Here is a 68,104-nt window from a genome sequence, read left to right as displayed (position 1 = left end):
ATTTAATAGTTTGCTTCCTGTCATTTGCAGCAAAGTAGGTGGGACTAGAAACATCTGCATTGCAAAGCAAACAAGCAGAATTGGAAACAGACTGCACAGAATGGGAATTTCTTTGTTAATTAATCACTGACAAAAGATTAACACCCAAAATAGGCAGGAGTTAAAATATAAAGCATAAAAACCAGTAAGACGAAACACAAGAGAAGGCTAGAGAAATGACTCAGTGGTTACGAGCACGGGCTGCCCTTGTAGAGGACTAGGGTTCAGTTCTCAGCACCCCTGTTGGATAGTTTATGGCTGCCTATAACTCCAGTTTCAGAGGCTCTGTCACCCTCTTTTGAACTCTACAGGCACAGAGCTTACATGCACAAGCACACACACAGATATACCCTTATGCTGATGATTAAAACGAAAAAGAAAACCTTTAAGAAAAGGTTTATTGGTAAATATACAAGTAGATACTTCTCAAAAAGATATGATCTCAAAACTCAAGTAATCAGACAGTCTAACAAAACATATTCAACATCATTGGGCATCAGAAAAATATGTCAGAACCACATCGAGCCCTTGTGTTCCCTCACCTGGAATGGCTGGTATCAAACACACAAAGCTAAAATGTGCTAACGAAATGCATGGGGAAGGAGCTGTCATATACCCTTGGTGTGGTGTTCACTAGTATAGCCACTACCACCAACAGTGTAGATGTTCTTGAGTACACTACTAGATTTATCACATTGTCTAGCTTTCCTACTTCTGCATAGACTTCCAAGGCAAATAGTGTAAGCATAAAATGATACTTGCACCATCATGTGAATAGCTGTACAATTTACAGTAGCTAAGATCTAAAATCAATGGAGAATCAATGGATGGGTGTATGAAGAAAGTGCAGCATAAATATTCACAATGGGATATTATTCAGGCACCAAAAGAGTAGCCCCCACCCAGAAGCTGAGGGTGTCACTCAATTGAGGACTGCATGCTTACTCTGGATTCAACCTGCATGCAAGACTCTGGGTTCAATCATAGCAGCAATACAATTTTGAGAAGAAAAGAAATGCTGTGCTGACACTTGTAGTAAAGTGGATGAAACTATAGGACAGTAAGTGAAACAAGCCAGACACAGAAGACTAATGCTGCACCTTCTCTCCATAGGTAGATGCCAACAAGCATTGATCCTACTGTAGAACAGTTGTTGCTACAAGGGAAGGCTTGAGGAGAAGGATAGAGGAAGCTTGGAGAGCAAGTACCAAAACTCAGTTGGAAGTGTCAAGTTCTCCAGCACAGTAGCCGACTGTGGTGCCCAAAAACCTATTATTACTTTGTAGATAATGCTTCGAGGAGTCTAAACAAAGTAACCATAATATGGAAACTTTAGTAAGACTCCTTTGATCAGCATTGCAAACATGTATTGAAACTTCACAATGGGCTTTGTAAGCATGTTACTGTTACTTGTATGTAAAAAGTATTCCAGTGTCAAAGATAAAAATCTAATTGTTTAGATCTGGTCATTGTTGGCAATTGGTTCTAATGCTTTTTCAGCTCCCAAAAGCCATGCTTCCAGTCCTGAGGGTCCCTGCCCCCAGCTGATAACATAGAATTGTCATACAATAAATGGCTGGGCAAGAAGACAGGGTGGGACTTTTAGATTGTGCAGACAAGGGACAGAGAGAGAAGGGAAGAAGAGGAGAATTACCATAACCCAGAGGGAGAGGGATGAGATTTAAAAGCTGCAGAAGAAAAGAAATCATCCAGCAATGTAGGTGGAAAGGAAAAGTAGCCCTATGGGGGGGGGCGCAGAAGGTAACAGGGCAGCAAAGATAAAACGGATTCAGAATGTGTTAAGCCAGGAATACCAGAGGGAAATGTGTGCTAGCCACAGAGAGGTTTAAAAAGGCCCAACCATTGAGCTAGTCAAAACAAAATAAACTGGCATGTGTGCATATATGTGTGTGTGTGTGGTGTGTGTCTCTCTCTCTCTCTCTCTCTGTGTGTGTGTGTGTGTGTGTGTGGTGTGTATGTGTTTGTGAATATTTCATCGAGAATCTAAAGGGCCCCTGAGCAGGTGCAACACACCAGAAGCCAAAGCAGTTTAACTAAATTACCATACTGTATTCCATATTTATGTATACATATATGTATATATAAATTTAAAACCCTCATTAAAGTGTGTGTGTGTGTGTGTGTGTGTGTGTGTGTGTGGAGAGAGAGAGAGAGGGAGAGAGAGAGAAAGTTGCGGACAGCACTGTTTATATTACAGCACAGACTGAAACCCTGCCTGGAAATGCTCTATGACCTCTTTTCTGTGTTCCAGAGTTTTTCTCTTTCCTCATTTCTTCTCATTAGTTGTCTTCCTAATTCCTATGAAAGCAAAGCAGCTAACTGCTGCCTCTGCATACCCACACCCAGTACAAAGACTGTGTGCATTCGAAAGCCCATTAGTGCATCCTGTTGAGCCACAGGCCACCTGAGCCTGAACCTCACCTTCACTTCCTTTCCATTTCATCTTGTATGGGAGAGGAGGCATTGATGAGATTTACCCCCCCCCCCCCATATACTAATCACCCTCCTTCCTGTGTTCTCCAGGGAAAGGGCAGAAGTTGCTACATTTAGTTGTGGTTTTAAATAACGCCCCTCCCCCTGCTTCCAACTAGTAGTTTTTGGCGATTAGCCAGTACTGTCCACTTAAAATTTCCATCTCTGATTTTCAAAACACTCAGGGAAAGCCTCAGTCTCAGACATTATGAACATTGTTTAGACACAGAGATTCTGGAACCAAAAAAAAAAAAAAAAAAAAAAACATATAATAGAAACAGGGCTTTCAAGTACATATTTTTTTTTCTTAACCAAGAATCACATACTCTCTGTCTCTCTGTCTTTCTCTGTCTCTCGGTCTCTCTGTCTCTGTCTCTCTCTGTCTCTGTCTCTCTATGCCTCTGTCTCTCTCCCTCCCTTCTGTCTCTCTCCCTCCTTTCCTCCTTACCCCCCCCCCCACACACATAGAGTTAATCTGATTTGACTCCCTTTTCTGAGTCCATCCTTCAATTTATGCTACAAACATTTTGGTAGTAAACTAGGAGAGTCTTTTATGGCGATAACTAAAAATAAAAGACATGACCTCTGACTTAGTCCCCAAACAGCCAGATTCTAAAAGAATAATGCTTCACACGTGACCGCTATGATGAAAATTACAGTCATTCCCCCCACTTGTTGCCCGCCTCCATCCTTTCCTGCCTTCGCAGCAGGCGTGCCCCAACCCCTCCCAGTCCCCACAGATTGGCTAAGGGAATGCAAAACTCCCATACCTGCCTTCAGGTGAGTGTGCATTGTACAGAAAGCCTGACTCAAGTTAATCCAACACATTATTTCCCTAGGACAATGATATAAAACGAACACAGTAGCTTAAAAAAAAAATTCCTGAGCGAAACAGAAGAAAGGCCCTTACAGCAGCAGGAGCAGAGTGGCTGCTAGCAGGGGTGACAAGAAAGGGCTGCAGAAAGAAATGCATTTGCCAAAGCCACCTGATCCCTGCCACCTGGCCTTGGGACGTCTGGGTGCCACTCTTGACAAAAGTGCTGTTCCCCAACATTTATTGCTTTGGCTACTTTACAAACCATCGAAGGAATGATGGCTAATGAGAAAACCTTTTAATTTTATTTTTGTGAAATAATGACTTTACTGTTTTCTGAGTATGTATACTGTAAACAGTGAAAGAAATTATCTCATTGAGTTTCAACGAAGCATGAATGCTATTCTCCAGGAGTTTTATTGTACGATATTTCCTTTCCTAACATCAGAGAGTTTTTCCACTTTTAAACGTTTGACAGTTTCATATTAAGTATTCAGTGGGGTTTGTTACCTTCCCTCCCCCTCCTCTCCATCTTTCTCCTGCTTAAACCCATCTTCTTCCCAAACTGTTTCTCTCTTATTGACTTCTTATGTGTTTAATTAGAATAGTTGGCAGGGGCTTTGGTGGAAGACTGCTTATTGTAGCATAGCAACTTAGCAGTGGATACTGTTGGGATTCTGGAAACCCCACCCCTCAATTACCTGGCAGTAGCCAGGTATGCTCCGCCCCAGTGACCTGACACTATAAAAGGGGCTGCTTGCCCCCTCCTCTCTCTTGTCCTCTCTTGCCTCCTGGCTCTCTTCTCTCCCAACCCTACCCCTCCTCTTCCCCTTCCCTTCCCCCCTCTCTCTCCAAGTGCTCATGGCCGGCCTCTACTCTACTCCCCACCCCCATTCTCTCTCTCTGTCTGTCTGTCTCTACTATTCTCTTAACTCTCCCATGACCTGAATAAACTCTATTCTGTACTATACCATTGTGTTACTGGTCCCTCAGGGGGAAGGGATTCCCAACATGGGCCCCTCAGAGGCATTTCCCTTGCCCCCAGATCTCGCCACATCTCCATGGGGCATATGCCCCCACCACTCTCTTCATCCTTCCCCTAACAGCTACACCACCAAAACAAGTGACATCTCTTCCATAGCAACCATTAGTGCCAATTAACCTCAGGAGGAGAAAGGGCCCTGTGAGCCCCATCAGGCCCGTGCATGATGACCACAGCTTTACTGGCACATGAAGAAATACTTCAGTGTTGAGTGAAATCACATGGTGAGCTTCTCTCCTCATGTGACCAAAGAATGGTTTAGAAATGAGACCAGATCCTACTAGCTAGCCTCAAACTCTTGGGTTCAGATGATGCTCCCGGAAACGTGGTGGGTATGCTGCCCAGCTCAGGAAATTTCCTAAGAAATCATATGGCCCGGAAGCTTCTCTGGAGGCGTTTGCATGTTTCAACCCCTGCAGAGTGTGATGCTTTTTCTCTGTCGTCTATTTAAAGAGATCAGGCATCCGCTGGGAGACGGCCTCTGAGCATGACCATTTTCTGTTAAATCACAAGCGTGCTCAGCACGGCTGATGTGCAGCTACACTAAAGTGTTGTCTCCCGCTTCTGTTCTGGATCTCACTACCACAGCTGCAGGGGAATGTGTGGGTTTCTACTCACATAGTTTCACCATTCCAGCTGCGAGGAGGTAAGTCCTAGAGTGAAAAGTGTGTTGTAAAATTCCCTCTTGAGACAACCACTGTTGGTTTGATGTGATTGTATCTGAAAAATCATACCCACATGAAGTGCACTCTAATGAACATTCTCATCTAGGGTTTCTTGAGAAAACGAAGCTCTCATAGCCTACAGTATTCATTGTATGTAATGTATTTAATTCTTTTGCTGAACTCGAGGAATGGTTTTGATTATATGTCCCATGGGAAAGAATCATAAATAATTTTGTGTGTTCTGAGGCTCAAGGTTGAAACGCACTGCTAACAACTGTGATAAAAGTTAAAATGGAGTCTTCACACCAATGAAATCATATTTGGCTCTTTCTTTGTCCTCCCTGTAAGCTAGGGTGATTTTCCATATTTTTTATGGACTGATGCTTCCATTGGTTTACTGTTTTGTGGCTGAGTATCACTCCATTATATAAATAGACTAATGTTTCTATGCTTACTCCCCTGTTGACGGGTATATGGAATATTTTCAGGTTAGGGATAATTTGGATAAGGCGGCTGTGAGAAGATTTGCAAGTCATTTGGCAATAAATGCATGCATGCATTATTTTCTGGCCCAGAAATGCAGTTCTGCGCATCTGAACCTAAGCTTAACCTGTCTGGTTGCTTTAAGTATCTTAAGATTGCTGTGTAATATAGCAAGTGAGGGAAAAGACCACACTCTGGGATGACACAAGACAATTTTGATCCAATAGCATCTTTAGAAAAAAAATACAGGACAAAATGTTGAAGGAATCATATTTTATTAACATTTGTACAATGTGGTGGGTTTCATAATGGTATTTCATAAATGTATTATAATGTAATTTGATCATCTTCAATCCCTTATCATTATCTCCTGCTTCCCCTTCCTCTGTCCCCCACTCTTTTTCTTCCAAGTCCTCCTTCTCTGATCATCTATCATCTTTTTTTTCTTTACATCTTATCGCTGTGTATAAACACCTATAAAAACATAAATACAACCTGCTGAGTACATTTAACGTTGCTCACTCGGGCTGACCATTTGGCACTGAATAACTAACTGAGGACACTCTTCCCTGGAAAGAATTATTTTCTCCTCCTCTTAGTCATTAAATGTTTATCATTCTTTATTTAGGGATGGAGCCTTGTGAAATTTCCCCCATCTGCACTAACATGCCTACTGGTATAGCCAATATGTAGGTCTTGTTTTGACTACCATATTGTAGATATTTGTATAGATATAACTGTCATGTTCTATTAGAGGACAGTTTCTTAGGAGTCATCCTGGTCCCCTGGCTCTTATAGTCTTCCCAGTCCCTCTTCCAAGATATTTCCTGAGCCTTAACTAAGGGATGTGTTTAGATATATCAGCTACAATGCATATTACTCCTAGTATGCACATAGGATTTAACACCCTATTCCACAGATGTTTGCTCAGCTGTGTTCATTGCTGCTGTATCAACACATAGGAAATAGAAGCAGCCTAAATATCCTTTAGCTGTTGAATAGATAATGGAAATGTGGATTCTATTCAGCTATAAAGAAAAAGGAAATCATGAACTTTTCATGCAAACGAATAGAACTAGAGAATACTCTACTGAGTAAGGACCACCGTCCCAGAGAGAGGTCATCAGCACATGCTCTCTTTTAATCTGTTTCCTACCCCAGATCTTCAGATGTAAGTATGTAATTTTGAGTAAACATAGAAACCAGCAAAGAGAAAGGGGACCAGTGGTAGGGTAGGGAGAGGAAGGAGTTCTGGAGAAGAGAATAGCTGGGTGTGAGTACTTCTGCTCCACCAACAGGGAGAGGTTCATAGGACTATTCCTCCCTTAACTAAGGAATTAAATTTTAAGTCAACAACACAGCATAAAGAGGGCATACAGCAACTTCTTTAAATTTTTCTTTTAAAAATGTTAAAGCTTGGAGACTTAGAGTATACATGTATGGTAACACACACACTTTGCAACTGACTGGCTTCAGAAGACACCTGGAGAGTATATGACTGTACACACCAGTAGAAAGAAGGTTGTATTATAGGAGCTGTGTAGCATTCCACGTTATATACGTACCATATTTTCGTTGCCCATACATCTGCTGATAGACATGTAGATTGGTACAATTTTCTTACTGCAATGAATAAAGCAGCAATAAGTACAATGGTGCAAATATCTCCATGGTCGGTGAGAAAGTTTTTGAGTGTAAAATAGGTGAGTCAAATGATATCTCTATATTTTGATGGCTTGAGGAATCTCCAGACTGTTTGTCACAATGGCTGGCATTAATCTGCACTTCTACCAGCAGTGAATAGATGGATGTTCTTCTCTCTCCATAGTCTCTCCAATATTTGTTGGCTGATGTCTTGATGATAGCTGTTCTGACTAGAGTTAGATGATGTCTCATAGGAGTTGCAGGAAAATGGATAGACTTACAATGTGTAATGTTAAGTGAGGACACACAACCACAAAAATAAAAACTATATCTTCTTTATATGCAGACCCTAGATCTCCACCTCCCCTCCCCCATCTTACTCTGTGTGTGTAAAATATATGTACTGTTATATAATAGCATGTGTATGTATAAAATGTATGTCTTATTACAGAAAATCATGTGGGTGTGTATAAAAATGTAAGTGCTGTTACAGAATAGCAAGCAGAAAATAGGACAAGAGAAGTAAATACCAGGTTATATAGATGGGAATAATGTGGGTCAAGGACACGTGTCATGAAAGAAGATTTAGTTTTATCTCTGTCATTGATGTTTCATGGCTTTTGGTGAAGATAACTCATAACAATCTATGTGGGAGTGAAGAGGTAGTGATGAAGCCCCCACTTCAGAATCACTATTCTAACTGTAGAGCAGTTCATTGAGATAGACAGACTTCAGATTTGGATAATTTCTCTACATGACTTTGTTTTTGCAAGTTCTTTATAATAAAATTTTAATAAATTTTAATTAAAGACTCTCAAATGGCTCAGGAATACTTAAAGAAATGTACAACATCCTTAACCATCAGGGAAATACAAATCAAAACTATGTTTAGATTCCATCTTACAACTGTAAGTGAATGTCTAAGATCAAAACCACAAGTGACAGCTTATGTGAGGATGTGGAGCAAGGGGAACAGTCCTCCATTGCTGGTGGGAGTGCAAATTTGTATAGTTGCTGTAGAAATCAATATTGCAGTTCCTCAGAAAGGTGGGAATTAATTACTTCAAATCCCAACTACACCATGTTTGGACGTATACTCAAAGGATGCTACATCTTATCACAAGGACAGTTGCTCAATAATACTCATTGTGACTTTATTCATAATAGCAAAAAAAATTGTCAACATTCAATAGATGTCCCTCAACAAAAGAATAGATTAAGAAAATGGGGTGCATTTACACAATGGAGCATTACTCCACTGTTAAAAAAATGTCACCATAAAATTTGTAGGTAAATTGATGAAACTAGAAAAACAAAATCATCCTGACTGAGGTAGCCCAAGAAAACAAATATGGTAGGTATTCACTTATAAGTGGATATTAGCCATTGAATAAATAATAACCAAAATATAATCTGTTCACCTAGAGAGGATGGGTAAACTGAAGGTGTATAGGAGGAATGCATGGATCTCCCTGTAAATGGGAACTAGAATAGACCTTATGGGTGAAATATGGGTGGGCGGGGACAGGAGCAGAAGGGATCAGGTTTGGGGTTGAAATGGAGGAACAGAGTACAGGCTAAGATGTCTGGAATTAAGGGGCATTTCAGAGGTGGTGTGAAAACCTTGTCCAGAGAAAAACATGGAAACCAACCCAGCCACAAAACGTTTGACCTACAATCTGTCATGCATTCAAAACATGCTAGGACAATGGTGACCCAGAACGTGTAGCCAATCAATGTTTGACGTAAGGCCCTCTCCATGAGAAGGAAACCATATCCTACATTGCTTGAGTAATTAAGAACCAGAAACTAGATTGTCCAGGGACCTAGGGTATATCCAAACATTCCTGGCTTAAAAAATATCAATAAAATGTTTCTTATTAATCTTTTTGTCAGAGAGGCTTCCTCTGGCAACATATGAGAGGAGATGCAGAGACCCACAGAGAGAGATTATGCAGAGAGCAGAATAAGAGAGAGGGGGGAGGAACGAGAGAGAGACAGAGAGGAGAGAGAGAGAGAGAGAGAGAGAGAGAGAGAGAGAGAGAGAGAGAGAGAGAGAGAGAGAGAGAGTCTAAATTTGAGGTCAAATCCCTCCCCTCAGGGCTTAGAGAATCCTTCAGAAGAGGAGACATAAAGATTCTAACAATCATAGGGGGCAGAGGACACCAGGTGAACAAGGTCCTGAATCAACTAAGCAAAGGAGAAATGAGCTCACAGAGACTGAAGCAGTAAGCACAGGACCTACGTGAGTCTCCACCAGGTCCTCTGTGGATGCATCATAGAGATTAGTTTAGCACTTCATGGGACTCTGGAGTGTGAGAATAAGCGGGCCTGTGACTCTTGAGCCTGCTCTTGGGACTCCTTCCCTCTGGTTGGGTTGCCACCTCCAATTTTGACAAGGCAGTTTTTGCTTCATTTTACTATACTTTATTGTGTCAAAAATTAGAAAGCAGTATCACAGAGTTCTCAAAATCTCAAGACTGCCATTTTTAGTTGAATACAAATAAAGAGCTGCAAGTAGATCATGTGAGTATCTTCAACTTGCTGTCTAAGAGATATGAAGTAGCAGTGAGCATTAATAACAAGACAATGGTTATTAATACATTAATACAATAATTAACCACTGAACCTTCTCTCCAGCCCCGTCTATAAATGATATTAAGGGGAAATTTAAAAGTCGTTCTACAACCATGAGGTTTTGCTCACTGTCTATATCTGAAGACATACAGAGTGTCCTTGTGGGTTTTGACATCAGTTTGGTTTCCACTAAAACAGGAAAAATGCTGCTTTTTGTTGGCACAATAGATTCTGCTTTTAAATATTCCATGAGCATGTGCCTATTTACATATTACATACATATACTCAAAATATAATATATTATGAAGCCTCTAGTCAGAAAATATTTGTTTTAAATCCCATCGTTGTTCCTTGTCAACTGTGTGCGTTGTCTGTGAGTTCAGCCATGTTATTTACTTGGTAACCTAAGGTCGGATAAAATGAACTCAGCCCCAGGGGGATGTTTTCAGTACCGCTCCTGATTCCGTGATCACCATGCTCTAGTCACCTTATGTCACTCAAGCTTACGTATGCCTTGAAAATTCCCACTGGTGTATGTCCGACGACGTGCATTGTCTTCTTTGCTCTAATAAGAACGTTCATTCTTCACTTCTCTTTCAATCACTGGGTCTGTTTTGTGAGTCAGGTCTCCCTGCAATGTCAACTGAGAAAGACCTTTCCCGAGCATCTCTCCCATCAGCATCCTTTGCCAGCCGTCTGTTATTGTTAATTTTCTTTATCTACAAACGCCCTACTTACTGTTTGTGCCTTCATGATTATTTGCGGCATTACGTTCCACTGGGACGGTACAATTGGGTAGATCTTGTCCATCGCTCTATCTGAGATGCCTCACACCTTGTCTTTTTATAGTAAACAAATGCCCAATGCTTACTGGAGGTGATAAATTGTGTCAAGGAGTTTAGAACAGGTGCTGTGATGCTTAAGACAACACTTGAAGGGTCCTTCCTAATAGAAGAGTTTGTGAAAATTCAAGACCGTGTGGAAGGAAGGTTTGAAGAGCTTTTCCATCTTGATTGTGTAAACGTGAGCACTGACCTAAACAGAGCAGATGATGGTCTCAACTTTCCAAGGGAGATGGCAACTTCAATTTTAGATAAAGCAAGCATATGACGCTATGGATATTGTAGATGGTGATGTCCTGGAGACACTTAGACAAAGGGAAATCTGTCTATATGCCTGATATCACTGCCTTAAAATCTAAAACATCATAAGCTATGTAGAAGAATTGCAGATGAGCTATACTTACCCCGGCCTCTTTGGGAATGACTTCAACAGTTAAGATTATAAACTTGCTGAAATAAAAACGTGACTTACATTTAGACTTTCAAAAGCCCAAACACTGTTGCACGAATTAATCTTATAAAATATCTATATGACATGTATGAAAGTATTGCTCTATTTGAGCTCAGTTCATCTGAACTCAGGTGGAACTAGAACACTGACTATTTGAACTCCCGAGAATATGGTTCAGTCTCATCAGGTGTTCACCTGTTCTTAAATCCCAAGAGTAGCCAATGACTTAAGCTAACTTCTAATTTATGGCATGTTTGGAAAGAGTTGAAAGTCTTTACAAGTTCCATGATGACAGTTAGGGCTACCTATTTAGAGAGGGAAAATAGATCAGGAGATAAGAGTTGGCTTGGCTCAGTAAAGTGGTGACTATAAACTCTCTTCCAAGATCCATGATGTCACCAGCCCTGGGTAGGTGGCTAGGATTCCAGTACCAGACATGATGTCACTCTTGTTGAGTGGATCTTACGTTCAATTACAGAGCTGTTGGTTACTGCCAGGGTGTGCATGCCACTACTGCACCCTTAGGGTTACTGTGCCTTGCCTCACATTGTTGCTGACAGGCATCACAGATGGTTAGGACTGCTGTGTGCTTCCTTTGGAAGCTTGTATGGTGCCTTTTGGTACTATGAAACTATTCCTCAGCAAGTGGGCATTCAGGTCAGCTCCAGCTTGGAGGACAAATGGTTACCTGACTTCCACCCTGGCTTAAACAGCATGGCTGTTTTTCCTTCTGTCTTCCACTCTCCTTTGGGCAGTTGCTGACGGCTACAGTTGCCTGATCTGAAGTGTTTTTCTTTTAAACACGAATTAAAGTATCCTTGAACTTAAACATGAAAAGAAGAAAAGAGTAAAAGAGGAAAAAGAGCAAAAGAGCTGGGGTCATTTAAAACTGTAAAACAAATATATTGACAGAAGAAATTATCTCATTTATGAACTTAGCAACTGTATTGTTGTTATAGTCAAGAGTCTTTAGAGTAATTAGACTTACAGAATCTCTCTCTGTATATATGTATGTGTGTGTGTGTGTGTGTGTGTATGCACACAATTTATTAAAATAAGGCTGCAATCTAGCTAATCTAACAATGGCTGGCTGTGAAAATTCAAGAATCTAGTAGTTGCCTAGTCCACAAAGCTGGATGTCTCAGTTGGTCTTTCCATAGACACTGGAATCCCAAAAAAAGTGGGTTCTAATGGCAGTGAGGAAATTGGCAAGTAGTCAAAGAGCAAAAGCTTTGACTTATTCAGGCTCCTTATACAGGCTTCCAGCAGAAGGCATGGCATAGATTAGGGGTGTGTATTTAGAAGATCCAGATTAAAGGTATGTATATTCCTGACTCAAAGATCAGGATAAGCGAATCTACCTACTTCAAAGTAAGCAAAACTCCCTCACAGGTGTGCCCCTCATTTTCGGATTTTAGATGGTTCCTGCTGTGGTCCTGTTGACAACCAAGAGCAGCCACCACAAAAGCAACACACACTTGATGCTCATACTATTGGTGAGAAAAGGGCTGTGAGAAAAACTCTTCATGGGAAATGTCCATGGCTATCCCTTCTTGGGCCACGGGAAATGGGGAGAAACCAGCTTCACAGAGCAGAAAGCTGTAGGCTGACAAATGAAAGAGAGGCCATGGGCTTAGAAAGCTAAGAGAGCAGAAAGGAAGGTTGAACTCTTGACCAGCTAAACCCAAGGTCATTCTCCTAATGAGCAGCTGTGTTCTGTCTCTTTACCTTTCAGGGTGTAGTCAGAGAATAACAACCAGGTGTTTTGAGAGCCTGACATTTTGTTGCAAAATGCAGCAAAACTGTGCACATGAAAACTTGGCTTTTATTCTTCAACTGTCCTATTTTAAGCTTTCAACCATATGATACTAAGCAAAGTCTCATAGATCACCCCAACCTCAACATCATTTAAAAAAAAAAAAACAACAAAACAATCAAATATAAACTAGAAAACTTTTTAAAAAAACTTTTGCAAAGTGATTAATGTGAAATAAGAAACCTACATGCAATAACAAAATGAAGATGAATTTAAAGTTAGGAAATCTGGGGTGTAAATGAGAATTTGTCGGAGAACTAGCCAGAGAACAAGGCCAAAGAATTAAGGGCAACAAAGACACAATGGTGTAGCCATGTTCAACAGATTGTAGTCAAGCTTGTAGACAGAGCATTTGCAATATGGTAGCATGCTGTTAAATGGATTTTGAATCCAAGTTTCCTGAGTTACAGTTTCTTTCTTTTCATTTGCACTATATACATATTAGATTCCTTATGCATTGCGTTACATATCCACATGAATTTAACCAACCTTAGATGAACTCTATTTCAGTCATATAGGACTGTCTTATAGACTAAGGGATGTAGTGTAACAACTATTTGAACAATATTTACACTACATTAGATACTATAAGTTGGTCATCAGGACTAGGGATCTGTCCACTGAAGGCTGAGCTCCCAGAACAGCTACACAGGCATTTCTCTACCTGGACCAAGGAAGAGCCTGAGGCACAGACCCAGGGAGGTCAGACCGGGAGTTCTCAGAGCGATGGGAGCACAGTGCTCTCTGGAAAAGGGTCCTTTACAGCCCATAGTGAAGGCCAGGTCTGCACCACCAGGACTCAGGATCTGCCCGCAGGAGGCTGAGCTCGAAGGTCAGCTGCACAGGCATTTTTCCAGATGGGCCAAGGGTAAGCCTGACACACAGGCCCACCTGCTGTCTAGCAAGGGAACAATAGGAGTTCTTAGAGCTCACAGAGCATGGTGCTCTCTGGAAAAAGGTCCTTTCTGACCGAGAGAAAGAGCTGGGTCTCTGCCATTAGGATTCTGGACCTGTGGGCAGAGAGTTGAGCTACCAGAACAGCCTCACAAGAAGTCTCACACCTGATCCCATGAAGACAGAACTGAGTCACTGCCATCAGAACTCACTGCCTGCCCACAAAGAGCAGAACACCTAGTAGCAATTTCCCTCCTGAGCCCATGGGTCTTCAGACCCACAGAAGAGACAAGCACCAGTCAGAAACAAAAAGATCACCTACAATCAATAAAAACAAAATGGCAAGAGGAAAGCACAAGAACCCAAACAATGGAAACCAAGACAACCTGGCAACATCAGAACCCAGTTCTCCAACCACAGCAAGTACTGGATTTCCCAACACTCCAGAAAAACAAGATGTAGACTTAAAATCCTATGTCATGATGATGGTGGAGATCTTTGAGAAGCGTGTGAAAAACTCCCTTAAACAACTACAGGAGAACCAGGGGAAATCACTCAAAGAACTAAAGGAAAACACAACCAAACAGGTGAAGGAATTAAAAATGGAAATAGATACAGTAAAGAAATCACAAAAAGACAACCCTGGAGATACAAAACTTAAGAAAGAAATCAGGGGACATAGATAAAAGCATTACCAACAGACTATAAGAGGTAGAAGAGATGATCTCAGGGGCAGAAGACAAGATAGAAAACATAAATAAACAGTGAGAGCAGATGCAAAACCCAAAAAGCTCCTATTCCCAAATGTCCAGAAGATTCAGGACACAATGAGAAGACCAAACCTCAAAGATAAGAGGTGTAGAAGAGGGCAAAGAATATCAACTAAAAGGCTTATTAAATATCTTCAACAAAACAATAGAAAAAAACTTCCCTATCCTTAAGAAGGAGATGACTATGTACATACAAGAAACCTACAGAACTCCAAATATTTTGGACCGGAAAAGAAATTTTCCCGACACATAATAGTCAAAATACCAAATGTTCAAAACAAAGAAAAATAACTAAAAGCAGTAAGGGGAGAAAGGACATGAAAAATAAATGCAGACCAATCATAATTACACCAGACTTTTCAACGAAAACTATGAAAGGTACAAGATCCTGAACAGACATCATACAAACTCCAAGAGAACACAAATGCCAGCCCAGGTTACTATATCCATCAAAACTCTCAGTTACCATAGATAGAGAGACCAAAATTATCCAGGACCAAACCAAATTTACACAATATCTGCCCACAAATCCAGCCCTACAAATGGTGATAGGTGGAAAAATTCAACACAAGGAAGGAAACTACACCCAAGTAAAAGCAAAAAAGGAAAACTAAAAGTAAAAAGACACACAGAAAAAATTCTACCTCCAACAGCAAAAACATTTTAAAAAATCATCAGATCCTACTACAAAAGCCAATACTCAACAAAATTAAAGTAAATCTGGAGTAAATGAACAAATTTCTAGACAAATACCAGATACCAAAATTAAATCAAGATCAGATTAACAAACTAAACATTCCCATAACACCTAAAGAAATAGAAGCAGTCATCAAAAGCCTCCCAACCAAAAAAAGCCCAGAACCAAATGTGTTCAGTGAAGAATTCTACCAGACTTTCAAAGAAGACCTAATACTCTCCAAACTATTCCACAAAAGAGAGACAAAGGAAATGCTACCCAACACATTCTTCAGTCACAATTACACTCATACCTAAACCACACAAAGACCCTACAAGGAAAGAGAACTTCAGACCAAATTCCCTCATGAACATTGATGCAAAAATACTCAATAAAATTTTTGCAAAGTGAATCTATGAACACTTCAAAATGATCATTCACCATGATCAAGTAGACTTCATCCCTGGGATGCAGGGATGGTTTAATATATGGAAATCCATCAATGAAATCCACCATATAAACAAATTCAAAGGAAAAACCCCCTGATAATCTCACTAGATGCTGAGAAAGCATTTGACAAAATTCAACACCCCTTCATGTTAAAAGTCATTGAAAGAGCGGGAATCAAAGGCCCATACTTAAACATAGTAAAAGCAATATACAGCAAACCAGTAGCCAACATCAAACTAAACACTGAGAAACTAGAATCAATCCTACTAAAATCAGGGACTAGACATGGCTGCCCACTCTCCCCTACCTATTCAACATAGTACTGGAATTCCTGGCCGGAGCAATTAGACAGCAAAAGAAAATCAAAGGGATACAAATCAGAAAGAATAAAGTAAAAATAACACAATTTGCAGATGACATAATAGTATACTTTAGGGACCACAAAAATTCCACCAGAGAACTTAATAGCTGTTTAACAAGTTCAGCAAAGTGGCTGGATATAAAATTAACTCAAACAAATCAGTAACCTTCCTCTACTCAAAGGACAAACATGCTGAGAAAGAAAATAGGGAAAAGATACCGTTCACATTACAAACAATATAAAATACCTTGGTGTGACTCTAACTAAGCAAGTGAAATATCTGTATGACAAGAACTTCAAATCTTTGAAGAAGGAAATTGAAGAAGATCTCAGAAGATGGAAAGATCTCCCATGCTCATAGATTGGACGGATCAACATGTAAAAATGGCCATCTTACCAAAAGCAATCTACAAAATCAATGCAATTCCCATCAAAACTCCAACTCAATTCTTCATATAGTTGGATAAAGCAATTTGAAAATTCACCTAGGACAACAAAAAACCTAAAATATCGATATCCATCCTCAACAAGAGATCTCTGCAGAATCACCATCCTTGATTTCAAGCTATATTACAAGGCAAATGTGTTAAAAACTGCATGGTACTGGTACAGAGATACGCAGGTTTGATCAATGGAACAGAATAGAAGATCCAGAAATGAACCCTCACACATAAGGTCACTTGATTTTTGACAAAGTAGCTGAAAACACTCAATGGAAAAAAGACAGCCTATTCAACAAATGGTGTTGGTCCACCTGGCACTCAGCATGCAGAAGAATGAAAATAGACCCTTTCTTATTTCCTTGTACAAAGCTCAAGTGCAAGTGGATCAAAGATCTCCACATTAAACCACGTACACTGAAACTATTAGAAGAGAAAGTAGGGAAAACCTTAGAACACATATGCGCAGGGGAAAATTTCCTGAACAGAACACCAATGACTTATGTTCTAAGACCAAGGATCGAGAAATGGGACTTAATGAGATTGCAAAGTTTCTGTAAGGCTAAGGACACTGTCAAGAAAACAAAATGAAAGCCAACAGATTGGAAAAAGATCTTTACCAACTGCACATTTTATAGAGGTCTAATATCCAATATATACAAAGAACTCAAGAAGTTAGACGCCAGAGAATCAAACAATCCTATTAAAAAATGGCATACAGACCTAAACAAAAAAAATTCTCAATTGAGGAACATCTAAGGAAGTGCTCAACATCCCTAGTCATCAGGGAAATGCAAATCAAAACAACCCTGAGATTCTACCTCACCCCAGTCAGAATGGCTAAGATCAAAAACTCAGATGACAGCAGATGCTGGTGAGGATTTGGAGAAAGAACACTCCTCCACTGTTGGTGGGATTGTAAGCTGGTACAACCACTCTGGAAATCAGTCTGGTGGTTCCTCAGAAAACTGGACATAGTCCTACCTGAACACACAGTTATTCTACTTTTGGGCATATACCCTAGAGATGCTCCAACATACAATAAGGACACATGCAGCACAATCTTCATAGCAGCCTTTTTTATAATAGCCAGAAGCTGAAAAGAACCCAGATGTCCTTTAGTAGATGAATGGATACAAAAATTGTGGTATACTTATACAATGGAGTACTACTCAGCTATTAGAAACAATGATTTATGAAATTCCTAGGAAAATGTATGCATGTAGAGAATATCATCCTGAGTGAGGTAACCCAGTCACAAAAGAACAGGCATAATATGCAGTCACTAATAATTGGACACTAGCCCCAGAAAGTTCTGAATACCCAATAAACAAGTCACAGACTATATGAATCTCAAAAAGAAGAAAGGCCAGAATATGGAAGCCTCCATTCTTCTTAGGAAAAAAAAAGAGAAAATTATTTCTTCATCATATATTATTATGTAACGAATTTTGTAAGCTATAATAATATTTTATAAAATGAATAAATTAATAAAAAAGACACTATAATTTATCTTGAGATGAGTTAACGTATAAAGAATATGAATTTGTACCTTGGTTTATGCAAACAGAACATCCATTTCTTTACAGAAGTATCTTTATGTCCAAGGGTTTAGAGATTCTGGTATAAGCCCCCTCTCCCCTGTCCTGAGGACATTAAAGGAACACTGTGGTCTGATGTCATACCCTCTCCCTACCCAGTTGTTTTTCATAATCTGTGAAACATGGACCCTAATGTTAGTGTGTAGGTTAAGCAACATTATGAGGAGTCCATGGCCTTGCCCTAAAGTGCTTGTCCGCGGAGGCTGCTTTGCCCGAAAGCAGTTTTCTGGGGCAGTGTATGCTCTTGTCTAAAAGTGAGCAGTGTACTCAAGATTCAGACTGCCTGCACAGCTTTGCTGGAGAAAGCTGTGATCACTATTATATCTTTTCATTTTACCTACCTCTTTATCTCCTCTTGCAATGGGAACTCATAGATATGGTTTTATAGGTTTTAAGACACACAGGAAAAGATAAAAAGTTAAAAAGGAAGTGTAACAAATGTGACCCCCCCCCTCTCTCTTTCTCTCTCTCTCTCCCTTTCTCATGAACTTTTTATTTTTATTCTCAGGGGACCACACTGTCTGATGTCTTAAGATCTTAGAAGGGTCTTTTCACAATAGAACAGGATAGTAACCTTAAACGTTTGGGGAAGGAGGAGGAATAAGAGCAGTAACATGATGATGATGATGATGATGGTGGTGGTGGTGGTGGTGATGAAGAAGATAATCAGGTGCCTCCTCATCCACTCAGCTGTTTATCAATGGGACAAATCTTTCTATCTCGGCCTCCAAAGTAAAGCAATACCACAGTCAGTGGGCAGATGAAGCATTTAAATGAAAGGGTCTGAAACCCTAACCCTCCAAACCTCAGCTGCAGTGAACGCTGGGTTCTGAGGCTGTGTCCATTAATAGGAGGGGACCTTGTCTAACTGTTGGGTCTTTGTGTTAATTTCAAAGTTTGATTCCATATAGACATAATGTCATTCCAACTATAGGACAATAGCAGAGGACAAGTAAATAGAGACAGGTCTTTCTTTTTTTGGCTGATCTACCTGAGCAATAAATCCAGCAGTGCTGTGTGTTACACAATACACTGCCAGCACCTTTGAGTGTGTGTTGTCCTTTTCCCAGTGCCGTGGGAAACACTCACTCACTATTTTAATCAGCTTTAAAATTCTGAACTTAAGCAAGGTAGACAATTCTTTGTCAAGGCAAATCAGTTCACACCACACACACACACACACACACACACACACACACACACAGTTATACATACACACACACACACACAAAGGCACACATACCAGATGCTAGGATTTTAAAATTATTTTTCTTTACTTATTTTAGAATAGCATTAAGTATTATTATTATTATTTTTAAATTTTTACACCATAATTTAAATCAGTTTTAAGGAAAGAAGAGAATAAAATTTAATGTTTCCAATGCTTGATTTTGTGGGATAGCTGGACAGTTTTCCTGGGAGACCAATTTTCCAAACTCCCGCTCATCTTTGCTTCTGCAGCAGCCCCTCCCCCTCTCTCCACTCCAGGACCAGCTTGATTTTTCCAGGGAATTTCATGCATTTCCAGTTGTTGGGCAACATAAAAGATTATGATACTAGGATCTTCAAAAGTTCTTAACTCTCACATTTACTTTTTATCTTTTAAGAACGTTGAGGGGGGTTGTTTGTTTTGTTTGTTTGGTTAGTTTTCATTAATTTCATGGACCGGTGACACCACGAGCCATCCTTGAGAAAATTTTGGCACCCATATTCACAGTTTGCTGAGGTCTTCCTTTCACCTTGGTCCTTGCTGGCTCCGTTCTTGGTATTTTGTGTCATTTTTCAAGACAAACTGAATCCCTTACTGGGGAGGGCACTTTCTGAGTGAGTTTTCAGTGTGTCTCTTGGTGGAGCTGAGTCTCTCCTTTGAGCTGTTTTTAGCAGCTGCATAAATACAGCTGGAGGGCTGGGGGTGCGGTTGAAAGTTATTTTCCTTCTCCTTCTGTGATTTGGAATGCTGTCCTGCCAACCATGAACCATGAATTAAATTGGAACCTTCACAACACCACCTTTTGCACACAAATTTAAGTGACTTTGAGGGTTGGGCAAAACTTTGCCCTTGATGTGTTAAAACAACAGTGACTTCTACTGTATAGAGTGAGCCCAATTTTAACAAACATGTGTGACAGGCCCCTTACTCTTGTGTATGTTTGGTGCAAGGGAAGTGTGTCAGTTTGTTAGAACTGGCATGGTTAACAAAATACTTCAGACCAGATAGTTTAGCTACTACACATATGCTCTTATAATTCTGCTAATATAAAATCAAATTAGTACTTGCTTTGGCTTCTTTGGAAATCTCTCTGTCTTGTTGACAGCTCTTCTTGTCCTCTGACTTCGTGGCTTACTCTCTGCCCGAGTCCCTGTCTGTGTTTTAGTTGTTTCTTGTTTTAAAGTCACTTAGCCCTAAGACCTCATTGGACTTTAATTATCACCTCAAACACCTTCTCTCTGGGAAGTCATTGTCTGGGTTAGTAGGATCTGAAATTCAGCACACAAAGTTGTTGGAGATATCAGTCACCCCTCAACAGAAAGGAAACACGAGGACAAAGGAGATACTGTCAAGAACCTTACTGTAGGCTAGAGGTTAGAACATTGCGTGTGGGCTATTCACCCAACAGCACAGAATCAACTCCATCACTACCAGTTCCTCTGCCCAAATCCATTTTCTTCCTGTGTTTTGAGTTTTAGGAAAAGCCATCACCATTCCAGCAGGTACAAAGCCTGAATCCCGGCATCATCTTAGCCTCTCTTCCAGGGAGGCTCTAGTGTTTCGTGAAGACCCTAAGGAAGCCTGCGAGCCCACCTGCATAATTAGCTTGAGTACTCCCTTCTTTCCCTGGCTCTCCAGATTAATTTGAGCCATTCATAATTACTCACTGGGATTAGCCAAATAATATTTTAATTGAGTTCACTCTTTCAATTCTTGCCATCTTCCATATTCGCATCTGTACTCAAAAATACTTTGAAAATAATGTTTCTTGGGGGAAGAAATCAGTCCATGTCACTTTCCGGTTAACTTTTTGATTGCTTCACACTATAATAAGGATTGCGTTTAAATTTTTTTTTAATTCAAGTATGCAATATAATTCTTCACCATCAGCTGAGTTGGTTGAGTTCAGGTAACATTCTCACCCTCTCTAGTCTATTATCAAATTCGAAGATGTCAATTCCCATTGACTAAATAATTAGGATCCAGTTTTCAAAACTTGCTTACCTGCACTTGTGGGTTGTATGAGGAGTAAAAAACACCAGGAGAAAAGTCAGTGTGTCATTAACAATGGGAAAAGAAATGAGGGGTGTTAGGGAGGCAATCAACAATGGTATCAGCTGCTTCCTGTGGGGAGACAGAAAGTAGTCGATGTTACTATGTTTCATAGAGTTCTGCATGTAGGAGCACAGAAACTTTCTAAGTCTGAACAGGAATTCAATGGAAGATTCCTAAGATACAGGCTGGTGTGTTTGTGTGTGTGTGTGTGTGTGTGTGTGTGTGTGTGTGTAAGTAACAAGAATTGAATCCAGACATGTGTGCATGCTAAACACTTTCACTAAGCTACATTCCTCAAGCTCTAAGCCAAAATCTCTGTTCTGTTTTGTGTGTATTGTGCACATACATGTTCATATGTGTGTGCACACGCGTGTGCAAAAGGAGGTCTGAGATCAAACTCAAATCTCTTTCTCAGTGGCACTCCATCTTAAGTTCTGAGAAAAGGTCTCTCGCTGCACATGGAATTTACCAGTTAGGCTATGGTAGCTGTCTAGGAAGCCCCGGGTGCTGCCTGTTTCTGCCTCCCTCTGCCGAGCACTTAGCTGTTTGTGTCGCTGTGGATCAGGCCCTTGTGCCCATACAGCTGAGGAATCTCCCTCAAACATTTTCCTCTTGGTTTTGAGGTAGGGATTTGCTATGTTTGCAAGGTCGACTCAGACTTAAGCTCACTTCCGCCTCCATGCTGCATGAGTGACTGTCCGCACTGGGCCACTAAGCTAAGGTTTGGAAAGGCAAGAGGCAGCAAATGGAAGAAGGGGCTAAGGGAGAGGTGCAAAGCATGAACAGTGGGGAGACTCTGGGGAGGAGCACATCCTTCATCCTCAACAGACGACAAGGGCCCAGGCCGGAGTAGGACATAATGTGTCATCTAAGGCTTATTCTAGAAACTCATCTAGAAGGCTTATTGTTACTGCATATGCAATGCTAACTATATGTCAAACACAGCCCACAGTGTCTCATATGTAACTCTGAGATAAACCTCAACCAAAAGCTGCTGAAATGCAGGCAAAGCGATTATATAATTATCCCATGTCCCATAGATCTGTTTTTAACCATTCTCTATATAGCCTTCTGCCTGGAATTTGTGATTCCAAGCAAAACATTCACTGAAACAGGGTCACAGGACTACACACATGAGAAGCACTGGGCTGGATGAGAATGTGTATGAGAATTTCCCACGAGGGCTAATCCGCAGCCTTTCTGATCTACTCTGAGGTGGAATATTGCTTGGTATACTTGCAGCCAGGGTGGAGTGCATGAATGAAGTTCTAACCTAGGGCTCTCCTTTTCTCCTGACGCTTGGGTGTCACCAGCTGCAGAATTTCTAAGCTTATGATCCTTTCTGCCTTGCCACCCTTGCTGGATACGCCCCTCCCCATTCCTCAGTTTACTTGAGCTATCTCATGAATTCAGCCTAGGCATTGGCTCCTCATGAAGCTGTCCGTGAAACCTAGTTAGATTCCAGGCTTCCACAATGTGTCCAGAGGAGAAGGTTATGACTGTCATTATTGGGCTTTGACTCTTTCTCTGTTCTCTAAGCTCACAAAGGCTGTGAAGATAAAGACATTGTCTACTTCATTGTTGATGAGTTTTTCCTCCCTTTAAAGAAAACCTCAACTCTATCCAGGGGCCTGCGCCCACTCTATACTGTCCACATGACCCAAGAGAGGGCCTTTCTGTCTCAAGGCAGAGACCCGATTCTGATAGTAAACGTTGGTTTTTCTCAACTAGGAATGAGCTTGCCTCACAGGAGAATTTGGCAACATCCCGGCATATAGTAGGTCATCACCATGTGCTTTCTACTGTTATTTTATGGTGGACAAATGTTTCCTCTATACCCCATTCATTCATTGTTCCAGTAAAGATTCAGTGGGTTCCACATTTGAGATTTGAGACTTTCCTGTACATGGCAATTGTTGAGAGACTTTGCTTCCGGACAGGAAATGGATCAGGAGGGACTTTGGTCTGATCAGTTATTCTCCGTGATTTGGAGAGAAACAATGTGGAAGCTGAGAAGGTGGACTGGGGTCACTCTGAGGCTTCAAATGGCCTGGGTCCTGTAAAAGAGTCTTGTTATGATTCGAAAAGAGAGCAGGCCACCTGCACATTCTGCAGCTAGACCGTAGTGACAGGAGACAATCGTCAGGCAGCCATGAAATAGCTACAGCTAAAGCTCTTGTGCGAGGTGACCTGGTGTGAAGTCCTTGCTACCCTTGAGTAGCTAACGGCATCCCTGAGAACCTAGAAGGGACTCGGGGATGCTTCTTGAATGGTGATAGAGCTGCTTTTGAGAATCTCTGCTCCTGTACATAACCCCCTATAAAAACTCATCAGTCCACCAAGAGTTGTAACTGTTTTCTGGAACATAGCAGATGACTGGGCTATGGTTTTGAGCCAGAATTCTTAAATACCTGTCACCTGGTATCTGTGGCTGAAATGATGAAAAACTACCATTCAATTAATCCAAAACTACCCTGGTTTTAAGAAGACACTTAGGATAACCGTGTCCATGTAGAAGCAGCGTGTGTGTGTGTGTGTGTGTGTGTGTGTGTGTGTGTGTGCTTGTGTATGTTTATGGGCTCGTGTGTGTGTGTGTGTGTGTGTGTGTGTGTGTGTGCTTGTGTATGTTTATGGGCTCGTGTGTGTGTGTGTGTGTGTGTGTGTGCTTGTGTATGTTTATGGGCTCGTGTGTGTGTGTGTGTGTGTGTGTGTGTGTGGTATACAGGTCTATGTGTAGGCCAGAAGTCATGAATAACTTTTCCTGGAGAGACACAATATACATATGTTCATTTACCCCTGAAAGACAACTCAGGACAGAGAAAATTGATGATTGTGTCAATGTCCAACTTGGTAGACTAATGGGTTCATATTGGGGTTACTTACAGGAGCTGGGACACTCAAAGCAACTCCATTACAGAAAACCCACACCAGCATGCCTCATCCAGACACATCCGTGCAAGTCTGCACACACTGTAAGCAGATAGATGTATCCAAATACTTTCTTGCACACCGCTTGGTGGAACAGAGTCTCTTCCCCTAGCCTTTTTAAAATGGAGCCATCAGGCTGGGTAAGGAATGGGGGTCTTTATGTTTCCCCTTTCCCTAGAGAGAGATTTAAAATTTATTTACCTCCTGAGTTCTGTTTCTCTACCCGTTCGACCTCTGCATCACATATCAGTTCATTGTAGTGGTGCAGCCACCCCGAGCTGCGAGACCCTTGAGGCAGGCTCTGGGTCTCTTCCGCTCGTTTCTTTAATCTCGAGAGAAAACTCTCTGATCCTGGTGCGCTCTTCTTTAGCTAGAGTGCCTGGCCAGAGAGCACTGGGAAAATTTGCTTGTCTCTGTTCCCCCAGCACTGGGTTGCTTTCACTACCTCGCCTACCTTTTTCAGGGGTTCTAAGGATCTGAATTCAGGACTTTGTGTGTGTGCGCAGCAAGGGCTCTGCAAACTGGAAACACCATGGAGGTCAAAGGAGACTTTGCTGGAGTTCATACACTCAGGTCCTCCGGCTTGGTGGCAAACCCACTGAACCATCTCTCCCAAGATTTAACTTCTGACAAGTTGCTGAGATGCATTTTTGGTAATCTTTGGTTTGGCAAAGATCTCTTGTGGAATCCTTTGACAGCCTTTCAGGAGTTGGAACTTAAGAAACGGCTTCCCTGGGCCCAGTCTCCCACCGCCTGGCTATTACGCTCCACTTTCTTTCTAGTATTTTCTGACAGGAAAACATTGGCCATCACAGAAATTTGCTGAATTGTGTTTCCTCTCTTTGTTCTTAACCATCTACCCTTCCCACGCATTTCCCACTCTCCCCTCCCAAACACTCCTGGGGGGGGGGGATGACAGTCAAATTTTCAGTGGAGTTGGAGAACTTCTGTGTTTCCTAAGCACCCTACTTATGTCTCTCTGAAAGGTACTTGTTGCTCTAGTTGCTTTTGTAGTTTGAAAGGCACTCCAGTCTCCCACTAAGCTTGTAGTTATTTTAGAATTATGCTTGTAAATGATCACTTTTCAAGGTTTGCTATTTCTGTACCCGGTGCTTGAAAAAAAAAAATTAACATTCTATAAATACATGGCTTAAAAGTGAGTTTTGTAAATGTGTCTTTTTTTGTTGTTGTTGTTAAACTGGGAAACATTGCTTTTAATGACCAGCAGTAAAATGTACATAGCAAATTTAGAAGACTTCTAGAACCTTTACCGCCACCCCCACCCCGTCTCTCCCCTTCCTCCAGCACTTGGCAAGCCAACTTAATTAGAAACTAATCTTCACTATGAAACATCTGACAGTTACCATAGTATGATGCCCTGCTGTCCTGGCAACACCACCCGTTTGTTGCAACATTTTTAGCTATTACATTGCTAGGAAAAGATCAATTTTTCTTATATGAATTTAAGAAACAAAACAGATACCCTTCCCCCAAGAAACCCACAACTTAAGGAAAGTTGCTCTACAGGGACTGAGCTTGAGAACTTTGAAATCCTGGGGGGTGGGGGGTTGGGGGGAGTTCTAGGACTGAGCGTCTCTGGTTACACCCACCAGGCAGCCCTTCTCTTGCTGTCTGGGCGCGCGCGTGACCGAAAGTGTCCGAGTGCGCGCGTTTGATTGTTCACGCGACCGTGCGCGTGTGCGTCCTCTTGCCCACAGCCCCTGACCCTGCAGCGTCCGCCTCCCAGACTCCAACCTTGGGCTTTCCCCGCGCTGGGGCGATCGCCGCGGGGTGCCCGGACGGACTAGGACCTGTGTGTGTGTGTGTGTGTGTGTGTGTGTGTGTGTGTGTGTGTGTGTGTGTGTGTGTGTTTGGGGGGGGGTGTGGCTCCGTTGCTGCCCTGGGCACCATTTTCTGTTGTGCTCAGGACAGGCACATAAAAGGGAAGGCGGCAGGGGCTGTGGCTGTCCCGGTTCCCTCAGATGCCCGGGCCGCAGGTTTATTATTACAGTAGGGCTGCGCCGCCTCTTCTTGGCGGGCCGCCTCCGCGCCTGGCACGCCCCCAAACCGCCGCCTCCGCCTCCTTATTTGTCTGCAAAGCCGCCGAGCGGCGAGGCGGAGAGCCCGCCAGAGTGCGCGCTGCGCTCCCGGGGCTGCTCGGCGCGGTCCCTTCCCTCCAACCCCCAGGGCCCTGTGCCCTACGGCGGCGCGGGTGCGGGGGCTGGGGAGCGCGCGCGCGCGTCTTGGCCGCGCGCCCACGGGGCCGCGAGCCGCTGATTCCTGCCGAGTAAGCAGTCTGGCTCCGCGGTGGCAGCAAGGCTGGGGCGCTGGCCGCGCGCCAGCTCCATCAGAATTAGCTCATTGTTCACTAGTATACTAGCAGGAGAGAGGGGAGGAGGTGGGAGGAAATGGGGGGGAGAGAGAGAGAGAGAGAGAGAGAGAGAGAGAGAGAGAGAGAGAGAGAGAGAGAGAGAGAGAGAGAGAGAGAGAGAGAGAAAGGAGTTGAGATTGAGAGACTGATTTAAAGAATAGAAAGACACACACACACACACACACACACACACACACACACACACACACACACTCTTGGAGAGCGCGCGCAAGGCAGGGAACCCTTCCCTTCCTTTTCCGAGGCTCCACTTCTTGGAAGTGAAGCGGGTTGGGGTTTTGTTTCCCTCCCCCTCCCCTCCGCCCTCCTCTTCCTCCACCCCTTTTCCCCTCCCCCTCCCCTCAGCTGTCTTTCTAGCATGATGCCCTTTTTCATCCACATTTGTGTTTCAGGTGTAGAGAGCAGAGAGTGCACAGGGAGCGGGGCTTTTGTCTGTAAGTATATGCCATTCTCATCCCCAGCTGGGAGCGCGGCTTTCTCTTTTGTGTCGATTCCTTGCCTTTGCTCTTAGCTGGACCCTTCAACCTTGCAGAGTACATGCTTCCTCCCTCTAAATTTTAGAGCTAAAGCTGACACCTTGGAGAAATTATGTCATTTTGCCCCTGCTGTATTAACGCTGGGATTTAACTCCCCCTCTTTTGTTTAATGCACAAGTTGAAAGAAATGAATTCTTTTGTGAAGGGGTGGGGTTTTGCTTGCTGGTGTGGTTAATTTTCTTGCTCATTGTTGAGAACTGTTTTGTTCCTTTGCATTAAATGCACTTTGGTGCATGCAAGCTTCCTCTCCCTTTATAAAATCCTTACACTTGATTACTCTTTCAGTGTTACTGCTGCAGCGGCGGCCGTGGGTCTTTTCCTGTTTTAGCTTTTCTAACACCCCTCCACCCGCATTTTCTTATAAAGCAGTTGAACTTGAGGTGAGGGAGCATTAAAGATAAATGACTACTTTTTTCTTAATGCTGCTAATAACCTGATTTGCATATGTGTTTCTATAACAACATTATAGGAAAACTCTTAAGTGCCTCTGATACCCGTTTGGAGAACTTTTAGCTTTTCCATTCATCTTAATCTTTTTGTAACTTACATTAACAAAAGAGTTGTGTTCTAATGGAATAGAGGTGGGGGGGCGACCGCTGCAGCATGTACATTAATGTTTATTTGCTTTAGGGAGAGGGCATAATAGTGTATATTCCTGACTTCTGACTTTCTCCCTTGTGTAGGTTTTTCTTTCTTTTTTTCTTTCTTTTTTTTTTTTTTTTTTTTTTTTTTTTTTTTTTTTGCACGGAAGGTTATGTAATGCAGTGCTATTTCCAAAAATATCCACTCTGAGGCATTACACTACGGTGGAAGGTTGATTCTTGTTCTGTTGTCTTGATTGCAAATATACTGCCGGTAGTATGTCTGGGAACAAAGAGCAGCCAGAAAACAATCTATTTTTATCACTTGGGTCTACTTTTAAGTTGCTAAACCTTTTGAACTGCAATTTAAAGATGAACCAGACACTAAGAATAGCCCAAAAGTGCAGAGCCAGGTACCAGGCATTCCTTTGTCCCCTATGTAAACCTGTAGACCACTTGGAAAGCCCCTTCAAGGAAATGTTTAGAATAATTTGCGTGGGACTTATCTTCAGCACACAGAGTGGTTATTTGTCTGTGACCTCTGAGGAGGCATTTTGCATTTGCTGACCTGAGGTGAAGCAATGTGTCTATTGTATTTAAACGTTTTTTTGCAGGTTGGTCTCCCTGGACTGAAGAAAGGGAGAGCAGAAACCCAAGACAATTAAGATTCTCAAAATGGTAAGAAATGGCCAACAGAGGAAATTCTCAGTTAGCTTATCAATTATTACATGGACGTGCTAGCCGGATCACCTTCACCCAGACTAACTCTTCATTGTTCCCACCCCATCTGACCTCAGGAAGGTTCTTTCTGTCTCCAGCATGTAGGAGCTTTGTAATATTACAGGCCATATTAGTTGGATGTGGTGGCTTAGATCTATTGACTTGCAGTCATTTTGAATACACAACTAAAATTCTTGTCTCAGAGAAAGGATATATTGAACTCAAACAACAGGACCTGTTCTGTTCTTAGGAGATTGGCATGTTGTGGCATACATGAAGGAGAATGGCAGGAGGGCTCAAACAAAGCAATGGCTCTTACATTACAGGCAGATAAAACTTACCAAAAGACTTTGAGTCTGTGTCCAAGTCACGAGCTATAGTATATGCTGTCCTTAAGAGTGGTAAATATTAGTTTTTTAATGAAGACATTATGTATTCAGATATATATGTGCAATGTTTGCTGTCATAACTTTCTTTAAAAAGAGAAAATTCAGTTTTAGAGGGCAGGCATATTAACCTCTTAATTAAGATGTAGCTATTTCTCGCAAGGAGTATAAAGAGAGGAAAGCTAAATTTCTGAGTAAATAAAGCAACACAGAAAGTATACATTGTAAGCAGCTACATACACGTGTTAAACTTCTGTGGGAAAGAAAGAAATGACAAAACTGTTGTGAAGCTTTCTTGCAGGGTGGCATGCCCTCCTGAAGATGCTAATGGTCCTCAGAGCACCCAGGTCTTGCTTTACATGTATGAATCCCCAATTCACTTTTTAATTTTTTTTCCTTTTTATTTGTCTTCTAAATGAGGGCGGAATTTAGTGAATTAAAATTGGATCTGATATACTTGATGTTTTCTTTGAGAACAACTGAGAATTAGCTTCCAAGGAGAAAGATGAATCAGAGGCAGTTAAATGAGTTCAGATTTGGCTTTCGTTAAGAGTGAGCTTTGTAATTTTGTAACATATTGCCTTGCCTGTCATTTCAACAAGTGGGTGTCAAAGCACCAAGCAAAGTAGGTTTTGCTTGGGGCAGCTTGCTAATGAATTAAAGAATGGGAGCAGAAAGACAAAAGAGGCAAATGAAATCAGACTAATCAACGGCTCTTTGCAAACAGCTTCCTTCATATTACCTCCTCAATTAAACGTTTGTGTAGAGTAATGAGGTGGCGGTGGAGTGTATTTTATTTAATTTTTTCACTGGAGAGGGCACCCACTTTGTCTCTCTTCTGGAGCTCTACTCACTTTGTATTACTGTAGCCAGGCCACAAGGGCTGTATGTTGCAATGTATCAAGTGACAGTTTTAGTTAAATAGGACCTTTGAACCCTGCCAAACCTGGTTGTATATATCAGGGTCAAGGCAAAATACCAGGTTTCTGTAGTAGGGGGTGGAGCGTGCTTTGTGGATGAGAGGCGAGCTCGCCATGCTGGGAGTGAAAGCTGGAATCCCTCAAAGGCTGAGAGGCAGAGATGAAATACGATTAAATGTTCATTTCTTCTGAAGTCCATGTTGTGTGGCGGCTGACTGGATGATCACGGTTTGTTCCTCTTGGGAGGATTTTTACCCCCGAAACCAAGATTTCTCCCAAGTTTTCTGTGCTTCCTTCATCAAGACATGAGTCCTTCCTGGCACAAGCCCATTGCCTGAAATAAAACCACCAGCAGTTATTGTCTGAGGGTGATTCCAAGTCACTTTCTAGCAATTCTTCTATCGGGAAAGTCCCGGTTCTTAAAAATCTTTGTGTATAATAATGTAGACGGAAAAAAAAAAGTTCAAACGTGTATTTTTAAAGCCTGATGCTAAAGATCTTTTAAACCTCTTTCTTTTTCGCAAAATGAAGTTAGTTTCCTTTCTTTGATTAAAACTGGAGCTACTTTGTAGAACTCTATCTAGTTTATTTAAAGATTTGGCTCACATACAGTCACAATTACTTACAGGGAGCAGGGTGTCTAAACACTGACCATATACATGAGCATTGCCTTTTCTTTAAAAGCACATATCTACGTAATGTAAAAATACTACAGAGAATCTAATTTCCATATTCTGTAAGGGCTCATTTCAAATGCAAATTTATAATCTATTCAGTCCAATGTAAGAAATTAGGCAGTAAACACTAGAATTCTACAGGTTATGATTAAATCTCCTGACTTTTTGCGTACTTTTAAGTTGGCAGGGGGTACTGGCTAACTCTTGTCAACACACACTAGAGTAATCTGGGAAGAAGGGATCACCAACTCAGGAGCTGCCTCAGTCATACTGGCCTTTGGACATGTCCGTGGCTCTTTTTTTTTTTTTTTTGATTAATGATTGATATGGGAGGGTCCAGTTCACCGTGGGTGGAGCCACCACAGGCAGGTGTCTCTGGCTTGTATAAAATAGCAAGGTGAGCTAGTGATTAGGATCGACCAGTAAGCAGTGTTCTTCCATGGCCTCTGCCTTACTTCCTGCCTTCAGGTTTCAGTCTCCACTTCTGCCCTGGCTCCCCTTGGGATGGACTTTACCTTCTCGGCCAAATGAACCCTTTCATCCCCAGGATGCTTAGGATGTAGTATTTACCGCAGCATCACACACCACATTAGAACACGGGGTTTCACGGAGGTAATCAGAAGACATGCAAGATTCATAGAGTGTCATGTGCATTATTAAAATAAGTGAGTAGATAAATAAGTAACATGACATATTCGACCCTTTTCAGTTCTTCGGCCTACGGGCATAATTGTGGGGGAAGGGGGAGTTCGAGTCACATGATTTTGCTGTGGGAGGTGAAAACTGTTAGGATTATTAAGTTGTTAATTCTAAGCATAGTTTTCTGCACCTTTATTGACCACACTGTCTTTATAAATGACTTGTTCTCCAGCCTTTTCAGTTTTCTAGGAACCCTTCCCTTTAGGGTCTGTAGAGTTTGCATAGCTTTGTAATTACCGAGAGTCTATAGGGATCTTTGGATTTTCTTTTTCATTTCATTTAGCTCTTTGCTGGGTTTTAGTCTCTGGATCTCTATTTTATGATGTGTTGCAAACGTGCCATTTTATTTTATAAGTACTTGACCTTTATATGACAACATATAGGAAGAGGTTTCAGTGTATATAGGTTTCAGAATATATAGGTGATCCTATTGAAACTAGCTTGAAAAACCAGATTTTTAATCCGCCGCCAAAGTGAATGTCCTGCTTTTATCCTGCAGGTAGCAGGCCTGTCTCCCAGTGTATTTTTCTCCATAACTCTCAGAGGAATAGGCACAGACTTGGAATGTTTTGGCAGGGACCAGGGAACTGGGGCGATTTCAGTTCTCCATGGCCAATGCTTTAAAGAAGACCAGTTGTCTCTATGACACCTTTCATTGTAATGTGCTTTCTGCACACGCTGTGAAGAAGCAGTCACGGGCTTGGCGCAAGCTCCTTCAGTACTGCCCACATTAACATAAACATCCCTGCTTTAAGGAGATGGGGGCACTGAGAAGGGTTGCTCTCACTGGCAGCCCTTGTCAGTGACTTTGGAATATAAATTGACTAGTTCCTGAGGTGACTCTTGGTGCTGCGTGGAGGGTAATTTTATATGGTGCCATCTTGTGTTTCACCAAGCCTTCCTGTGCCTTTGAAGGGGAGAATTGGGGATTGTTTGGGGAATTGGGACAGAGGAGATAATCAATCTATCTGGATTTAGCCCCAGTCTAGCTTCCTCTTGAGCTGTATAGATAGTCAGGTCGGAGATGGTACCTGAGGAAAAAGAATCTTGGAATAAATAGCTGTTCAAAGTGTGTTCCATTTTACCACTGTGCACTGCTGAAAAAGTTAGAAATAGGTCAGATTATCATAAATATACAAAAGGAACCCACTCCATTTGAAACCTTAAAACCAATTCTTCTAGAATCAGAAAGTGCACTTCTAAAATACAAATACTTGGCAAAACTGAATGAATAATTCCCAAATAAGAATTGTGAACATTTAAATATTTACCTGGTCACTAAAAGCCCTAGAGTGCATGCCAATGCCTCGGGTGACCTGAAGGTGGCGCTAGTGGTGCTGCAGGGGCTGCCAGGTCCTCGACCCTATGCTGTCTCAGTGCTGTTGATGGGTGGGAAGTCATCTAAGACCAGATCCTCCAAGCATCAGTGAAATGGAAAACTGAAACAATTATCTAAATAATTATGCTTAAAAAAAAATCCTTGATTTCATCTGATCCATCCTGGTCATTCAGATGTTACTGCTGTGATGTAGGAGTGGATTTGCTTGCTTTATCTGTATGACTCTTGTGCTGTGGGAGAAAAGATCAGAAATAAAGCAATCTTAGCTGCAAATTCAATCCAGATATACAAAGGGGAGAAGATTTCAAGTGTGTTTGGACTCTGTTATCTTGTCAGATGATATGTTGCAAGATTCCAACTTTAAACTGCTCTTCTGGCTCGAACTAGAAAACAGCTTAGCATCGGGGTTACTTTGATCCAAAATAGTTCTTTAGGGGCATTTTTATCTTTGAGAAGGTTTTGATAGTATTTCATTTCATTATCTTATTGCTGCTGATTAGTACATGGTAAATATTGTCTGCCCTGTTAGTTTGGGACTTAAGCATTTAATTTTCTCTTCACTAGGTTCTCAGTATCCGCCAGCTTGCTCTTTGCAATGATATGATACAAACCAATCAACCAGAATTTGTTAGTAGTTCATAACCTTTTTTCCTATTGCCCAACTGACTATGGTCCAACCAGGGATGTATGTACTCCAAAGGTCGTGGTTAGAAAATAGTAAATATGAGGTAGAAGCTTAATAAACATTTTGTGTGTACACCCTAATGTTTATTAGGTTGGACATTTTTAAAATTAAGCACTACTGAGTTGCCGCGATTAGTGTTGGTGAAGTAGATGCAATTTGTCTCATTAACCTCTCCTTCTCAAGTGCCTCGGACCTGAAATGAATGTGACTTTCATTTACACAATGAGATTACTTGCCATTATTTGTTAAAGGGGCAAGAAACTTTGTGGTTATACCATAAAGTGTGGCACTTGCCAAAAGAGAGTAGCTTGGGCCACTCGGGCCCCCAGGGCTCAGAGCCATGCCCTGAGAAGGCAGTGAGGTGCCTGCAGTCTGGGCATGATCCATCTGAGGTACCCAAAGCTCACGGCGGCTTATCCTGCAGCCATAAAAAATCCCCTCCAGAATCCAGGAGAGGCCTCACTGCCATCCCCGAGACTTCAGCACTCGCTGCTTTTCAGTATGATCTGAATCTTTGGTCCCAAGGACACAAAGGCAGCATGCGTGAGCACACAAGAATAAGAAGAGTTAGCAGGGGATGATACATCCTTCGCCCACTGAGTATAGTTATGTACATTGCAGAAGGCACACACTTGGCCCCTGACCTTGGCGCATGTGTGTCTTAGTTGCAGAAGGAAGATTAACATATATAACAAATGTGACAAACACTGCAATCCTCTATAATCCAGGGCTGTGTGTAAGATTTAGAAAAGGGAAACAAAGGATGGGGATGGATGGTACTGTTGGAAGTCTTCCTCATTAATAAAATAGAAATTAATCTAGGGCTAGAAATGGCAGCTTTACAGCATGCATGCCACCTCTAGTTACCCATGGCCCACTGCATCAGTCATCCTGAGTATGGTACCCGAAGCCCCAAGGTAGAATTTCAGGAAGACATGCATAGTTGACTGGCTTAGCACAAAGCACAACCTCTTTACGTTAACTCTTTTCTCCTTGATAGGGAGTAATATGCCTTATTACGCTCTCTGTTCCTGAGCCTCAGAGCTAGTCTTTAATAAGCATTGGGTGCTTGAAGAATTAAGTATATTCTGAGGAGGCACAAGAGGATTCCAGATGAAAACCATATTATCAGAACTTTATGATTCCTGTTATGGGGGTCTGTGCCATCAAGGGTGAGCCTCAAAAGTCAGCCCTGGAAGTCAAGGGCTTGATTTGCTGAGCAATAAGAAGCCACGGAGCAGGTGTCTGACAGATGGCCGAGTGTTCTAGCTCAGGTTACCAGACTATCTCAGGTTCTTTGCTTTCTGATTGAGCAGAGTAGGTGTCCTACTCACACAGTCTCTGGTTAAAGGTGCAGCTGTTTTTATTGCTCCCCTCCTGTCCTTGGACTGAGAGTTACATGGTTTGGAAAGGGAAAGGGATCCTGCCTGTCACTCTTTTCAAGGTAGCATCAGCCCTTCTTTGTGGCAGTATTGTCCGCTGAGACAGGAGCTTCCTGCTGTACTGGATGGCTGAAAGGAGACACCATGCTCCTTCTTAGGCAGACTGGGTGCTGGTTCGTGCTGACCAGATGTGTTAGGGATTCAGCTACTAGTCTCTCTCAGATCTTTCTGACTAGACATACTTCAAACTGCAAGGGAGCTCCAAGCAGCATCTTAACAATATTCACATAGTTAATAGTCATGAGTATCTGAGGGAAGTCTTCTCCCGTGATTCGCAAAAGTTGAGGAAAGCCAAGTCTGTTTAAGAGGGACCTTTCTCGTCTCTGGAAGGTGTTAGCTTCAAGATCTTCTCGTGAAGTGCCAGCACGCATAGCGTCCACAGGCGAGTTTGGACCACCCCTGAGCCTCTCAGTGCGGGCACCATAGGTCAGTAGTGGATCCCTTCATGTACTTGAGCCTCTTGCTAAGCTTTTCAGCAAGGTAAACATTGGCCTGAAACTGTTGATCCTCTGTTTTTTTTTTTTTTTTTTTTTTGTTAACAAATATGTTTCTTTTTTCAGCTCATGGTTTCAGATCTTCCGAAATTTTATTTCTGAGGCGAAACCAGCTTGTCAGGAACCAGAACCCCGTATTTGTAGCAGTGAAAGTGGTTAGCCTGGGTCACTTGTTACTCTTGATGTGTCCCAGGGTTCCTTCCTTCTGTGTCTTTGCTTGCGTGGTCTATGAGGAATGCACTCCTGACAAAATAAAGGTGTTCCTGGGCTGAAAATGATCCCTGTGAAGTAATCCCTTGAAGCCCTGGCGGGAAAATCCTCATGAACCTTGCAATGTATCTGACCAGTCCATAACTATACGCACTACTGCTTGTTTTCCTGACCTGCTAATAACCTTAAAATACTGACTGGCTGCATCAGCCTGCATTTCTTGGTGGAAGTGAACCTATGATATCCTGCCCCGCTCCCTTTCCTCTGTGGGCAGAGCGCTGAATTCAGAGATGGGAAGGTTTCATCACGCAGAGCTTTTGAATAGCTAGCTAACTAACTTGGCATGGGCCTTACACAGCACAGAAACAAATTCTGACCTTCATCAACATGTTCTAATGGGACCTGGGAATAGAGCCTGTGTCATCTATAAGTTAGGTCGCTCTCTCCCTGCTTAAGTCTAACTAGGATCTGGCACATCTCCATCATCAATAAATGCTCCAATGCTTGTGGAATAAATAAATGAGTCGGGGGTCATAGATACACGACAGCCTGTCATTTCTAGCCAGAACCAGGTGGCCTACTTGAGCCTTGAACAGCCTGGCCCTGTGCAAAGTTACAATATCTCAGATTATTACTCTTGTGGTCCAGGAAGTGAGATGGGTATAGACAATGCATTTGTTGAGGAAAAGCCTACGTGAACATTTCACTGTTAGGCAGGTGAAGGGAACAATTAAGTCAGATCTAACCATCCTAGAAGCACAACTCTTAAATTCTGTGCTCTCTTCTTTTGCAGTTCTTTAAGCAGGAGTGCCTACACATTAGCTCAGGATGCTGGATTTGTATGATTAGCCATTTTCAGGGAGAGTCCCAGACCTCATCCGGGGCTCTGGCTGCAGGTAGTTAGTGGTGTGTCTCCGCAGCCAGCAGGGATCACCTCTCGGTACTCTAATGGATGCATTTAATGGAGGTAGAGCAAAAGGTGTGCTCTGGTGTGATTAGCATCCATCCATACCGACAGACAGAAGCATTTAAAGGCCCCCATTTCAAAGTGCTCAGTGTCTTGGTGCCTATTCTTACTTTCATGAAGGACAACGTCAGAATAACTTGAGTTCAAGATGATGAACACAATATAAGGGAGTGTGGCTGGAGAAAGGAAGCTCTGTTTGCTCCTTTTGGGCTGGAATTGGGCGTCAGAGAGACCGATTAGAAAAATCAGTAGGGAAGGACAGCCAAATAGCTGCCACCCATGAAAATACCAAATCAGAGCCACACCGACAGGGAGTTCAAACAGCCGAGTTTCAGAATGCCCACAGAGCTGCTGCTGTGTCTGACCAGCTCCAACCCTTCAGCTCCTGTGTTAAGATCTCCATCACACACAGCTGTCCTTTGATTACTAGGGCAGGTAACAGCCTTCCTGGTGGAGCTGGGTTTGATAGAGTTCCAGCAGGGAAAAGTACCACAGGCTGAACGGGGAGAATTTTACAAAAGTTGTTTTGTTCAATATAGGCCTAGGCATTTTGAGGACACTTCTACTGGATAAAGTTGGTGTCTAATACAGGAAACCATCTTTGGACAGGAAAAAAAAATAGCTAGAAAGTAAAGACACTGCTTCTTGAACATTCTGGCCCATGAAGGAAAAACCAGTCAGTGGTTAGATGGGTAAAACATACTGACTAAGGTAGTTGCAAACATAGCCCCAAGATAAGTGTTCAGTACTAAGTACTCAGTACTCCCTCCAGAGGAGAGTTTCATATCCTTTACTGGGTCATCCTTGTAAAAGTCTGTTGGGACCATAGTCTAAAAATGCGTCAGGCATTTGCCAAGTGTAGCATTTTAGCCTGTGTGAAGTTGGCAGCATATGGTGGAACATTCACTTCAATGCATTGTAGGGCGCAGTTAAAGTGGCTGAAAAGGTGAACACTGCACAAGGGACCCGGCCACGCCTCAGCATCCTGCATCATCAGAAGGCTTCAGGTGGTTTAGGATGGAGACTGTGAGAACTTGAACAGATGAATTATATTAACCAGCTCACTGTTTTTCTGAAGAGACTTTCTTGGATTTTGTAGCTTGTGATTTGTTGTTGTTGCTGGTGGTGGTGGTGGTGGAGATGGTGGTGGTGATGGTGTGAATGTGTGTGTGTGTGTGTGTGTGTGTGTGTGTGTGTGTGTATGTGTGTCTTCACCCTTGAGTGCATACATAGAGGCTGCAGATTGACATCCACGGTCTTCTTCCATTGCTCGCCCATCTTGTTTTCTATGTCAAGATTCCTTATTAACACTGGAACTTCTTCTGAGAGCCTGAGCAAGCCCTTGGACCCCCCATCGGCACCCAGCACTGAGGTCACAGACACGTGCTGCCACACCCAGCTTTTATCCAAGGGCTGGACATACAAACTGTGCCCTCCAGGCTTGCGTCAAAGCACTTTCCCCACCGAGACGTGTCCTTAGCTCTGCACCCCTTACAGCATTTGGGAAAACTGTGTTTGCTGCTTTGATGATATTAGTTCAAATTAATGGGATATAACTTGATAAAAATGTGCTTTCTAGTTTTACAAAGATAACCAAGTGCCTGCCAGATCACCACCACTTCCCAGAAAGCAAGAACTTTGTACCTATTATTTTTCAAGAATTGACCGGGCAGTTGAGCTTAACCAGTTAGTCAATATAGAATCAAAGTGTCTGCTTATGCCTCCTCTGAGCCTCCTGTTCTTATACTTTTAGTTCCTGGTGGTCTGGATTTGAGGTTTTTCAAAGCCCAAATGGTCAGAACCAGACCAAGTCGCTGACTTTTGCTCTCTTGTAGAGTTAGATCTAACTACATATCATCCAGGGCCTTGGCCTGGAAGCTTGCTCAGTTCTTGGTAATAGAATCTTAAATTAATCAAATCTTGTTACCATGGTCTGGGATCCAGGTCTCCATATCTTTTCATTTCATCGTTACTAAGTCTCTTCCTACCCCTCCCCCCTTAAAAAAACCTTTAATCGTATTATATGAGGCTCAATGGTCTATATTGTCCAATTGATTCAATCAGAGGCTTAATTTAAGTTTATTCCTTGGCCTCATAGAAGTCAACTTATTTGACTGTAAATTTGTGCTAAATTCACAGGCTGTTCTTATCCTATAACTTTGATTGTAGTTGAATAGAGTTGTCTGTGTGATCTGAAGATGAAATAGGATACACTTTATTTCCTGCTGTTTGGTGTCTTTTTGCCATGAAGACCTATAATTGGCTTGCTAACCTTCTCCATCTTTCCATTAGCCTGTCTTTAGAACTGTCTGGATTTCTACAACATTAATTAAAAGTTTCCAAATTAAGTCATGTTAAATCTACTTTCCTTCCAAATTTCCGATTTCCAGTAGCTTGCTCACTGCTCTAATTGGTGCTACTTTTCTTCCTTTCTAGTCAAGATAACATCATATCGTATGCAATGCATGGCTCTTCTGCACAGATCATTGCCAAAGACAAGACTCTCATTCTCTTAACTTAGCAGTTTGTTTTAAAGCAGACTAGAAATTTGCAAAGCAAAGCTATAGTGAGAGGGATTTCAAATGCCTTCGATGAGAGAGACCACTGTGCAGAAGTAGAGCAGCCTCCCTAGGCCATCGAGGAGGAGCTATTGGAGAGTTCATTTGGGGCTCATATTGAAACAATGTGGTTTCTCAGCGAGTGGTCTGCCGGGTTTGCTGCAGCAACTGCAGATACATTTGTATTGTGTCGAATGTTTCCTTCCAGAGAAATTCTGGGACACATGGCGGAGGGGCACAGAGAGGGAGAGGGAGAAGGAGAGAGGGAGAGAGGAATAGACAGAGAGACAGACAGAGGCAGAGAGAGCAAGAGAAGAAACCCAAGACTGTCAGTGTTTCTCAGGTAAGGTTCAGAAACATTCAAAATGTTAAGTTACCATATTAAAGTTTCTGCTCATACAATAGATTTCCACAGCAACAGTGGTGACACTTGGGTACTGTGGAACAAATCCTATGTCCTCAAAGACTGCATCCTCCTCCCCGTTTAAGGTAAGCTGTACTTGAGGGACCGTCTATTTACTGGAAATAGGTTTTAGAATAACAGATAATTTGAGAAAATTACTTTTGACAGTGGGTGTCAGAAATCTAAAGTTCATCTTCAGGGCACTCAGAGGAGGTGCCAGCACCCTTGTGGTTGAAAGGAGGCGTGATATCTCAAAAGGGCTTTGGGGAGACATTCCAGGGGGTTTCAGAGAGAGGCACACAGTACTGACAGGTGGTTCTGTGAAGATGGAGTATGCTGCCTTCTCCTTGTCTTGGCTGTGTGGCCCTGGAACAGACCCAAACTTCCCCTCAGTGTTTGCGTCTACGTATGGTAAGTAGAAGGAGGGTGGTCCAGGAGCAGCCATCTCTGTGCTTGGCCCTGGTATAAACATCCACTGTGTGTCAGTTTGTCACATCCTTAAAATAACATGATAGGAGTAAATCATTGATTAAGTGCCTGGGGTCGAGGTGGAACTGGTGGGATGCTGGCCAGACATGCATAATGTACTGGGTCCCTCCCCAGTGCCACTAAATAGATAAATAAATCCACAGGCCTTCAGCTTTTTAAAAGACACACATGTAGTTTGGGCTGTTTGTAGCTCAATGGTAGAATGAATGTTTAGCACCCACAAGACCCTGGGCTCATCTTCAGCAAGGGGGAAGGGAGGCAAGTAAATATACCAGAGCATTATGATGAACTCCTTGATGCATTTCTACATGTAATTGTGGGGCCCTGAATTTATATATCCTGTGTGTGGGGGTTCCCAGAAACCCACATGTTTCTTCTCTTCTCATGGAAAAGTCGAGTTTTGATGTTTGGTTTACAGTGGAGTAAAGACTTGGGATGGGGAATAAAATAGAGGGCTGGTGATAAAGCCAGGGTTTAGAATGATGGTGTGGTTTTAAGGTGGGATTTTCCCAGTTCATACAGTGGTATCCTTGTTGGGTGCTTTACCTTCTAACTTGAAGTTCCTTTCATAGCTGCCTTCACAACTCTTGAAGCACTGTTTCTTCCTTGATACCTTGCTCTGGACACTCTCTTTGCAGTGGAGGTCTTCCTCCGATCTTCAGACCTCGTTTGACCCAGGGTCACTGAAACCCAGGCAGGGCTCAGAGCTGTTGCCCATCCCTTCTGAGCTTCCTCTGCTTCTTGCATCCTTTTAGGCTTGTGCCAGTTTGTCTAGGGGACAGGCTATAAGAATCTGCTTAGTGACCTCCTTCAACCCGGGCACCTGTAGGATGTACACACAGATTTATAGGCACTGTTCCTTTATGTGCAAAGACCAGACTTTATATGCTGTGTCTTCTTTCCTTCCAAACCTGGTCAGTTATGGTGCTGTGAAGACAGCTCAGTCTACCGGACAGTACAGAGCTCCACAGCACTGACCCGTGGCATGGCTTTTTCTGTATACCAAGGTGGCCACGACCACCCACAGAAGAGTACACTGAGGGGGAGGGTGAATACTTCCCTTTGGATGGACACTGTGGAGCGTATGCAGTGTGTCTGGAAAGCTTGCTCTTAGGTCTTTTACACAGGTCCCCTAGACAAATGCTCCAGAAGGTCTTCATCCTTCAGAGCCACAGGCTGTCTCTTTATCCCACCAGACCAGGGAACATCCACGTTCCCTGTCTAGATTAAGTGTCTTATTAGCATTTGATTGGAGGCTTTAGCAAAAGAAATATAGTTATAAGCTATTATTTTTTCGTTTGGTAAACTTTGTTTTTGAGTTATTAATGGGCAGCACAGTAATGATTTGGTACGAAGACAAGGAAAAATAGCATCCTTGGTGATAATAGTTGAGGCCTGAAGCCTGGTGATTGACAGGATTGTCATCCAGTCTGTAAAGACTTTATGGTTGGTTTATTTTGCTCTGTGATGTTGTTTTATTTGTTGGCAACTTAAAAAATAATAATTTATAAAAATTAAAATATTAAGAAAATATTAAGTTTCCTGCTAGCCTTGGGACCAGCTGTTGGGTGTGCAGGTTGGGGGTGGGCAGGGAGCCCCAGCGTTGCCTTTTCTGTGGTAGACTGTGCCGCCTTAAGGTTCAGCCAGAGTGTGGCACACTGGATGTCACCCAGAATGAGTTCCCAGTGTTTTCTTTCTTTTTCCATTTGACGGACCTTCAAAGCCAGATCACAAGATGGAATTTTCCTCCTTTCTTGCTGACAAACGAAAATAAGTTCATCTAGTGGGAAGAGGTAGGTAGTCCAGACTTAGAACTCAGATGTGTTAAATAAATATTTATTCTGTTCCTACACCAGGGAGGTAAAGAATTTCATGATCATACTCATTGGAATCGGGTGGGTAGAGACAAGCGTTGGCCCTGCTGTCAAACCTCAAAGGCTTGTTGGCTTCAGCGTAGCAAAGGCTTCATTTTCTTCTTTCTGTTCTCTTTTCCATTCATCTTTTCCTTTACTGAAAAGGCAAAATGCACAGTGGCCGCTGCTTTAAAACAATTTTAATTATTTTTAATTAATTAATCAATTAATTGACTTGTGTGTGCATATGTGCACACATGCACGGCTGTGTGCACAGGTTCTGCAGGGTAGTTGTGTAGATCGGAGGGAGGAGTCATCAGCCTCAGCCAGCCAGCCAGCAGCTGAGGCATCTCATCACCCATCTCCACTTCTCATTGTTCGGTGGCAACTACATAATCTCAGAACTTAAAAGGCTTTTGGCTCCTCTTTTGGAAAGTCTCTCCTCAGACACCGTGAGCCGTTCCAAAGCTTTAGTCTTGTGCTTTTCCTCGTGGTTTGCTTTGAGCTGTTATCAGCTGTTTAGACTTTGTTTTGTCTTCATTACTGGAAAGTCACCCATTAAAGGCCAGATTTGAAGCACTGAGCTTACGTCTCTGAGCTTAGACCACACTTGGCTCCGATTCCTGTACCAGACTAACCTCCAGTTCCAGGGAGGTGTCTTGGCAGAAATGTGGGAATCCCTCGATGGCTGCCCTCTGCTTTGGGTTTCTGCAGCTTTTAGGTAGGTTGTACTGTGTGAAGCTTCTTTCCTTTGGAAAAGGTGAGGCTGGGATGGGAAGGGTTGTGTAAGTGTTTGCAAGTGACATCAGGATGTCAGGACTGTTCAGGCAGCTGCTGCACCTAGACTTGAACCATGCACCACCCAAGCCTAGGAAATTCATGGAATGAGTGGATTTAAGCGCTAGTGAGAAGGAAAAGGCAGACACAGTTGTTAGCCTTCTGTGTCTTGTTCCTCCCGCCTTGGCTTGTTGCTACCTTTGGAAGTCTTTTCTGTTATTTTTAGAAAATGAAATCTAAAAAGTTCACAGCAAGACAAACAGACCATTGCATTGTAGACCAGAGTGGCTAATGAGAGCTCTTTGTGCTGACAATTAATTTCACATGGAAACACTTTCATTTTGTTGCCAGCAAGGAGGTTTCCTTTCTCTGCCTAGTTGAAGTCTAGAATTAAAATTCCACATCTGTCAGGTTCTCACGTAGTCATCGGCGTCCTCTCTAGGCAGCTGTTTGATGAGCAGAAAGAGCTCGGAGGATTCCACTGTGAAAGTCCACACAGCTTGCTCAGGCACTCCGGTTGCTCCAGCAGAGAATTACCAGCCTTTGGATCATCTGACACATGTTAGAAGATCATATCATCTGCTACAGAATATGAGTCAGACTTGAACATTATCTGTGTCCATCAGAGGAACACACACCTAAGGTCAAGCTGATGCCATTGGGTGTGATTAAGCTGGGAGCTATCCCTGTCTTCTTTCTTGTGAGCGCGAGCGCTCGCGCGAGCGCACGTGTGTGTGCGCGTGTGTGTGCGTGTGTGTGTGTGTGTGTGTGTGTGTGTGTGTGTGTGCGCGCGCGCGCGCGCGCGCATGTGTATGTGTGCTTCATTTACTTCTCAACACAGAGTGTTTGCCAGCTTAGGCACTAACACGTCTATTCTGCTTTCTGAAATTTGCAAGGACTCTATCTGTCATTTTGGTGGCCCGGTGTTCTTCATGGTTTCCTTTTTATCTTCCAATGGCAATGCCTTTCTCACCGTGTCCCGTGAAGACGCTTTGTCTGGGTTCTGCAGGCCTCTGAGACCAGGGCTCTATGGAGCCAACACACTACATCATCTTGTTGCGCCATCTGGTCTTTGGTACAGTACTGCTCAGAGGAAAGTGGTCTTTGTTCTTCCTGTACAGTTGCAGCTAACATTCTTCGCTTAGGCAGCCAGCTACACTTGGCACTCAATGGCTTGAGGAAGATTCATAATTGTGATACTTCAGGGGATTGTTACCAAAATTAGGTATATGTATATGCACATACGTTCTCTTCGAGTTATAGGACTGGGTTTCTCAACTTCCTGGCCAATTAGGCATAGCAGAACATGTACACAGAACTTTCTGGCCAACTAGGCATAACAGAACATGCACACACACATAGGCACACACACATAGGCACACACACATAGGCACACACACATAGGTACACACTGTTGAACTGGCAGCAAAACTGTGACACATACCCCTTAGCTATAGGCAGAATTCATTATAGAGGTTGAACAGCTGCTGCCCCATTGCTCTGTTTTCTTAACGGCCAGGGGTTGGTGTCTATCTTTTAAGTCACACAGGCCGTGTATTTACATCCTTGAAACACAAAAGACCCCTCCAAGGGTGAAGAATGTGTCACAGTTACTGTCGCAGCTAAGCCATGCTGCAGTCTGTAGAGTTCTGTGATGGCTTGCTAAGGAAGAGGCGTTTATCTATATGGAATATATTTGCTCAGAGTAAGATGTAATTGGAGCCTTTGTTGGCCATTATCTCCAGTCTTCTCAACGAAGTGTTGAGAAAAATCAGTAAACAAACGGGCACATTCTGAACCTTCTAAATTTCAAGCTAGTGACACATAGAAATCAAACTCTGCTGTGGAATAAAGGGAGTGGATAGGAAACAGAAAAAAGAACTTCTCCATTGCCCCTAAATGTGGACCACAGGACTACTGACAAAACAAACAGGAACCAAAACAAGCTTCCAAGTGAAGAGCTTGAAACAGTTTAGGCAATGCTTAGGTAAGTTGCTTTTTCTTTTTCTTTTTTTTTGAAACATGAAAGACTGGTCTTTGATTCCTCCCACTTGAAAACACACACACACACACACACACACACACACACACACACACACAATACTAGCTTTTAGTTACAATTCATATCAAATACCAAATTTCTATCAAGCTAATTCCCATATAGGCTTAAAAATTAAGGCTATTTTTATTGAGGCCTTGGCAATGTAAAATAAGTCTTCAAAGAGAAGGAAAGACAAGGGAGAAGAGGAAGGAAGCAAGAAAGGAAAGAAAGGGAGCCTTTGTTCTCAGGGTGTATGCTGTGCTGGGTCTTTAATGTTCCAGCAATCAGATACTTTTGGGAATAAGAAATATTAAATTTTCATCATAAGTCACATTTGAATGTATGTCATAGATGGACATATATTGATTGAGTCCTTTATATAGTCCTGTTCCTAATTAATCATCAGGGAAGTAAATGGAGATTTGTGGGGAAAGATACATTAATGAAAAACGAACACAGTGTCAGGCAAAATCAAATCAAAAATGATAAATCCTTCCTTTCCAGTTTTGGAGTGAGTGCTCAGAGTTGTTGAAATATAGCTTGAGTCCATGGCATGCCTATTTGGAGTCTAAGAGAGTACTATTCTAGGAAGATTTGACTGAGAGTTCTGTTTATTTTTCTACACGGAAGACAGTTTCGAAACAATAAGACGGTTTTAGGGTGTTTTCATGGACGTTACCCAGAACGTTTGAGTTTGTGAGATACAAAACCGCCACAGTGACCCAAAGTAAGAACTCACTAAAGTGTGAAAAAGAGTATTACTTTAGTTTTCGTGAAAGAAAACATGAACTTTAATCCACGTGATGAGTGTGGTTAGAGCCACGTGGAGTTGTGCAGAATGAACCAGTTGGTGCGAAGGAGAGAGAGAAGCTTTGCGATCAGCATGCCTACCGGGACTCCAGGTGGATTCATACATTCCCGTTTGCTGGTTCTCGGCAACATCTGCAGGCCTTAGTCACAATCACAAGTCATTTCCAGCTCTCAACACTCCATACTAGTTAGTAAGCCAAGAGGACAGCAGCCTGTGACATGGTGCTGTTGGGGTCCTGGGAGCCATGGTGGGCACGGGGTATCTGCCTCTTATGGCATATCACCCTTGAACTTGCACTGGATTTGCACCTAACAGTAGCTGCCTTCCCAGAGCTTACTGCCAATGGCCCCTCTGCACTCATTTCCGAATACTGTACTAAATGTTGGTTTTGTTTGTTCGGAGTTGACACACGCTATGGCAACTTTACTTTGCTGAATGCTGACATTGGTGTAGCTGTATTAAAATGGAACATCCCTAGGGAAGCACACAACTACAAATATCATGCCTTGACTTTGCCTTTGGTTCCCTGGGAAACCATTTCTCACCATTTGCTTTTTTAAAACTTGGGGTGATCAGGTTGAAATGTGACCAATCACTAAGGTCAGTTTATATTAAGTGAACTTATTCCTGACCTCTGTTTGAGTCAAATTGAGGATGTTGGGCTTAACTAAGAATTTTTATGTGCTATGGTTTTGTTATATGCTTTGAAACAAACAAAAACAACGTATTTGTTTTAGATTATACCTTTATTCCCTCTTTTCTGGTTGAAGAGAATGCCAGGATTGGCCTCTTGTCTCAAACAAGGCAGATGGGGTGGGTCATTCTTTAAGAAGGAGCTGGGCAGAGGAGGGAAAATCTGTGGAAGGAAGGAGGGGTAGACTTGGCAGAAGCATGGGCTCAGAGAGCAGCCGAACTCCAAGGAGAGGAAATGGTTCCACTTTTTTTTTTAATTGGATATTCTCTGTATTTACATTTCAAATGTTATCCCCTTTCCCCCCTCTCCCATGCCCCCTTCTTGTTTCTAAAAAGATGCTACCACTTCCAACCACCCACTCCCACCTCAGTGCCTTGGCATTCTCCTACACTGGGAAAACTTGCCTTCACTGGACTAAAGGCCTCTCTTCCCATTGATTCCAGACAATGCTATCCTCTGCTGCATATGCACCTGGAGCCGTGGGCCTCTTTATGTGCATCTCTGGTTAGTGTTTTAGTCCCTGGGAGCTCTTATGGGTTTGGTTGATTGATAATGTCGTTCTTCCCATGGGGTTGCAAACCCTTTCAGCTCCTTCAGTCCTTTCTCTAGCTCCTTCATTGTGGTCTCCATGTTCAGTCTGATGGTTAGCTGCAAGCATCCTCAACAGTATCAGTATGACTTTGGCAGAGCCTCTGAGAAGGCATCCATATCAGGCTCCTGCCAGTAAGCACTTCTTGGCATCAGCAATAGTGACTGGGTGACTGATGACTGCATATGGGATGGATCCCCAGGTGAGGCAGTCTCTGGATGATATTTTCTTCTTTTCTTGCTCCTCTATTGTTCCTGTATTTCCTCCTGTGAGTGTTTTGTTCTCCCTTCTAAGAAGGACTGAAGCATCAACATTCTGGCCTTTCTTCTTTTTGAGCGTTATAAGGTCTGCAAATTGTTTCTTGGGTATTCAGAGCTTTCTGGGGGTAGTATCTTCTTATGAGTGAGTGCATACTATGTGTGTTCTTTTATGACTGGGTTACCTCACTCAGGATGATGTTTTCTAATTCCATCCATTTACCTAAAAACTTCATGAAGTCATTGTTTTCAATAGCTAGTAGTATTCCATTGTGTAAATATACCACACTTTCTGTATCCATTTCTATGTTGAAGGACATCTGGGTTCTTTCCAGCTTCTGGCTATTATAAATAAGGCTGCTATAAACATGGAGAAGCATGTGTCCTTGTTATATGCTGGAGCATTTTGGGGTATATGCTCAGGAGTGGAATAGCTTGGTCTTCAGGTAGTATTATGTTTTGAGGAATCTCCAGACTGATTTCCAGAGTGGTTGTACCAACTTAAAACCCCACTAACAGTGGAGGAGTGTTCTTTCTCCACATCCTTGACAGCATCTGCTGTCACCTGAGTATTTGATCTTAGCCATTCTGACTGATGTGAGGTGGAATCTCAGGGTTGTTTTGATTTGCATTTCCCTGATGACTGAGGATATTGAACATTTCCCAATCTGTTGGTTGCTGTTTTGTCCTACTGAGAATGTCCTTTGCCTTATAGAAACTGCAATTTTATGAGGTCCCATTTGTCTATTCTTGATCTTAGAGTGTAAACCATTGGTATTCTGTTCAGGAAAATTTCCCCTGTGCCTATGTGTTCAGAAAATCAGCAAGATAGATAAACCCTTAGCCAGACTAATTAGAGGGCACACAGACAGTATTTAAATTAATAAAATCAGAAATGAAAGGGGAGACATAAAAGCAACTGAGGAAATTCAAAGAATCATCAGATCCTACTACAAAAGCCTATACTCAACAAAACTGGAAAATCTAGAGGAAATGGACAATTTTCAAGATTGATACCAAATACCAAAGTTAAATCAGAACCAGATAAACCATCTAAGCAGTTCTATAACCCCCAAAGAAATAGAAGCAGTCATCAAAAGTCTCTCAACCAATGAAAGCCCATGGCCAGATGGGTTTAGGGTAGAATTCTATCAGAACTTCATAGAAGAACTAATACCAATACTCTCCAAATTATTCCACAAGATAGAAACAGAAGGAACACTATCCAGTTCATTCTTCAAAGCCACAATTACGCTCATCCCTGTACCACACAAAGACCCTACAAATAAATAGACCTTCAGACCAATTGCCCACATGAACATCACTGCTCAAATACAGAGAAGGTTCAATATTCAGAAATTCGGCAACATAATCCACTATATAGACAAACTCAAAGAAAAGAAAACAAACAATCATCTCATTAGATGCCGAGAAAGCATTTGACAAAATTCAACACCCATTCTTGATAAAAGTCTTGGAAAAGTAAAAAAATTCAAGGCCCATACCTAAATATCATAAAAGCAATATACACCAAACTGGTAGCCAATTTCAAACTAAATGAAGAGAAACTTGAAGCATCAGGGACTAGACAAGGCTGCCCATTCTCTCTTTACCTATTCAATATAGTTCTGGAAGTCCTACCCAGTGCAATTAGACAGCAAAAGGAAGTCACAGGGATACAAATCAGAAAGGAAGAAGTCAAAATATCACTATTTGCAGATGATATGATAGTATACTTAAGTGACCCCAAAAATTCTACCAGAGAACTCCTAAACCTGATAAACAACTTCAGCAAAGTGGCTGGATATTAAATTAACTCAAACAAATCAGTAGCCTTCCTCTACTCAAAGGATAAACAGGCTGAGAAAGAAATTAGGGAAACGACACTCTTCACAATAGTCACAAACAATATAAAATACCTTTGTGTGACCCTAATCAAGCAAGTGAAAGATCTGTATGACAAGAATTTCAATTCTCTGAAGAAATTGAAGACGCTCTCAGAAGATGGAAAGATCTCCCATGCTCGTGAATTGGCAGGATTAATATAGTAAAATGCCCATCTTGCCAAAAGCAATCTACAGATTCATTGCAATACCCCCCAAAGTTACAATTTAATTCTTTATAGAGTTAAAAGGAGCAATTTGCAAATTCATTTAGAATAACAAAAAACCCCCATGATATCAAAAACTATCAACAATAAAAGAACTGGGGAAATCACCATCCCTGACCTCAAGCTGTATTACATCAATCATGATAAATACTACATGGTATTGGTACAGAGACAGGCAGGCAGATCAATGGAATAGAATTGAAGACCCAGAAATGAACCCTCACATCTATGGTCTTTGATCTGTGATAAAGGAGCTAAAAACTTTCAGTGAAAAAAGACAGCATCTCCAACAAGTGGTGCTGGTTCAACCAGCAGTCGGCAGGTAGGAGGTTGCAAATCAATCTATTCTTATCTCCTTGTACAAAGCTCAAGTCCAAGTGGATCAAAAACCTCCACATAAAACCATGGTTCCTCTTCTTACAGGATGAGCACTCAAGTATTTAAGAGCCCAAAGTGGGTGACAGCTATGCACTAGTCTTCATTTGAGAGAGGGATGGTAGGGTATAAATACTTCACTTTCGAGAATAGTTTAAGACCAGCAGCACACCAGAAAGATGAGTTTAGCTCTAGGAACCTAATTTGAGTTGCACTCCCGACCCTTGCTATATCAATTTGGGTGAAACATCCTGACCTCTCTGAATTTTACTTGTCTCAGACTATGTAATTAAAATATTCCTATTCATAGGCCACCTGCTGAAACAGAGTATCAGTTATTCGGTGAGCTGTAATGTGCTCTGAGCTGATAGACCAACCAAATACCACTATCCTTATCCCAAGGGATGAACGAATGAACCATCCAGGCTTCCTGCTTCAGACCCCCTAGCCAACTGAACTGGTAGAGTCATGCAAAATATTAGCCATTGATTCAACAATTAGTGTTCCCAAGCTGAAAGTGACCCATGAGTCTATTTGTTAATCTATTAATGAGAAGCATGTCTTAGTTGTTACTGCATAGGAAGCTTCTTTCAAAACCTCAGATCTGGAAGTGGTCTCATCTTCCCTCCCTGTGCTGGATCAAATGTGAATTAGCTCTGACAGATGGCTGTTCGATTCTGTTTCTAAATCTTTAAAAAGAAGATTTCACAGTTTTCCACTCTAAAACATTTTTTTAAAGTAATTTAACAATTCTTGTGCCAAGATCTTCGTTATAGCTGACCTAAATCTGTGATTTGTAATTTTAAGCCTCCCCTCCCCATCTTGCTTACTGGAAATAGAGAACAGCTGGTCAACAACCTTATGTTAATAACCCTTTGTATATTTAAAGAAGACTTACTCAGCTTGCCTCCCTCCTCCTACCTCCTCCCACCCTCAGAATTCATCAACTCGCATTATCTGAATCATTCATTGCACAGCTGCCCAGCTCCCTGCCCCTCAGATGCCAGGCTGCATTAGGGAGGTAGATGCAGCGTAGTGAGACGGGCTGTGTGGAGCTCGGGAGGGCATAAGGCATTTCCACCCTCCTTTGCTGTGTCTCTTCTTTCACCTTCTGATAACAGGAGACTAATTCCTAACCGTGGTGATGACTATCTGAACATTTATGCCATAAACATGGAGGTTTGCAAGGGTAGTCATGGGATATATGATGCTTTCAAAGCGCTCCATGGTGACTTAGTGCACCCTGCCAGATTCACCATTAAGCTGCCAATTTGCCTGCTAAAGATAACATTGATTGATATCTCTGCTCTGTTGGACTCCATCTTTGGAGAGCAAAGTTGAAGCTGAAGTTCTCCTGGGTGCAGAGCACATTTGGAAAAAGTCTAATGAGTTTCCCGGTGCTCTAGGCAGAAGGGCGGGGCAGGGGTGTAAAAAGTAAACTTGGAGAATGAGAACGGAGAGTTAAGAATTGAGAACTGAGCTTTGAGAAGCAAGACTGTGGCTTCAGAGTGGATCTTGTCTGTGATTTGAATGTGTGTGTTTTTATGTCTCTGCAGGTTTACTATCCGGAGCTCTTGGTCTGGGTGAGCCAAGAACCATTTCCATACAAGGAAATGGAGGGAGGTCTTACTAAGGTGAGAGCCTGAACTGCATTTTGGGTAGGAACTCTTTTTGTTTCTGTTTTCCTCTGTAGACTTAAACTTCAGCAATGTGTGCCAGCACTGGGAACAACAATAGGGAATGCTGAAGCGTAAGAGTGTTTGGTACTGCAGAAGGTAGACAATGAGATTCAAAATAGAAGGGCTGGGTTCACATATGAAATACTCCAGTCTTTTCTTCAGGAGATAATTGTTTCCTAGCTCTCAAATTTCAGCGTGCTCATTTTGGAACAGTTTCAAGGCCACACTAACTGGTAAAGTTTAGGGGAAGGGTGGCATTACTTGGAAAATATCAGTGGATTATTTTTATTTTTATTTTGTGAACTGGGTACTGAAATTTTAAGATCAAAATGGTTTTCACAGCTGCACAGTACTTACAGCAAATAACCACGTACTTCCATGGAGTCAGCCCCATTGACTGGAACAAAAACACTTAGAACCACAGAGGCTAATGTCTTCCCTGAGAAAATCCAAAACGTTAGCAGTTTGATTTAGAGAGATGTTTGTTTTCACTGAGCGAGTGTGTGTAAATGGGACATGCAATCTTTCTTTTTTAGTGAATTAAGACTTTTATATCAGTTGGTCATTGGGCCCCACTGACCTGCCCTCTTGCTGCCAGCCTTCTGTGTTGATCACCTGTCTGACTCTTCATTATAGTCAGCCATCAGCTGTGTAAGGAAGGCCTTACAGAATCTCAGAGCCTCTGGATGTGGTTTCTCAGCCTCTGCCTCTTTCCTGGAGCTCTCTGGAGTCCTTTAACATTGTGTATCTCTCAAACACTTCCATCTTGGGTACCATTTTAGTCCTGGCCATTAGCACTTGTATGACGTGTGTCAGTGTTGTAGAGTAAAGCTTACATAGAAAAGAGTTAAGTATTGTGATATATTTTAAGTAGTGTAAGAGAAATAGACTACTGCCAGCCCTCCAACACATCACCCTTTGAAAATCTAAAACATATGCACACACATACACACACACATATGCACACACACACACACACACACACACACACATTTATATGGGTCTAGAGAGGTGGCTCTGTGGTTAAGAACACTTTTCTGTTCTTACAGAAGACCTAGACCGAGGTTCAGATTTTAGCACCCACATGATGGTTCACAACCATCTGTAACTATAGTTCCAGGGATCCAGTGCCCTCTTCTGCCCGCCATGAACACCAAGCCCCACATTTTGTACACATATGTGCGTGCAGGCAGACACTCATACACATAAAATAAATCTTTGAAGATGCATTAGCACTTCTATGTAAACCTCCTATGCCATCTCGATCCTGGGTCCTCTATCATACTAGCCACCATCCCTGGAGACCTGACTCTGAGGAATGACATCGCCACCATGAGAGAGACAGATCTACAGGAGCAGAGGAAAGCTGTTTTTCAATGGCTCCATCACCCACTGCCCTACTATTTACATCCAAGAGGAAACTGCTAATATAGAAACTGCCTGCAAACTAGCAAAAAAGTTCCGGACAGGAAAAAGGTAGAAAAGCAAACACCGTTAAAGATGGTTTTTAAAGTGTGACTAAGTATATCTCTGTGTGTCTGTTTGTCTCCCTGCAGGGAAGACTTCCTGTGCCTAAGGAAGTGAACCGCAAGAAGATGGCCGAGACGGCCACTGCCTCGCTTATTCTGCGGGGCAGCCGCGAACCCTGCCCCCCGACTATCAGTTACCTCCACCCGTTCTAATCGTCACACCTCCATTTGTATTGCATATGGTGTATGGGGTTTTTATGAGGTCTTGGTATCATATATGGGATTTTTTTTTCTGTGTAAATCATCAAATATAAGAAGAAACTATGGGACTCCAAGCCTGGTTTTAGAGAATTTACAGTGGACAAATAGGTTTCATCAAAGCAGTTTTTAATCATTCTGACTCAAGTGAAAATGCTCAGAATTTCACACTGTGAATCCATGTTTACAACCCCTACAGGTGGGCCTTCAGGCCTGGTTCGCTACAACAATGTCTTCCACAACTCAAAACTCCTACAGCTCTCATACCGGTCCACTCCTGCGTTTCATCACACAGCTCCCGACTGCTTCTGGCAGAGGCTGAGAGTCCCCCCACTTTTTTTTTTTTCATTTAGATATATCAAGCCTAGTAGTTTATGTTCATCGATTGTCTGTGTATACCTATATTTTACCCATGTACTCTTTGGATGTATAGAAGTAGTTTGAAACTCATCGTTTCCTTGTGGTAAGTGACTGAGACGCTACCACAGGGCCTGAGACACTGATAAATGGTGCTATTTTGGACTTTGAACATGCTCCTTGGCAAGGTAGCTCTGGTGGAGTTGTTTTTAATTTCTATGTTCTAAGAAGGTGTTGGCACTCTGTTTCCCGGAATGTTCTTCTCTAGACTGGACTGACTTGTTTTCCTTGTGTCTTGAGTGTGGCTTTCTCCTTCAGTGTTGTAGGTTGAGAAGATGCTTCCACGAGTGTGAGAGGCTGTCCTCTCGTGACTGGCCCTGGTGGATGTACAGTCATGGTAGCGGGAGCAATCACAAAACTGTAACTGACCTACCGGATCTCTTCCTTTCCGCAGCCTCACCTGCCTGACTTAAAAAACAGAAAAGCAATAATTTTTTTTCCAGGCGTTTCGAGGTTATCTCTTTTTGTTTGACTAGATATTGGGGGTTGGGGGGGAGGGTTAAAGGTTCACTCTTTTAATAAGTGCCATGTGGGGGGAAAATCCAAAGTACTGGCATTTTTTTTTGAAATGGAATTCGAAAATTTTCCCTTTCCCAAAGTTGAAATTGGAAAAACGTCTTTACAAATTAGTGATGATGGTGGTGGTGGTGGTTGGTGGTTGGTGGTGGTGACGATGGTGACCATGATGAAAGACAAAACACCCTTTTTGGCAGTTTTGATAAGCAAGGTGTAGATTTTACATTTTTGTCCTTGCTCCCAATGAAATGGATAAACAAAAATAAAATCCGACAATGCCATCTCTTCACGGAATGTTGTTGTGTTAGCCAGACTGAAAGCCCACCTTAATTTTTATATAACGTCTTTAGCTCTTCCTTTGACAGGGCAGGCCTTGTTCTGAACTGTTTGCGCTTCGGACTGTTAATCACCAATGATGCATGCACTGTCCCTCTCTGTTCTCTCTTGCTTCCCCTCTGGCCTGAGTTTCTTGTGCATTCTCCTACCCCCACCTCCGTTAGGGTAGATATATCAGCTATGTAAATAGAGCAAGGAAACGGTATTGTGCATTTGTGGCATTTATGTAGAGTAGCAGTTGTATGCTGCTGAAAAACGCAGGCTTTTGTAACATGTGGTCCTCCCGTAAGTACCCAATGTATTTTAGCTATTTTAGTAGTATTTGTTCAATAAATATGCAAGCGATAAGGTAACCGTGCTTTGTCTCATCATTGTAAGGCTGGTCTGTCTTTCTCATGCCTCTGCAGAATCATGCTACGGTTTGTGTTCCCAGGGTCCCTCAGTCCATGTGTCAGAAGGGAGAAAGATTTTCCTTTCCTAAATTTTCCCTCTTGAGGGATTTATGAGATAAGGGCGAGGTAGGGGCTCATTAAGATGGTATTGACAGCATCACCCTGGTCACAAAGTAGAATTAAATGCAAATTCTTTCATTTCTAGACATTCCCTCTCCTGAGGGCATCCTGAGGGCATCCCCCACACACCTCAGAACACGTGTTCTCACACTCCCTTACCAGAAAGACCCACTCTGTGAAGGGTTGGCACCGCCACACAAACAAGACTTGTATTTGTCAGAGGATTCAATTCTGAAATAAACGTTAAGCTGTTGATGTGTAGGTATGCAGTCACCTGGACCCCTGTGGGTGATGAGATGCCATCATCAGAGCCTTTTGAAAGTCTCAAGTAAAAACTGGAAATTGGGGAATTCATGCTCCATGCATTGCTGTAGATAGAATCTAAGGTTGGTACATGTAAGGCAAGCTACTTTACCACTGAATTTTGTTGTCAAATTCCTTTTGATATATTCTTTAGGAAGGGCAGAAGTGTGGGGACATCTCAGTTCTGAAAAAGGGGACTGAGGGGGTGGGCGTAGCTCTCCAGCTGCAGCCTCGGCAGCATTGAATGACGTCTTGGTTGTTGGGAAACTTCTACTGCTTTCCTCATTCATCGTGAAACTGGAGTGTCACCTGGATTTATGCAAGAGTTTCAACATCAGCTGGTAGGGTGTAGACACTGAGACACCTCGCCAGAGGGTAAAGAACATAATTCTGAAATAAAAGCCAGAGAGAGAGAGAGAGAGAGAGAGAGAGAGAGAGAGAGAGAGAGAGAGAGAGAGAGAGAGAGAGAGAGATGGGGGCAGAGAGAACAGAGAATCTTACCATCCCCACTCTGGACATGTGTCCTCGGTATGGAAGACAGAAGATGCTTTCTGGAAGACCTTGGTTCCTGATTGTGCATGTCAAGAGGTATCTCATAAGTTGGTAGGGCAGTTTGCCTCAAATCCACCAAACCTTGGGTTCTATATCTACAGCAATAGGTGTGTGTGTGTGTGTACCCCTGCATGTAAACACACACACACACACACACACACACAGAGAGAGAGAGAGAGAGAGAGAGAGAGAGAGAGAGAGAGAGAGAGAGAGAGAGCAAGAGAAAGCTAGGAACAAACCCAGATACCTATGATCTAGTCTCAAACCGTATCATTGTGCTAGAACGGTGTCTCACACCTATAATCACAGAACTAAGAGTCTAAGGTAAAACGGTTGCCATCAGTTTGAGGAACAGCCTGTTTTGGATAGTGAGTTCTAAGGCCATCCTGGTCTATAGTGTGAGGCCAGAAGTGAATAAGGAAACCAGAAAGCAAGCAAGCAAACAAGGAAATTCCCCAAACCACTCACCACCATGTTTTGTTCAGGTAAACTAGCTACATGATGTAGTTATGACATATATACAGGGTAGAAAACCAAGTTTTATTGCTTAAACTGGGGAAAACTTCAGAATTTGTGGACAAAATTTTGAAACAATATAACCAACTTTATCTAGTAAAAGAACTCAGGGTGTATTGTGGACTAAGGATGAATAATAAGAAAAACTGAACCTGGAACAGCACTTGCTTTAAGAAGAACGTTCCTGGAGCCCCATAGAGCGTGACTCTGAGGAGAGTTCTAGAACAAACCCAGAACAGCGGGGCTTCCATTTACTCTCCAAAATGCCCATAGCCCTGCAAGAAACAGTTATTGGCAGTTTTAAAAAGAGGTGTCGGAATACATGATATTTACAGTTCTGAGAAAAATCGGTTGTGTTCCACATGGGTCACTGAGGACGGCTCTTTCAGTCTCCATAAAGTTGAAAACGATGGGTGGTTGACCCTGCCCTTCACTGTAGACTCCTGGGAATCATGCCAGGGACAGCCATGGACCTGTTAATGGTTAATACCTGCTCTGGCAAAGTTAAGCATTTTAAGGTTGGATGAATTTGAAGGCTCATTGGGGTCAAACAGAAGCCCCAGTTTTTGATGAAAGACTGTTCTCTCACTAGAGACAAAACAATATTACCATACTGCATTGGAGTGCAGGTGGGAAGCCAACAACTAAAGACAAGATAGACCTATTGACCTCTTTACATTGTCTACAATGTGTTTTTAAGAGTGTTGACTAGTTACCGGTGCTTACAAAGATGGAGATACTCCACATAAATGTCTAGGTGGAAGAATGGAAGCCGTAATAATAGGTGTGTAGTGTTGAAGAAGCAGATTCTACCTTCAGACCACAGATGCCTCCTCCCTCCTGTGACCCTCAACACCTCTGTTCTTGCTCCCTGCTTCGTTCAGGAAAGGGGTTAATCCGGGGAGTATGGGGAGTAGTCATGCACCTGTTTTTACTAACAAAGGGCCAGGAACGTTTGTGTTTGACAACGGGGATCTGCCTTCAGTAAGACTAACTTCAGACTGGAAACAAGGTCCTCCATGCTGGTCCCACAGCCGGCCTGCTGGACCATCCAAGCCTACTCAGACCCTCTTTAGAAGTGCTCAGTAATCCCTCTACAAGCACAAAATGCTGTGATTTAAGGAGGAAAATGTGTTGGGTTGATTTGGGTGAGGCTATATATGAGCAGAAGGGATTCATGAAGTTCAAACTGGGGTCTGTGGCAGCTTCCCATGTATCCTTATGGCTGACTTTAAGGAAGTTTGCTTTAACATCTTCTGTATTCTTTCTTTAAAATTAATGTATGGAAAATGACTCTGGGTTCATAATAAACTTCTTTTACACATTGTTTCTTTTTAAAGAGAGCGGTTTCATCTATCTCAGATCTTAATATGACACATGGCCCTTAACGTGACACCGAACCCCAGATGGAGCAAACAGAAGGTTTCTTCTCATTAGTCATGAGCAGAGGTTCAGGCTTTTCCTTCTCCCATTCGTGTTAAAGATGATTATAGTGTTAATGAGCAAGAAATTAGGTCTTTGGGCTTATAAGGATCTTCAGATTTACAAGTGTAGAAAGTGGGAGGGGAGGAGTAGGGACAATGTTTACTTCAGACATCTTCCTCTTCCCCCTAGTGCTCTGAGCAAGATTGTCTTGCTTTCTGGGGAGATGGAGAGAAGAGGGCAGCAACAGCCTGGACAACAACAATGGTAGGAGACATGAAGGGGAACTGGCCTCTCAAGGTGTTGTGTACAATCATTTCCTACTGTTCTTGCATGAATATTGACACATAGGATAGACTTGGAATCCTTGACTAGGAAGAAAAGTAACAAGAAACAGGTAGAACATCACAGACTGGCCATGTTGCTTTCTGTTTGTTTACTCATTCATTCATGCATGCCTTTGGAGACCAAATCTTGCTCTGTTGTCTAGGCTGACCTTGAACTCCTGTACTAAAGCAACAATCCTGTCTCAGCCTCCCAAGTGGCTGGAACTGCAAGGGGCTGTCAGCATGTCTCCTCTGCTGGCTATTTTAAATGGAATTATAATGCTTTTTGGAGATGCCAAGTGGATAAATCCAAAGATAAGGACACTTTCATGAGAATTCTTTTAGGCTTGATGTATATTTTTTGGTAAAATTGTCAAAACCATTGCCCAAATTATGACATGAATGTTTATTCAATTATAATCATTTCTCCTCACATATTGTCATATAAAGTGTTTAATATCTCTTCATAATTGGAACAAAAACTTCTGTGCTGTTAGACAGATTAGCAGCCCAGAAGTACATTTTCATTCTTCGTGGTATTTTTGATTTTGGCATGAGTTCTGACATGATTATTCTTCACAACGAGTGAAGAAGATTGAAGGTCTGCATTCAAGTCAGAGTCAACCTGCCTTGCTTGTTAATAACTTCCATGCCATTAAGATTACAAACTTGACAGGCAAATACTTAGAAGAGGAATGACATATTCTGACTCACGCTTTGAGAAGTTTGGGTCTCTCACAGTGAAGAAGGCATGCTGGAGCCCATGGTGACAGGGCCACATGGATGGAAGCAAAAAACCAAGCCCAAACCAGGATCCAACTATACTACCTGTAAAAACCCAGGACCTTATCCTACACTTTTGTCTTCCTTAGGGTTTTGCTATGGTGAGACACCATTACCAAATGTAACTCAGGAAGGAACGAGTTTCACTTACCACTTTCTGGTAGCATCTTATTACTGAGGGAAGTCAGGGCAGGAACAAACAGCAGGAAGCTGGGAGGAGGAACTTACACAAGGCCATGGAGGGATGCTGCTTACTGGTATGCTGTCCATGGCTTTCTCAGCCAGCACAGGGGTGGCATGATGTACGGTGATCTGAGCCCCTACCCTAATCATCAATCAAGAGAATGTCCCACAGGCATGCCGACAGGCCTGTCTGATTCAGAATTGTTCGAAGCTGAGGTTGCCTCTTCCCGAATGAGACTAGTGTGTGTCAAGTTGACATACACTTGCTGGACACAGCTTTATGTCAGGGCATGTTGGTCATCTCGCTCGGTAACATGCAGAAGCTCTGTCTGCATCAACTTGATTTGTGTTCCTAGTGATCAGTTTTACAATGTAGAATGGAAAATAGCTATTTAAGTAGACAAACAAAGCCAACTTTTAGCTGACAGAACTTGTCCCTGATTCAGCCATTTGAGAGTGAATGTTGCCCCATTGATGAGTATTTTTGAGAGACACTTTCTGTAAATGAGTAAAATCTACAGCTCTAAAGTAGAAAAAATACACTTAAAGCAAAAATTAAGATGGCAGCATTTCATCAGAAAGCATTGTTTTGTCAAATGTTTAATCAACTTTTTAAAAGGCATGTGGTTTTTATTCCTGCCATTTCTAAAGAGATAGTTCTTTTTTAAAAGGTGGCCGTAAGTGCATGTGTTACAGCATAATTACGAATCATTTGAGAAGTCAGAGCGAGTCTGTCTTGGTGTGCTTCCCAGAAACTAGAAAAGTAAATTATTCAAAATAACAGGAGAACAAGGCTCTGCTACACAGACTTTCCAGTGCATCACTTGAAAAACACAGAACATTACCAAGTTGTCAGGCGACAGAAAAGCAAAAGTATTTTTGATGACAGATTATTACATGAATTTTGCCACATAGCATCAAAAATTCAAAGAAAACTGGATTTTGGTCCTGTAGTAGAGCGTTTTAAATGTATATAGTGTATACGTGTGTATGTGTGTGTATGTGTATGTGTACGTATTTTATGCTGACCTGTTTCATATGAGCAACAATTAAGTCTTCATTGGCAGATACATGAATTAATGACTGCCACTTCACTAATTCTTGCATGGGGTGGGATTTTTGCATTTGTTCTGACTGGGTGGAAGGTGTTTTTATCTGTAGGGCACTGCTTTTAAAAACTACTTACTTTGCAAAGATTTCTTTTAACACTTAGATGTTTCTGATCAAAGGAAATAAAAGTAGACGTTTAGGTGCATTTTAATTGTAGGTGCGTGCAAGGGGGTGATAAAGTGGCTTTGATCAAAATATTATGATATTAAAATAAAGGTCTTGGGTAAAAGTAAAAAATAAAGCTACTTCAAGAGGGGAGAACTTTCACCTTCTGAAAGATAGAGAAGTATTTGTTTCTGAAAACAAAATAATTGTATCTTACCCAATACCATGAGTTTTTAATTCCATTGTATACATTTGTGCAAGGAATTATAACATTCACTTAAAAATAGAAGCCAGTATAATGTTCTTTAAATTACAGCATTTGAAAATATGTAAACAGCCATCTAATTAAAAATTGCACAAAATCACATTTCTTCTTCAGATTTCTATGGCAAGAATATTTGGGGCTGGGGCCAGATAGCTCAGTGGATCTTCTAAGTACCTGCTGTGCCCATGTGAGGACTGAAGTCCAGACCCTCTGCACCCAAGTAAGGCCATGTGTTGTATAGGTCTGTGATCTCCAAGATGGGAGATGAGGAGCCCCCCAGATCTTTGTGGGTAGGCTAACCTGATGATGTACACAGCTCTGAGCAAATGAACATCCTCAGACAAGGTAGAGGATGGGGTCTGTCACTCAGAGCTTTTTCCTGACCTCTGCATGTATTTTATGACACATGGGTGCCCTTCTCCAGTGCCCTCACATGCAAATGCACCACACATATGTAAAAGGAACACCATGTTTTGAAGACTTTTGGCTGCACAACAATCTAAGCTCTCTGTTATTTTATTCATTGTTTGATTCTTTTTAAACAGTGTCTTGATGTCTGTCTCACGTGTAGCACTGACCAGCCTAGAAGTCATTATGTAGACCAGGCTGGCCACAAGCAGAGATTTGCCTACTTGTGCCTTCTGGATGCTGGGAGTAATGACATGCACCACCACACCGAGCCTAGGGCCCTGAAGAATTTATTCTTGGCCAGAAATACTTGGTAGCTAGTCACGGAGCTTGAACGTACCCCTCCCTACACCCCTTTAAATTAAAGCCTTTCTGCTGCTGGGGCACAATCTGCAGCAGTGCAAAGGGAAAGACCCCAAGGGGACCTGAAACCAGTGCTCTTTTGATGAAGAAAGGAAAATGATATCCAGAATACTTGTTAGTTCTTAACTATGGCGACCTGGATGGGGCAATGAGCCACATGGGATGGGTGGTAGACCTCACTGGGGTGTGTCATCTTCAATTATAAATCTACAGTTCTGAAGTGAGCCTAATAGGCATATACAATGATGGGAGAGCTAACCCTCCTTTCTATCCCAAATCCACGAGCTGCTTTTTGCATTGGCTTTTCCTTAGGGGTGCTGGGGTCTCGGGAATAAAGATTGGAACTTAACTAACTCTTCATCTCATTTCTCCCATTGTCTTTTCCTCATTTATCTATGAGGATGATCATCCCTCCAGACCTCTGGAATACACTAGAGATGTTCTAAGAAAACATGACACTACCCACTGAGAAAATGACGAAAAGCTCTAGAGAGGGCCGCCTGTGCTTAGCTGTTTCAGTCAGACCCTTGTGAAAGCCTCGCAGAAAGAGAATTTTAAGGATGCATTAATTTGCTGAGTCCTTCAATTTGAGCAGCCTTAATAATTAGTTGGGGTTCTCTCTGAGCCCAAGGCTCCTGTTAATTCTCTTCAACACTTTGGCCCTAGATGAGTTCAGAGACTGTGCAGACAGAGCTATATCCCTCCCATGCCTCCACCTTTTCCATCTTGTTCCTCTGCTTTTCCTCTTCAGGATGAGAAGTCTCAGATCTGTTTACCAGTCTCTCTGTACATGTTTTTCCTCCCTGGGACTTTTAACATCCTTTTTCAACTTCTTGTAGGAACCCTTGTTTGAGGTCTACGTAGAGTCTTTTGCTAAATGATGTCTGAGGTCTGGAAGAAATAAATAGCAGGGCCACTGGGATGCTCTATGGTATAGTTAAGTGGAAGAAGTACTGAGTGTCGTGCTCTAAACATCTGTAGAGCTGGTCTTCGAATCCTCTTCTCTACCTTACGCCGTGGGCAAGGCCCAGCCAACTGTCTTCTTCACTTCTCATGATACACATGACAGTCACCTCCCTGTATGAAGGGTCCAAAACCCTTCCAATGTCTCCTTCCCTGAGCGTTGTCAAAAAGCTGCTGGCTTTCTAGGAGATGAGAAACAAAGCAGAGGTGTCATCAGGCTTCCTCGGGGACAGGTGTCTCTCCAGCTCTTTCCTTGCAATTACATGGCTGGTTTCTGAAAAGCAGATATCCCTGGAGAGCTCAGGGGCACAGCCTTCTAGGAAAAGGGTGAAGCGAGCTCCTACTTCTCACGGACAGCTGCGATCTGCTTTGTCACATGCAATAATGAAGGGGTATCACATGTGAGTTCTGGAGGAAGATTAGCTCAGAAAGACATTTTTAAAAAGTGTGGTGGCAGCAGCCCCCAGGAAGAGTGTGGAAAAATAGCCACTTGCTCATCGAATGTGTAGGACATTGTCACTGATATCATTGTGCATATGGTACTCCTCTACACCGTGAGGTCAGCAGCAAGCAGCAGCAGCTGAGGGATAAGTCACTCTGCGAAGTGAAGTATCTGTGCTAAAATGGCAGGGCTACTCTACCTTCTCCATGACATCACAGGGACCCAACTTTGCTATTTATAACTTCCTCTAAATTCATGGCCTTTCTCATTTCCCATAGGAATAAAGAAGAAACACCAGGAGAGAAATACCAGAGAAAAAAATATTATGCACATCTAGTTTTGAAGGTGCATCTTGTATGCTTGAGGCTCATGAGACATCCCATTATCACTGTCAACCTCAAGACCTGACCAGAAAGCCCAAGAATCGAGGCCTAGACTAATTCTCCTCCGTGCTCCTGAGAACCAGAAATGCCAAGGCCAGAATGTTAATTGTTTTATCTGATAGAGAGTTTTGCTATGTTGTCTAAGCTGGTCATGAACTCAAGGTAATTCTCTTGCCTCAACCTCCTGAGAGGTGGGAGTGTAAGCATGTGCCACCATACCCAACTTAAGATGGATTAATCTTCTAGCTAGAGGAGTTGGGCTGAAAAAAGGCAAATTCAGCTTCCTTTGCTTTTCTGTCATATTCAGGCCCTCAGTGGTTGGAAAGACACTTGTATCTACCAGGGAGGTCCACTTGCTTGATTCTGTTCACCAATCCAAATGCTAATATCTTCCAGAAAGGCACATAAACAGCCATTAATCAGCTACCCAAGTATCCTATAACACAGTCAAGTTGACAAATTAAGATCAGACACCATATTTCACTTGTATGAAATAAGCTCTCACAAGGTCTGCAGGACTTTTCACTTAATCAGATGATCAGAAGCACAGAAATCAGGTGACCATGGGGTGCTCAACCATAAGGATGTATATCTCTTCACTGCCTCCCTCCTCCGAAGGTCAAGGTAACCATATGGAAGGAGGAACAGAAAGATGTTAAGAGCCAGAGGTTGAGTCAGACTGCCAGGAACCTGTTTTCTGGACAGAACAGAGTCACTGATGTCAGAAACTCACAGCACTTGTGGTTCCCTGCACAAGCTCAAGCAAGCCAATAGTCCAACACTCATGGAGAAGGGGTCTATGAGAAGCTATTGGCACTTGGTGGCTACTAGGAGAGGGTGGGTCAGCTTTCTCTAGGGGTGAAGCCTCTTGTAGGTTGCCTATGCTCCAGTGAATGGTCCAGCATTCATGCTCACGTGGGCAGCACCAGTTGGGCTCAGTAAGTTAAAAACAAAAAGAAAATGAGATAAATAAGAGGATTTAAGATTGGGAGGAAATTATGGAAGTCCAGAAGGAGTTGGAAGCATGGTGTGGAGGTATGTATAGTCAATGTACATTATATGCAGGTAAGAAATTCTCAAAGAGAAAATAAAATGACTCAAGTAGTTGCCCTGGTTTTTATGAGGGTCTGGGCAACTTAATGTAGAAATTCTTCCATGAAAGCATGATATGCTCATAGAGAGATTTCAGAAAACAGAAATGGAAGGTGAAAGAAATCAAATGGCATTTTATCCAGGCCTAATAAAGACCCTTTTCTATAAGCCTGACGTTCAACAGACTGACATCATGCTATCCTATTTTGAAGGGAGCTAGCACAGAAATACTTCACATTTCTCCCTTGGATTCCATGTTTCTAGGGCACATCGACATGATTTGCACACCATCTGTTTGAGACATCTATCACAATGCTGATCCTCAGGCTGGAATCAGCTGGCCTGACTATCTGAGTAGCTGCCCCTTTCTTCCTTTTCTGCTCCACATAGAGCCATGTGGCGGTTAGAATCAGAACCACCTCTAGCTAGGGACTCCTACAAAGAACACATAGATAGTGCTATGGCCTGATTAATCTAATAATTAAAACTGAAGATGGATTTTATAAAACATTCTACTTTTAGGGGAATGATGGGAACAATCTTGTCTGACCACATACCATAACTACTACTCAGAATGCTAGGGTGATGGGGATGCTGTTATCAGACCTCACAGCTGACTCCATCCCTGACACTGTGTTATCTAGGGCTACAGCCTTCATAGTCAGCCTGCATCATGCTAGCAGAGGACCTAGAACCATGAGCTCTGGGTAACTTCAGGGCTGCTTCTCATGAAGCTGATCACATCGCAACTTGTATCTTACTCGTCTTTGTACGCTTAGTATGGTACGAGGATTCAAAAGCAGGAAATGATTATACAGCTTTGACAAGTTTGAGGTACTCAAAGTGAGTCCTGAGCTTTGTTTATTGCCCAGACTTAAGAAATATTGGCGTACATAGAGCATAAAGAATGACTTTCATCTAGTGACTTTCCACCCTGGCTGCATGTCAGGGTTGCTTGGAAAACTTGAGAGAATTCCTGTGGCCAATGTCACCCTCAGAAGAAGGTAACTCCTCCTCCTCCTTTCTCTGGGCAGAGCCTAGGTATTTTATCTCTCTACATTTCTCCAAGCTGTCCTGAGACCTACCCACTAGTTCTGTCTCTGTCCATGTGATCACGAATGTTGAAAAGCCTCCTAATGACAACTCGGTCACAGCTGAAGGTCAAGTAGAGCATATCTGATTCCATAAGACAGGAGGTATTGAAAGAGCACAGAATGATTAGCAAGAAGAAAGGGTGTGCCCTCTTTCTGCCCTCATAACCCAGGTGCAAATCAAGTTACATCTTGCTTTCAGACCCTGTTCCTGCTCTTAGACAGCTGTACTGATATCGTAGTACGCCTTAGCTTTTGTTATTTGTTGGGTGAAAAAACTCATACCTACCTTGTATATTGTGAAGAGATACTCTGACAGTGAAAATCACATCTGCTGTAAGATTTGTGTGTGTGTGTGTGTGTGTGTGTGTGTGTGTGTGTGTGTGTGTGTGTGTATACACTTGTCATTTTCGGGAAGGAGAACCCTGAGAGAAAAGGGAGTAATTGAGGAGAGGTATACAGTGGGCAAGAGTCAGACTCATAGATGAACTACAGGGAGGTTCAGGAAGTTAGAATCTGCAGGGAGATGAGGGAAACCTTAAAAACCCCTTGAGTTCCGTCCAGTGTTTGGCTGTGGGTCTCTGCATCTGTTACAGTCATCTGCTGGGTGGAGCCTCTCAGAGGACAGTTACCATAGGCTTTTGTCTGTAAACATAATGTAGTATCATTAATAATGTCAGTGACTGGTGTTTGCTGGTGAAATGGGTCTCAAGGTGGGCCAGTTATTGATTGGCCATTCTTTTAGTCTCTGTTCCATCTTCATCCCTGCATTTCTTTTTAGATGGGAAAAATCTGGGATCAAAAGAGGGCAGCAGGGTGGGAGATGGGGAGAGGGACTCTGGGCGTGGACAGTGATTGGGATGTTAAAAAAGAAAGGAAGGAAGGAAGAAAGGAAGGAAGGAAGGAAGAAAGAAAGAAAGAAGAAAGAAAGAAAGAAAGAAAGAAAGAAAGAAAGAAAGAAAGAAAGAAAGAAAGAAAGAAAGAAAGAAAGAAAGGCTTTGATCTACATTGCATGGGACCTGAAGTGGGATGCTGGGGAGACGGGAGAAGGACAGGCAGGAAGTTAATGTTTGGCTGCATCGATCATTTTCTGTAAGTACTTACAGGCACGGAGACAGACAGCCACAAGCAGAGACAATCCACTGTGTTATGGAATATTGGGGGTAGGTAGGAAGGCTCCCTGATCCAGAGCTGGTGCATGTCAAGATGAGGACTGACAATTGTGCCACCTAGGAAGTCGTGAGCAGAGCATGGCCTTCCTGTGAGAAGGAGCTAAGCTAGAAAGAGGGAAACATAAAAATTTGTGCTAGAGTGGTGGCAGAAAGGGACAAATGGCAGAAAGCTGAACAGGCTACTTAGGAATGGTTAAAATCCCAGAAACGAACAGCATTGCTTCACTGGAGACCTTTCTTCTGGATTAAACACCAGGCTGGCCTTGTTAAAAGCAATGTGCAGTTTACACATTGGTAAATTTCTAGACACCCCTTCCCCAAAAAAGGAAAACCCAAAGCCACTTGCTGCTGCTGGCAGAAAGGGAGACACAGGTAAGCTTCAGAGTATTATTTGGGATAAAAATCCCAGTTAAAGAACAGGCGATTTTTGTCAGACAAATTCAACCCGCACGCAGACTCTCCTATAGATGGAAATTTGATAAGCACAGTCAAATGTGGTTGAAGGAAAGGCAATAGGCCAGCATCCTGGAATTCGTATGCTGTAGTGAGATCCTCAGTCTCCATTTCCCACCTCCTCGGGAATGGTCCTAGGCCCCAGAAAGTTCTTGTGTTGTCTCTGAACACACCTTCTTTTCTAGTCCTGATTCTCACCCCTCCCCTTAGAGAGCCACACAGACAGCAATGACTGTGCTGACTGCTTCAGACAAAGGGAAAGGCTGAAGGGATTGTGTGACAACTTTCCCAAGCCAGTGGACAGCTCAAGCCTTGCTACTTTTTCTCAAGCTTTTTTTCCTCAGCTTTTCTTCCTTTCTCTCTCTTTTTTTTTTCTTTTGCATTTTGTATTTTGTAAGATTCTGTTAAACTACCTTACAAGTCTAAGCTGCTGTCCTTTTGAGAGTTCTGTTAGTTTTGGAAGCAAGCTGTTCCATAAAAGTTATAGATCTCCCCACTAAAATGCAGTCACACCTGCCACCGGAGACATCTTGAAAGCAGGGCCATTTCACATTATAAGATAGAGAACTGGGGCTCAGAGTATATAAAGTGTTTTAGAGTCTGCTTATTAATGGAAATTGCTTCGAAAACATCTGGTAGGAATCTACAGATAATAATTTTTGTTTAATCAACATTTGGCAGGATTTAAAGAGATTTCTACCATTATCCACTAAAAGAAATAAATAAAGGGAGAAAGGAAAGGAGGGAGGAAGAGAGGAAGTGTGCAGGGGGGGGGGAGGACATACTAGCTCAGGACAGCTAACAACAATCACCTTCAATTATGTTTGCCAAGTAGTGTAATTAGCCAAATGACAGATCAGTTCTGAAGGGAGAGGGCATCGGCTTCCTCCTTAGGGGAACACAGGGGTGTCAGTGTCTATGGACAGCCCCTGCATTCTGTAACAACCACCAACCGCTTTAGGATGCAGCCATTTTCGCAACTTCTGCAGGTCCAGCAACTTTCTGGGTCAACTGCTATGAGGTTTTCTTTTATACAAGCATCACTTTCTTATATGGAGAAGACTCTTCAGATGTTTCTTTCATTCTTAAAAGTTGCTATTATTCCTCATCTCATTAGTTCTTCATGAACTCACTCACCCCTGAGCTCATGTTCCTTTGCGAATCTCTCTCTTACAAAACTTTCTTGGAGGTCACTGTCATGGTTGTGTGAGAGTCAGAGAGCATACTGGGACAAAAGGTAGAAACTCAGGCTACTTAGGAACAGTCTAAACCCAACAGGCTGCTAAGACATGGTCCCAATCCAGAGTCATATTCGACTCTTTTCAAAGTTCAGTAAATTCAACACTTTCACATATCTTAAAATGCGTTTTCAATTTTAATATATTTTATATCCTTCTAGAGTAATTTATTTGATTGCTTGACTGGCAAACCTTCCAAAGTTATTCACATAAACTTAACAAATAAAGTAAATAAATATTTGGGACCCTATGTTCTTTGAGTGTTATAATACAGTATATAAAGTTAATAAAAGTTGCATTGTAAACTGTTAATATAAACTAATTACTTGATTAGATCTTTTAAATTGACATTGAATTTTATATAATTATATAATTATAATGTAATATAATTATTACTCCTAAGCATTACAAGTAAATAAATCATTGAATGTTAGGTTCTTTCAATTTGAAAAAATACTAATATTATTAGCTTCTAACTTTCTAAATTATTTGTC

At 42.3% G+C, this 68,104-nt stretch overlaps 1 protein-coding gene across 1 annotated transcript; it reads left to right on the top strand.

Moving 5' to 3' along the window:
- Window positions 1–26,383: 26,383 nt before the first annotated feature.
- Window positions 26,384–53,556, top strand: NREP (neuronal regeneration related protein). The gene is made up of 5 exons (XM_080919970.1): window positions 26,384–26,538; window positions 27,033–27,074; window positions 28,372–28,435; window positions 50,810–50,887; window positions 52,489–53,556. Exons 3-5 carry the CDS (start codon window positions 28,433–28,435, stop codon window positions 52,612–52,614), a joined length of 207 nt encoding a protein of 68 aa, XP_080776096.1. The 5' UTR covers window positions 26,384–26,538; window positions 27,033–27,074; window positions 28,372–28,432; the 3' UTR covers window positions 52,615–53,556.
- Window positions 53,557–68,104: the final 14,548 nt, after the last annotated feature.

This window comes from Micromys minutus (genome assembly GCF_963924665.1).
Source record: "Micromys minutus genome assembly, chromosome: 8".
Lineage (NCBI taxonomy): Eukaryota > Metazoa > Chordata > Mammalia > Rodentia > Muridae > Micromys > Micromys minutus.
The sequence above is the reverse complement of the archived record's forward strand: the minus strand, read 5'-3'. Positions and strand labels throughout refer to the sequence as shown.

Excerpts from the sequence above, each read along its gene's own strand:
- NREP (XM_080919970.1), top strand. Across the intron at positions 50,888-52,488 it reads TGGAGGGAGGTCTTACTAAG|GGAAGACTTCCTGTGCCTAA; the intron begins GTGAGAGCCTGA and ends GTCTCCCTGCAG.